The 72,089-nt window shown below is 45.0% G+C and overlaps 1 protein-coding gene across 2 annotated transcripts; it reads left to right on the top strand.

Annotated features, from left to right (window-relative positions):
- Positions 1–5,586: 5,586 nt before the first annotated feature.
- FOSL2 (FOS like 2, AP-1 transcription factor subunit) lies at positions 5,587–31,213 on the top strand. Of its 2 annotated transcripts, none has more exons than XM_081186484.1 (4): positions 5,587–5,901; positions 20,111–20,365; positions 28,925–29,032; positions 30,167–31,213. In XM_081186484.1, the coding sequence occupies exons 2-4, from the start codon at positions 20,126–20,128 to the stop codon at positions 30,674–30,676; spliced, it is 858 nt and encodes a 285-aa protein (XP_081042610.1). In that variant the 5' UTR covers positions 5,587–5,901; positions 20,111–20,125; the 3' UTR covers positions 30,677–31,213. The 2 variants fall into 2 exon arrangements, with proteins under 2 accessions (XP_081042610.1, XP_081042609.1); XM_081186483.1 differs by lacking the exon at positions 5,587–5,901 and adding an exon at positions 7,302–8,214.
- Positions 31,214–72,089: the final 40,876 nt, after the last annotated feature.

A 72,089-nucleotide genomic window follows, 5' to 3' on the forward strand; every position in this document is an offset into this window, starting at 1 on the left:
GTTGCTGATCACTATTCTGTGTGAATTGTCCATGTTCATTTAACACAAGGGAGACCCTATCAGGAAGTCCCTGCTGGTTGGCTGGCTGACCTAGGCTTAGGAACATAGGAAGCTGCCTTCTGCTGAGGGCTCATCCACACTTCCACTTGTCCTGCACCTAGAAAGCACAGGGATAAAGGGAAGATGTGGTAGAGATGCATGATACTGACCAAGGCTTATCCTCCCTCTCTCATGTTACTAGAGCATGGACTCAGCCGATGAATGGTGGGCAATTAAGGAGAGGCAAAAGGGCGCACTCCCTCATTAAATGATGGCATCTGCTGCCACAGGATTTAGCGATGGACACCAACTTGGACAGCTTTATATAAAAGGGGTAAGAAAAATTAATGGAAAGTAGTCACCACACAGCTGCCCGGGTTGGGTATGGCGCTGCCCAGCCGAGGAGAGGGGTGGCAACTGCAATTCTCCTCCTTTTCTCCGCCTCCCGGGTCAGACCTGACCCAGAAGTAGAGCTGTGGCTGGGCGCAAGGCAGCTCCCTTGCCCACCGGAGCCAGACTCCAATAAGGGAGACTGGGAGGGGGGCAGCTGGTCGCACCCCCTCTCAAAAATGCACCCAAGGTCATGGCCCCCCAGCACCCTCCACACAACACCCCTGGCTAGTCGCAAAGGCTGTATGCTGCCTTGAGCATGAGAAGTACGCCCCTGAAAGCCAGTCACTGTTCCACAGCATTTGATATTTTCATTTATATACATTCATTCGAAATAAGATGGGTTTATGAAGCATTCTTTATCCACCCACCACGGTGACAAAGAATTCTATGAAACAGTAGTCAATATCTGGAATTACTGTTCAGCGTTGGACATCATTATTGAATACACAAAGCTTCACAGCTTGTCTTCCACCGTACAAAGTTTGGTACCTCGCTTCATTTAAAGATTTTCAGAGACTTTGATACCAAGGATTTCATTCTGAACTTTTTATGATTTGAAGGAATTCTATAAAGATTGTCTATTACGTATGCATATGGTCATTGTGTTGCCTAGACATTGTTGAAGTCACTGGGAAACAGCACAGGGAGAGGGCTATTTCTCTTACGCTCTGCTTGTGGGCTTCCCATAGGCATCTGAGTTGTCTCTGTGGGATCTAGCAGGGCTATTCCTACATTCTAAGGCTGGTTTAACCATAATAATAAAGTTATTACTTAAAACCTGCCCATCTGACTGGGTTGCCCCAGACACTCTAGGCAGCTTCCAACCAAAAAGCTTTTCCGGAGAAGATGGGCGCTCCCTCCTGACATGGTTTTCAGCTTGGCTAGGCAAACCATTGCAGTAACCGTTTCTATTTTTAAAATCGTACCTCTCTGCCGCTTTAGTTTTTTATGCTGTTTTAGTGGTTTGTTTGCTTTGTAAATGGCTAGCTTGCTCCTCTTCTCACCGATTTTGTTAGCTGCTGCCGTGAGCTTGTTGTGGACAGGCAGGATGTAAACGTTTTAATGAGGAGAATGGAAATGCTGTCATACCTCATGTTACATTTGCTTCAGGTTGAGTGTTTTCAGGTTGCGTCCCACGGTGACCTGGAAGTACTGGAAAGGGTTACTTCCAGGTTTCGCCGCTCGTGCATGCGGAGACGTGCAAAATGACGTCATGCGCATGCGCGGAAGCGATGAATCGCGACCCGCGCAGACGCGGTTTGCATTCCTTTCAGGTTGTGAACGGGCCACCAGAACGGATCCTGTTCACAACCAGAGGTACCACTGTGGAATCTCAAGAGTTGTTTCAACTGGGTCGTCCTCAAGAACCGACCAACTGAAATGAACAAATCTAAGTGAGTCGTGTCCATTTACTTCAACGGGTCTCCTCTTGAGTAGATACCCTAAGTAAAGACATACCTACTACTATACATAGAATTGCCACTAAGCTGCCTGGAGCACAGAGCAGTTGGCCTAGAATCAGTGTCTTGAGTGGCAGGAACCCAAGTGTTTTTCTTAAGAGGACAAAACTAACAGCCCAAAAGACAGTTCTAGTTGGCTGGAGGCAAGAGTTTCCCCTCCCTCTTGAGGCTAGGAAAGGTACAGCTGTGCGCAAGAGCCACAGGCAACCACCTTCTAAGTAAATATTTGTAGGTCTGGGCTAGCCAAGGGGAACAGAACAGGAAGCCCCAAACAGTTTTAAGGCCTTAGCCGCACATAGGAAGCTGACTCATACAGTGTCTATCTAGTTCAGTATTGTCTACACTAATTGGCAGCGACTTGCCGAGATTTTAGACAGGAGCCTTTTATAGCCCTGCCTGGAGATATCAGCGACGGAACCTGCGACCTCCCACAGGCAAAAAAACATACTGCACCAAGAGCATGCCTCTGATCTGATAGTTGTCCTTAAAATAGGAAATAGGAAGTTGCTCTATACTGGGTCCAACTGCTGATCCAGTCTAAGTTCAGTTCTGTTTGCACTATCTGGCAAGTGGCTCTCCAGAATTTCAGACAGGTCCAGACGATCTGGATGGAGATGCTGTTGACTGAAGCTGGGACCATCTGCCTGCAAATCTCTACCACTGAGCTACACCCCTTTACCCATAAGATTTTCAGTGTGAGAAAACTGGACCAATCCAAATCGAACCCAGACAGCTTTGAGCAGTAGATTTCTCCTAAAACTTGTCTGCTACACAGTGGCACCTCAGGTTAAGAACTTAATTCGTTCCAGAGGTCCGTTCTTAACCTGAAACTGTTCTTAACATGAGGTACCACTTTAGCTAATGGGGCCTCCTGCTGCCGCCGCATGATTTCTGTTCTCATCCTGAAGCAAAGTTCTTAACCCAAGGTACTATTTCTGGGTTAGCAGACCTGAAGCGTCTGTAACCCGAGGTACCACTGTACTGAAAAGCTGCTGGCTCAAGAATTCACTGGGTGGCCTTGGGCAAACCACTTTCTCTTGCCTAGAATACGGAGATGTTAAAGACCAGCTCTGCTCTGTCACTAAGGTTAATCAAAAATATTGCCAGTCAAATGCTGCTGATTAAATGATGGACAATAACTACAAACATGTCGTCCTGCAGCTTCCATTACGCCAACAAGTTCCAGGCTCTTGTTTTTAAGTCCACATCGCTCGGGCCTCCCTTCCTCAGGACATCTGAGGACATGTTGTCTTTGGGAAGCTAATCATCACCACACTTTGCTCCAAGGCTGTCGATTAATCCTTTGATTCTAGGATCAATTATCACATGTTCATTATCCACAGACTTTTTGCAATAAAGGAGGTATCTAATATATAGCTACAATGGAGTCAGGATAAAGAGCAGTTATTATGGGACTCAGCAGTTGTGCTCTGGCAGACAAAACTGCTGCATAAAGTAGGAAGAGAATTCCCTTCCATCTTTTCTTAGGAGGTCCATCGATCCATTCACCTCTCAGACATGTCTACTGGCTCAGCAAGCGTTCGAATTGGGAGCCATAAAAGTACTGATGTGGAACAGTATGTCCCTTTCAGAAACGGAGCCCATAACTCCATATATGGAGTCAATAATTAGTGAAGGGTGGAGTCCCTTACAGCATGACCTTTGTCCTGGATATTTCCTGCTCCCTACACTGTTTTCATGATGTTCAGCTTTTATTTGGCTCACTGTGGTGGAGGGATAGGAAGATGCACCAGCAGAATCTCAGAACCCTCCCATTTTGAGGGTTTTTAAGGTTCTCCAAGTCTCGTAGAACCTTAAAAACTAGCAAACTGATCGTGGCAGGTGCTTTCGTGGGCTAGAGCAGGGCTGGTGGGTTCTGTGTCTCTCCAGATGTTTAACTCCACCTTCCACCAGCCTCAGCCAACATGGCCAGTTGCTCAGCTGGAAGGCCACGTTCCCCATCGTTGCACCACAACCCACCTCATCACAAAGCCACAACAAGAACGTAAGAGCCTTTTGGATCGGGCCAAAGCCCATCTAGTTCATCATCCTGTTCTAACAGCGGCCAACGAGATGTGGGGAGCCCACAAGAATCATGGAATCAGAGGACTGTAGAGTTGGAAGGGACCCCAAGGGTCATCTAGTCCAACCCCCTGCAATGCAGGAATCTTAACTAAATCATGCACGACAGCTGACCAACCTCTGCTTAAAAGACCTCCAAGAAAGGAGAGTCCACCACCTTCCAAAGGAGTCCGTTTCACTATCAAACAGCTTTTACTGTCAGAATGTTACTCCTGATGTTTAGTTGGAATCTCCTTTCTTGCAACTTGAAGCCCTTGGTTCCGAGTCCTACCCTCCAGAGCAGGAGAAAACAAGCTTGCTTCATCCACCATGTGACAGCCCTCCAGATATTAGGTGGCTATCAAATATCCTCAGTCTCCGCTTTCCCAAGCTAAACATACCCAACTCCTTCAACCATTGCTCATAAGGTTAGCTTCCCAGACTTCAGTGCAATACAGTGGTACCTCAGGGTAAGTACATAATTCGTTCTGGAGGTCCGTACTTAACCTGAAACTGTTCTTAACCTGAAGCACCACTTTAGCTAATAGGGCCTCCCTCTGCTGCCGTGCTGCCAGAGCACAATTTCTGTTCTCATCCTGAAGCAAAGCTCTTAACCTGAGGTAATATTTTGTGGTTAGCAGAGTATGTAACCTGAAGCGTATGTAACCTGAGGTACCACTGTAGCGCACTTTGCACCTGCAATTCCAGTAACTGGTATACAGGAGTGTATTGACCCCCACACTGACGGCAGAATATAGCTACCTTGGCTAGTAGCCACTGATAGCCTTATGCCCCATAAATTTATCACAACAACACCCCTTTTTTCCAAATGACAGTATTTTAATTTGTGCGTGTTTGCTGATGACCTACATACACTTCTGGAAGCAACTTTATATTATGATAGGCATTCCATTATTATTGCTGTTGTTGTTGTTGTTAATAGCCATTCCATTGTTGTTGTTGTTATGAAAATGGTAATTTCGACATTCATCTGGTCCTTGGCATCCTGTAAACCCTAAAGCCTGAGGCTTTCTTTCTCAAGCGTTTCCTTCTAACTCTCCTGAATTGCTGGCCTTTGTTCGAGACGGCTCTTTACCAATGCAAAAAAGGAAAAAAAGCCAATTTCCAAACACACAAAACAAACAAGCGCAGCGGGAACAGTTCACGCCTCACTTCCTGGGGAGCCCTTGTTTCCCCCGCCCCCTCAAAAAAGGGGGGGTAGGAAAGGTTGGGGCAGACGTAATCTTCGGTGGGAAATTCCAGTGCCAATCCCCTCTTCCCCGCGCCTCCGTCCAGGATTTGCCCCCACTGCATTTCCCGCCCGCAGCCTCCCCTGCTTGCTCGCGCCCTTCCTCACCGCGAACGCAAAGCCTTGCACGGTTGCATCAGCAGCGACCGTCCCAAATTCCATAGTAAAACTCCTTGATCTCTGGGGGTTAGCCAGCAGCCACGTAACTTTACTGGAAGACACCCCAGCCCAGCAGGCAACGCCGCCCGCCCGCCCGTGCGTGCGTGCAAGCAAAGCAGCAACAGCGGCGGCAGCACAACTCAGCCGCAAAGCGCTCCTCCCACCGGGGAGGCATTCCTGGAAGGGGCGGGCCCGACGGAAGGGAAAGGGGACAGCGTGCGTCTCTCTCCAGCCCGGGGTAGCAGCGGCCTAGCAGCCGCTCAGTGGACGAGACCAAGTCCCCGTGTCGGCTCTTAGCAGGGATCCCAGCAATACGGGCGGATTCCGAACGGATCCCTTCTCAAACGGTTTACGCCGCTCAGGACATTTCTGGCGGCGGCTGCAGTTCCGCAGCTCCGCGCCCACTTTGGCAAAGCGCAGCCATCAGGCGTGGATCGTGTTGAGCTCGCCTTCGCAAGCGCCTACGACACGTGTATCGTTCGGTCTGCGTTTCTTTTAAGGTTCTTTGGGCCCGATCCTGTGTGTGCTCACTACTCAGAGGTAAGCCCTCCAGAGTTCATCCGGGCTGCTTCTCAGGCAAGTGAACAGGGCTCTTGCAACCGAACGTATGTTTACTTGGAAGTGAGGCCCACTGAGTCCGATGGGGCTTCTGTAAAAGTCTGAACATGTCGATGTTGAAATAAGCTCCTCCCCGCCCGCATTTCCACGGGACTTCATAGACTTGCGCGATCTCATGTTATCCAAGTCCAGCATTTCCTCGTCGGTCTGTTGGCAAGTGAGGCTTGCAAATAAATAACCTCGGGTTTATTTAGGGGTCTACCACGGGCAGTTTAGGGAAACCAGCAGGTTCAGGAAAAAGCCTGGACGGCTATGGGGATCTTTCGGTTCCTTCCTAGAGGAGGCAGCGCTGCAATTATAATAATTGAATGGCATTAGGAGCTCGCTATTTAAAGTAGACCCGGCAAAGCGGGGGAATGCGTTATGAGATCGAGTGGCCGCTCTACGACAGAAGAGACGGCTATTACTGCAAGTTGCATTTGGGGCAAAGAATAACAAGAATAAGCGGGCGAAGGGAGTACCGCGCGGGCGGGGCAAATCGACTCGGTACGAAGCTTCGGCCAAGTTGCGCGGCACCAGCGATTCTTTTTATCTCCGCCGCGGCTTCTACTACTCCCCGACACGCCAAACCTGACATGCCACCCAAGATCGGTAGCACGTACTTGGGAGGGAGCAAACGCCCTTTTGCAAACAATGCGTCTTGATGCAAATCTTCCCCACCCTGCCCTTGCTTTGGGTCGCGGTGCTAATCGGCCCGTGTATTCTGCCACAATAGCGCAAGCCGCCCACACTCGAGTTTTGCACAAGCAGCATTTAAGAAAATCCACCAGCGCCGCGAATAAAGTGTCGGCTTCTCCTCCCCCCCCCCCGCCGCACCATCAGCCGCCCCAGTATTATTATTGCTACTATTAGCGTTTCGATCCTGTTCCCCTTTAAGCGGAGCTCGGTCTGTTGCAGACGACCAGGGAATCCCTCTCCGAGCGCGTCACTCTAACCAAGGAAACCCGCGCTCGCGTAGTATAACGCAAATGACCATCTTTGGCAACGGCGACCTGCGACAATGGAACAGACTAAGCCTACGCGCTGGGAGGGGACGGGGGACGTGACACGAGGAGGCCGCGGCCGGGAAATGGAGCCCGCCAAGGCAAACGGGCCAGGCTGCGCCTCCGCAGGGACGGGAAACGGGGCGAGGAGAGCGGGGAGCCGCCCGGGCTGGGTTTGGCTCGGCGGGGCTGAAAGGACAGCGCGCTCTGGCCCTGTTCTCCCTCCTCCGCCAAGTGGGAGGCTCCGCGGGGCGGGGCCAGAAGCCTGCGAGTTTGACGTTTGCGAATCCACATGGTACAGCTCTTCAGAGGCAGGGAGATGGAATAATAAGACTGTGGATTTGAACTAATGCCATTGCACTGACTCATTCAGGGAGAGTAAAGGAGCTCCGAGAACAAGGATACTAGAAAGAGAGAGAGGAGAGGGAGGGGGGAAGGAGGGGGACAGAAAGATCGCTTTTATGGCCGAGTAGGGCAGCATCAAGGGTTAAGGGATCAATAATTCGGGAGAGTATTTTTAAGCAGCAACAACTAACGATCAGGAGCCTCCGATCCCGGGCTGAGTCATCCATCCAGTCCAGTTGGAGCAGGAAGCTGGCACTTTTCTGTAGGGCTTAATTATACAGGAGGTTTAGATGCTCCTGATTTAAAAACTACAGGGCGACCGCGGCTTTGAAAGCAGTAGGGAGATCTCCACAGGAAGTTGGAAGGAAGGCAAACGAGATAGATCAAGCTTTCTCTTCTGCAGAAATAAAAGTCGCATTTGGAAAACTATTTTTTTAATAAGTATATTGTTTTGATTCTCGCGTGAGAGGCAATGATTTGCCTCTAGAGCGCGTGCATTTTCCCCCCTTCTGCACTGTATGCGGAGGTGTTTTTTGTGGATTTATTTTTTAATTCCCACAGTGCTGTCGCAAGAAACAAAAAACCAGGAAAGGACTTATTTTTCATTGCTTAAAATAGAGAAAAGGGAGGGAGGGGCGCAACACCCTGCCAGATCCACTTGAGTGCATTTGGAAAATCCTAAGGCAGTAAATAAAAGATCGGAAGCGAACAAGACAGGGAGGGACTGAGGGAGGAACAAAACAAACAAACAGCGTGCACAGGTTTTTGTTTTTTTTAAGATTTCAAAGTTTATTTCTCACCTCGGACAATGTACCAGGATTTTCCAGGGAACTTTGATACCTCCTCCCGGGGCAGCAGCGGTTCTCCAGGCCACCCGGAAACTTACAACAGCATCACAGCTCAACAGGTAGGGGCGAGGGGGAGTGGTCCCTCTCTATTGCTTTTCTCTCTTAAATCTCGAAATGCCTCTGAGGGCATTTTACCTGGAAGAGTGATCTCAGCAGGTTTCCTTTCGCTCTGCGTATAGGGAGATCGTAGGTGATTTCGCGCAATCCAGGTCCCTGATACTAGTTGTTCTTCTCCCCCCGTGTCCTTTCCCCCTTCTCCCTGAGCTTTCCGGCGAGCGAGCGCCTCCGCCGCCGCCACCTCCCCGGCTCCTGGCTCCTTAACCAAACAGCAAAGTTCACTAACCACACCCCAGTCCACCTCCTGCGAGCGCGCTCCGACCTCTCCCTCAGTCGCAGATCAGGGCGAAGAAGGAGAGGCGGCGGCGCGTCGCCTTTGGCCTCCAGTCCAACAGCCGCCGAGACACCTTAAAAGGAGGCGGAAGCGGCTGCTTGGCGGCGGCGCTGCTGCTGTTGCGAGAGTTTGGGCGGGCGAGCGAGCGCAAAGCCGCGCCGGAGCTGGAAGTTTCGAGCTCGCCAGGGCGCCGGAGCCGAGAGGCAGCCTGGGCTGCGACGCGGAGCCGCCGAGGCGGCGATCGGGGCTACAAGTAAGCGCGGGTTTCTCTCGGGGGAAGAGATCGGAGCTGCTTTTGCAAGCCGGGGATGCCTTTGCTGGAACTGTGCGCTTGGAAGGAAGGAACCATTGCGGGACTGAATTGGGGACCGGTCCATACGTGCGAGGGAAACGGGGATGGGAGTGGGAGGACGGAACCCACGGCCGCTCTTAAGATCCCGGTGAGGGTCTTCTCTCGGAATACTGTCTCTACCCTCTGGGTGTGCCTCTCCTTGGCCCAAAAGGGAGATGGCCTTTTGCCTAGTGGCAGTTCGGGGTAACTTGCAGAGGTATCTGCCCGGGGTGTGTTTCCGAGCACGTCGGGAAGAGAGGTGAAGGGGGGCGCAGGGCAAGGGTGTGAGGAGTCGGAGTGCCCCAGACGCGCGCGTCTTCGCCAGCAGTGCTCTACGTGCGCACTGGCAGGAGAGCAGCGGGGTGGGGTGGCCTCAATGTTTGTCTCAGTAGGAAATTGGGGGGGGGGCGCACAAAGGGGGAGCCGTGAGTAGTTGCCGGAAGTGTGGACCCGACGTATGCAGGCTGCAATCCTAGAACTCTTTACCTGGGAGGACACTCCATTAAAGTCAATGGGGCTGACTTGGGCTTTGCTGTGCGTTGTTAATGTGGACTGAAACTCCTGGAGGAGTGGAAACAGTCTAAAAAGGGGCATGTCGGTCTCAACATCGGTTGTGGCAGGCGTGGAAGAAAATCACATTGTCTGGGCATGCTGGGGAAATAAGTCAGACACCCACCAACCCAAAAATAAAAAAGTTATGCTGCAATCCTCAAAACAACCTTCCTTTTTACATTGCTGGAAAGCTTGAAGAAGTGATCAGCTTGTGAACAGCACTAGTTCAAATTGACTTTGTTTGGTTTTACTTCTGCCCCAAGACCTCAAGGAAATGTAGCGGCACAATTCACTTTGAAGGTGGTGGGTTTGGATTCCAGGAAGCCTTGTGGGGGATATTTATCTGTAGCCTACCCATTGGTTGATGTGATTAAGATCCAGTAGGCTTGGGAAAATAGAAAAGCTTTTGGTTATAGGGGGGTCCCGATCACTTCTTGAATATCACCTGAAAACATGGAGTGCCTTGCCCATGAGCTAAATGGTTTGTAATGGATTTTTGAGGGGGTTTCAGAAGTGAGAACCCCAGTGGAGAAGGGGTACGCCTTAGTAATAGCTCTTTCTTGGGCTTTGGTTATACAAGCAGGATGCTGGGATTATGTAAAGTGAGAGAAAGAGTGGCACATCCGATAAATTTTTGGGTGGATTTGCTTTTAACCTGTTGCTCTTTCACTTCCTCCAGTTCCTTATCTCCTTATTCGCAACACATACAGATGTGTAGAGATGGCAAATGGAACATGAAAGGAATCTCTCCAATGATCCTTGGTCACAGACCCGGATTTACATATTTTTATGCATTCGTGAGAGACAAATGTATTGGCAAGCCAGCTGTTTGGACCCCACACCCTGAAATGGAGTTTTAATCATATTTTGCAGGCTTGGTGGCAGATCAAGGGCATTAAATTAAGAGACATCTTCCGAAGATTGGGCCGCTTGAGAAATGCAAAGAAACAGGTCTAGCCACCAAGCTGGATTTAAATCCACTTTGATTCAGTTGAGTGGGTTTGTGAATTAAGCTACAGTGATTTTGGAAGACCCTCTGAAGAAAACAAGAAAACAAATCTGTGTATTTTTCATTTTAGATCCCTTTCTTGGGAAAGGGTCTAGAAAGATGTGGAAAATTGGTTTCTTTCCAAGTGCTGAAGTTGGGATATATTTGTCTAAATGTGCTTTTATTTACTCGTTCTGTTTGCAAAATGAGGGGCAGTTTTTAATTGTTTAAGCTGATTTCCCAGAAGACATTGAAAAATGTGTGGGGCAGCAACCAGGATCTTTGAGGAAGGTTCTGTAGGCCCATTCCAAAAGGAACATTGTATTATTCCCCCACTCCCCCATGGCTCCTCAGTTCCTTCAGAAAGATTTGACCCTTCTCCCCCTTTCAGAAATAAGTATTCAGTTTTCTGAGATGAGTAAATGAAATGAGTAAATGAAAGTATGTTTCTCCACATTGACTAAAAGCATACAGTTCTACTTTATTCTCATTGTGTTTTCTTTCTCTCTTTTAATAGTAGCAACTTTTAAAAAAGCAATATCTCTGGAGGCAAATACGTTTTTCCTGGGCTCTGCCAGTGTCCTAAGCTGGCAAGGCTGCTGAAATACTTTCCCCCTCTGTTTTTCGAGGTCCTCTTCTTTCTCTCTCTCTCCACCCTCCCAATAATCTTCAGGCTTAAACATGTCAGCATGTTAAAATAAACAAACAAATCATTTCAGGATTATGAAGAGGCATCAAGATTCTAGAGTAGAAAATACATAAACGACAGTTCTTACTACGCTAGTGTAGTCACCACAGAAATCAGTAGACCTTCTTCCAAGAAACAAGTTAAGGACAAGGATGCAGTAGCTTGATGGATAACTTGAGTCCAGTAGAGTTTTCATTCAGATAATACTTTACACACAAATTGGATGGATTTCTGGAAATCAGGTTGTATAATACTGCGGTATTAGCAAAGGCCAATTAGTTGTTTCATTGTAAGTACAGCTGTATGTTTTCTACAGTCTCAACTATAAAAGTGGCCTTTTTGACCGTGGTAAGTTTGCCAGTTTGCTGAAATAACTACACTTCCATTGGATTTGAAACTACCATGTTAGAAACACACTCAAAATGGTGAAACTGCTATACATGGGTTAGAAGACTGTCCTTGACTGAGCACAACTTAACTATTGGTTAGTTTTGAGCACGCCACAATTAAAAGGATTGTATTTGCAGTGAATAATAAAATGTTATGCCATGTACCCGGTAAATCGTGCTGTGTTGTCCAGAAATTGTGACTGCCATTAGTTTACAGCTGCCATGTAAAACCAGTGGAAACTGTCAGGTAATTCTACTTTATAGAGACATAATCATTTACTGTTTGGAAGTAAAACAACAACAGCCCCACCCTTCTTTTCTCTCTCCAGCTTTTGCTCTAGCTTGAATTTCCTTTTCCTTGTCTCAAATTAAATGCCATTTCATGAGCTGTGCCAAACTGCAATTAATTCAGTGCTATGCTGCTGTCGAAGTGCTGGAACCATCTCCTAAGACATTCACAGTAGCCTTCTAATGTAGCCATTTCCATTCAATGTTTTTAATAGCGTCTGTTCGGGAAGGAGATGGAATGCATTTTCGTGTTGGCTCCATCTTCAAGCAAGCTAGGGAGTGATATTGTTGCTTTCCTTTGGTATTCAGACATTCCTTTGCTGCCTGAATGGACCTCGCTGGTATTTATTGTGGAATGGTTTTTGACCTTCAGAATGCAAGTTCTTACAGGGTCCATGCAATTTGGCTACATTTTTGGGATAGCTCTTTTGGTACAGCGTCTAGCCTGAAATGATGCTGGAACTTGAAGAATGAGAAATATTTCCTGTTGAAACTGAAATCTGTAAAATCAAGGGTCGTTGCGCTCTCTCCATTTCCCTGTGGGTGCTCCTCCCTCTTTTCTCTCGATCGGTATTTTCTTAGGTCTTTTCGAAGCTGTCTTATGTGCCATTCTAGGCTAAACCTACAGCTTCTCTGAGAGGCGTTGCACAATCTCATCAGTTACACAAACATACGATATTTCGTAACATGTTTACATTGGCTGGCCTTGCCTCTCTTCCCCCCAGAATGCCTTTCTTACCACTTCTGTAATGTGTGTGAAACCTACTGGCAAAGTGAGGCGTAAGATTTTTTTCACATCAGCTAGTTGTGGACCTTCTTTGTTTTTGGTTATGTGTGCTGTAAACTGTCCTATATAAAACTTTGCAAGTGGTGCCAGTCGGTGACATTCCGCACACATCAAAGACCTTATTTATTTATTTACTTACGAGAAATGACTCTCTCTGTGTCCAGGTCGAAGCCAAAGACGCCTCTTGGGTGCCCTCTGTAGGCTGTTCCACATAGACAGGTTTCCAGAGATGATACACAATGGAAAGAAATCATTTGCTCACTTACAGTAAATGTGGGGAATCTTGTTTGGGAAAATGGATAGGGTGAGTTTTCTTTTTAAGGCTTGTCTGTACTTTGCAGCCCAAATGATCACTTTAACGAGACTGCTGATGAACGTGTGTTCATATCCTCAGTCCGCTACTTCCCAAGCTCAATATTCCAAGCTCTCCTTCAGTGTTTAGCTCTCTCTGTGAAGCTGCATGTTGTTGTAAATTCTGCTCTTCAGAATTCACTGCATCTCTTGCCTCGCTTCTAAGATGAAGATGACACCGGTCAATTGCTTGATCAGTTCAACTGGCTGTGTGCTTATGGTTTGTATGTGCACTTAGAACACATTTCACTCTTTGTCCCGGTATCCTTTCATGGTTGTCAAGCCTAAAATATTTGATCAGGCCATTCATCAGCTTCTTTTGGTTTTTATTCATGTGCTCCATTGTGTTTTCCCACCCATATTCTGTTAGCTGTGGCTATAGGTGGTGCAGGAAAGAGCTGTTGCTCTTCAGTTCCCTTTATGTGTCCGTCCTCACAACCACACACACTGCCTACTTTCCTTCAGCTGCAGGGCCAACAACCTTACGTGCTGCTTAATTTTAGCTTTAAATTTAATCATCATCATCATCAACAACATATGAGGGGTCTTTGAATTCAAGCTTGCCTGGAAGTTACACCCTCTATGTCTTCTATTGTTTGAGAGAACTCCTTAGTGAAGGAAGGTTGTTTGGCATCTGCTCCCAAGACATTCCTGCTTCCCTTGCTTTGCCCTGTTCCAGATTGAACTCTCCATAACAATCAAGAAAGAAAGAAAGACAAATAATAATGCCGGAATAGATTTCTGCATGGTTTCTGCCAGTGATACACTGTTCAGCATCTGGAAGATTTCTACACCTTCCCTGCAATTAAGAGCAAATGGAAATGTCATTTTCCAACCCAATAATAATGAATAATAAGAAGTATTTATTTATACCTCACTTTCCCCCTGATGGGAACGATCCTCTTCTTCCATTACAAAATAAACATGGGATTTAATCAGGGTGAGGGGTGGAATGTCATACTGGGATTTATGAGATTACTTATCTTGTCTTGCAAGATTAAGGCAAGGGGAATTGGAAGGGGTTGGGCTATGTTACGTTTTGTTGCTGGGGGTAGCTCAGTTGGTTAGAATGTGGTGCTGATAGTGCCAAGGCTGCAGGTTCGATTCCCGTATGAGACAGCTGCATATTCCAGGATTGCGGGGGTCTGATCCTCAGGGTCCCAACTCTCTGGTTCCAACTTTTTCTAGCCACTGTGACAGTTCCTTGTAGAGCAAGAACGAAGAACCTGTTGCGCTTCAGATGTTGATCGACTAAAACTCACATCGTTCCTTACAGTTGGCCATGTTGCCTGGGGCTGGTGGGAATTGGAGCCCAAGAACCATGTGGAGGGCCACAGGCTGTAGATTAGATACCATTATAATATTTTGCTACAGATTAGTTATTTCTGTTTGGGAAAGCGATGGGTAACATGAGATCTATTATGTGGGTTCTTTCTATTTCTGTTGGTGACAGAATGATCTTTTTAGTAAATAAATAAAGCTTTCTAAAAGAGAGGTGGTTGTGATGCAATGAGGAGAGTGATTTGATTTTGAAGGCTCTGATTCATCCTGTGGTTAATAGGCTGGCCTTCAGATAACTAACCTCACAGTGTTGTCGTGATGGTAAATAAGGGCATGATGATGTGCCGAAAGTGCTGCGGCAATTAATAACAAAATTTGTGAAACGAGGAACCATAAGAGTTTATCACTCCACGTAGATAGCCCTTATTTCCACACATTGCATTCTTGCAGAACACAGTAGACATTATTTGCCTTGGGTGCTATGGCTCCTTGGTGACCTTCATTTTTGCAGTCTTGGATCAGACCACTTTAGATTGTTTGTACTCCTCTGAGTGAAAAATATTTTAGAGATTGGCTGCTCGAGGTTTGATCAAGTTTAATGCATAAGGTGTTAATTTAACGTGTTATCCATGCATCAAGGCAGCTTTACATATGGCATTTTTCCTACAGAGGTACAGGAGAAAACAGGAACATGCAAGAATACTGTCATAAAGATTGCATACATTTTTTTTAATCACTGTGATTGTATGTGAAGGATTTATGTGCCGTAAAACAGATAAATGCACAGGTGTAGGCTCTCTTCCTCCTATAGCCTTGTAGGTAAAATGTAATTTACGTTAAAGGTAAATTTAGATGAAGCAGACTTGAAAAAGGTCCCGCCATGGAGGAGTGGGTAGAAGGTAGCTCAGGATCTATTTCTAGATCTCTTGAGAGATTTGCAGAAGATCCGCATGGGGTTGTGACACTTAATTTTTTAACCTGTAGGAGCAACAAATATGCTATCTCTCACTAAATAGGCTACTGAAATGAAGACAAGACATGATTTTGTAACTCAGCTGTTCTGGTATTGAAAACATACCTAGGCTCAGAATGTGCTCAGAGGCATCCTCTTCTTTAATTATAATAAAACGTCCTTTTGCACTTCGCTCCGGTTAATAGATCTTGGCGTTCTAGTAAGAAACAAAGCTGGTCCAACAAGCCTAAGTCTGCCATTCCCTTCCATAATGCAGTCATGGTTGGGGAAGTCTACTCTTATTAGTAGAGCTATGGTTGTAAGGGGCCGGTATATGCATAGTAGACCTGTAAGCAATCACTGCCAGTTGTACCGCTTCCTTTCTGTTGAGCTGGCCTTCAATCCAGTGGCACATGGTACCCATTAGGACTGGTGGGTTAGAAAGCGGGGAGGCCAACAGTGAGTGGAGTCAGAACCCATAACTGTCAGAGCCAACTCCATTTTAGTATTGTCATCCTTCTTCACCCTGTTGGGTTCTACAAAGACGACAGTGAGACTGAGGAGGAGGCCCAGAAAGCTGGCAGCCAGGGCCCACGCCCTGGAGTGGTTGTAAGTAAGAAATCAGACAGGTAGGGTTTGGCTTGAGGGCAGATTGAGGTTGGTGGGGCAATGCCCCATTTCCCGTAGTAAACCAGCCTCCGCCACTTCCAACTTCTAGTTGTTTGGGAGAGGTTTGTTTCTGGCTCCTGATCTAGGTGACTTGGAGGTCATTGTAATTTATTATGACCTGTCAAATATGGACTCCTCCTCTAATTAGTCACTAGATAATAGGAAGGATATTGCCAGAGAGGGAACATTGCTCCAGTGTCGATCGTTTAACCCGTTACTCATCTTAAAGCATGCATGCGAGGGGTAGCTACACAGCTTGGAAGGAGATGCCAACTAAACACATGGAAAAACTTTCTGGCAGGAAGAACTGTGTGACAGTGGAATGGTGTCCCTCAGGAGGTGGTGGACTCTCCTTCCTTGGAGGTTTTTAAGCAGAGGTTGGATGGCCATCTGTCATGGATGCTTTAGCGGAGATTCCTGCATTCCAGGGGGTTGGACTAGATGGCCCTTGGGTCCCTTCCAACTCTACGATTCTTCACCTCAGAAGAGGTGAGAAACTTGCATCCTCCCCAAAATCTGACAGGATAAGTCTCTTTGGCAAAGACATCATGGTATGGCACTGAACAGTCTGTCGGCATTTACCTGTTAAAGAGGTTCAGCTGGAAGATAACGAGCAATTTGTAAAATATCATTAAGAGGTTTCCCTCCCAATTTATTTTCAGGAAGGATGAGTCTGACACAAAAGCTGAGAACAAAGTGCTAGTTTTCTCACGGACACTGCCTTGCTGTGGCCAATAAATTTGAGTTCACTGGGCTTCCCATCAACCACATAGGTTCCACATATCAATAATTTCTATTGTTGCTGTCTCTCAACATACCATGCATATACTGTTGGAAGTACAGAAATCTGAGTACAAAAACATTCATTTTACTTCAGTGTGCTTGCCATCATTTTCTCAGAGAGGGTCAATCTTTGAGTATATATTCTTTGCAATAATCAGAAACGCAACTTCCATGTTCAGTGGCTATGTGCTTTTGCTGGATGTGGTGGGGAACAAAACAGCATGCGGATAGTTCCCCCTTGTGCCTTGCTTGTGAACTATTTACCCAGGGATACCTTGCTGCCTTTAATGGGCAGGTGAGAGTTGTGGTCCTGATGGCCCTTGGGTCTGATCCTGCAAGTCAAGTCCTCATAATTAGTTTTTGTGGTGGTGGCTGCTTTCCTTCATGCTCTTACCATATTTTTCGCTCTATAACACGCACCCGACCATAATACGGTGCAAAAAAATACGGTACATTGCCCAAAGTGTGGATGATTTTCAAGGACTTCAAATGGTTCTTAGTTAATGGATCTAAAATCCCAAGTGGTGGGGACATGATAGGCCTGTAAAACTAATCCAACATTTTGTATGTTTCTTGAATGGCTCCCTTGTTAGACAAAAACATTCCTTCTCTTAGATTTTCCCCTCCAGGGCCTGACCATTGTTTTGTTTTGTTTTGTTTTGTTGCTTCCATTCCTCCAGAGTTTTGGTGCCAGTAAACTATCCAGATGGATTTACCTCAGTCTGGAAACAAGGTGTACAAGGCTTCTTTTTTATATATTTTATTTTGAGGGAGATCATTACCTAGTGCCTTTTTAAAAGCTTCTGTTTTGTTTTGTCTAGACAGAGCAAAGAGCTGCAGGGAATTTTTCTGATCTGAATCCCAAAACACATTTTATAAGGTATTATTAAAATATAGGCACGTAAATCTGCTGCAGCTGGAGGCATCTTTATATTCTACTCTTTTTATTATTTTAAAAAGAAACGCTCCTTCCATGTGATCCCAGAATGGGTGTGTTGTACCAGCAGAAGGCACAGCTGTTTCTCAGCTCAAAACCCATGGTCATGTTGGTGAAACAAGCACCAGAAAACAGTCTCCACCTTTGTATTTTAAAAGAGATTTATTTATTTGCCGCGCCTCACCAACAGGTTCATAAGGCAGCTTGCAACATAGAAAAGAAAAAAACCCCAAAAATTAACCATTCAGACCACAACAAATAAATAATAGGCAGCAGCAATCAGATAAAAAATGATAAACAGCAAAGTAATGTCATACTGAAAGCGGTGTGTGTCTTTTAAGTTCTTTGTGAAAGGTATTTAAAGTGGTAGGCATGCCGCTAACTACATTACAGTATATGCTGTTACTGCTGACTTTGCTAGGCACATTAAGGGATTTGTGTATCTACACTTTGCATGCAAAAAAAGGACTATTTCATGGTTGGCTGTCTCTTTGCCTTCCAAGCAGCTGTGGCCATAGGTTTCTTGTGATGGGTCAGGGCGGGATAGTCCTTATCTCAGGCCAATGTCTCTTCCGAGGCTGGTGTAGTTCTGCAGCATCATGAGCCAACTCCTCATTTTGTCTTGCTGCATTGCATCCTGGGAATGGAAGAAAATTGATTGGGCTGTAGCCAGGCTGCCTGCTGAGAATTTGTGAGGGAGTGAATGGAAGATGCCCAAACAAGAATCTTGCCCATTTGTCTTGCCCAACCTGTGTGGGTTTATTTCCTGATTATTTCCCCCTCCTTTACTTTCTTCACATTTTATTGAATGTGGTGGTAGGCTGAGGTGGAACGCGACTGTGTAGGGTGGGGATTAAGATTTTTGAATATTCCTCCATGTTAAAAGCCAGAAACAAATTAGTATTATTTATTCAATTTATGAGTTGCTGGACCTGAAAGAAAGGCTCCAAGTGACGTTAGAAATGTTGCAAAGGGCTACATTGGTGAGAAAAGAAATGCTTAATCTGGGTATAAGTCCCACTGAACTCTGTTTGACGCTTCCAAGTACACATGTACATGATTACACTGTTAGTGGATTAGTTTGGTAAATGACTCAAAATGGATATGTATGCCATGTCCTCAAAACACTTTGACTGCCTGATGTTCAGTGCCATCTCATTTTCAGGTTGAAATGTATTTCCTACAAATTGTCAGGTGGTTGATGTAATTTTTAAAACTCATAATCCCTAGTGGAATGAAGGAACCAACCAACCAACCAACCAACCAACCAAACAAACAAACAAAAAAACACATGTTTTGTATGTCATCTCTTGGAATAACCTTTCAGTTTTTCAACTTGTAAAATGGGGGGGGGGGTCAAAAGTGTGGATAACTTTCTGTGTCTAGTCTTCTGTGCTGTGCAAATTGCCCTGCAAGTGATGACCCAGCTTGTTGGCCCTGCATGCAGAAGGTTCTAGGTTCAATCCTTTGCATCTCCAGGGTAGAACGGGGGGTGTCCTCTGCCTGAAACCCCGGGGAATCAGAGTGGACAATGTGGAACTAGATCAGGGGTCCTCAAACTTTTTCAGCAGGGGACCAGTGCACTGTCCCCCAGACCTTGTGGGGGCTGGACTATATTTTTTTTGGGGGGGGGGAATGAATGAGGGACGATGAAGGGCTCTGGAGAGGGGATGGCACCAACAAACCCTAGCCCCTTTCCTCCTCTAGGCAGGGCGGGGAGAAGCCAGGAGGAGGGAGGGAGGAGGCGCCGCCGCCGTGAGAGGGAGGGAGAGGAAAAGAACGCATGGCAATCCATGCGGCGATTCCCGGACCGTCCCTGGGCCGCATTTAGAAGGCAAATGGGCCTGATCCGGCCCGCAGGCCTTAGTTTGCCAACCCATGAACTAGATGGACCAATGCTCTGACTTTTGAAATATAGCAGCTTTCTATGTAGAGTGAAATAGCGTTGTTTTGCCACAACACTGGACTGTTCAGGTGGGGTGGAATTGTATGAACTGGCAGTAAATGTCACGAGTTTGGGACAAGGGTGGGGAACCCGTGCCCCTCCAAATGTTTTTGCACTTGCAACTTCTCTCAACTTAGACAGTGGTCATGCTGAGTGGAGCTGATGGGAGTTGGGATACAGCAACGTCTGGAGGGCTATAGGTTCTCCACACCTTCTCTATAGTTTTAGTACAGCCCACAGGCAGAGCACATGCAGCATATATTAAGCTGCTGGGTTTAATCTTCCAGCGTCTTCAGTTAAAAATAACTTGCATAGCAGAACTGAGAGAGACCTTGGCTTGAGCACCTGCAGAGCAAGCTACTGCCCATCAGAATAGACACCTTGCCCTCCAGATGTTGTTGCATTGCAGTTCACTGGGGCTCCTGGGAGTTGGAATCCCACAACATCTGGAGGAGACTCCCACCAGGTGTCCCAAGAACAGTCAGTGCTGCTGAGCTAGATGTTCTCAAAGTCTTGCTTGGCAAAAGAACATCTCCTGCTCCTGTGCTGGTGTGCCACGCCTGCCACCTTGCTTAACGTTCCACTAATTCTGGTTCTACTGATTTTCTCTCCCCGTCTTCTAGAAATTCCGGGTAGATATGCCAGGATCGAGCAACGCTTTTATTCCTACCCTGAACGCCATCACCACCAGCCAAGACTTGCAGTGGATGGTGCAGCCCACTGTCATCACCTCCATGCCAAGTGCCTACTCTCGCTCGCATCCCTACAGCCATGGCCTGCCAAATCTGTCCTCGGTTACCGGACACACAGCTCTTCAGAGACCGGGTGTCATTAAAACCATTGGGACCACGGTGGGCAGGAGGAGGAGAGATGAGCAGGTAGGTACACTGGTTGAAATGACTTTGTGCAATACCCTAGCTGCGTGTGCTTGGAAGTTCTCGGAGCTGAATGTAGAGCTTCCAAGGCAAATAACTTCATGTTCCAAGGGTTTTTGGTGACCCCATCTTTCTCTTTGTGTCCATGGCTAACTTGGAGAGTGCTGCATCGGGAAGATACTTCTATTTAGGGAGTTCCAAAAAACCATGGCAAGCAGCCGTCGTTACCATTAGAGCACATGCTTGCTTTATCCCCTGTCATTTCCAATGAAAGGGCTATTGGGACAAGGCTGGGAAGTATTGAGGACCTGTAAAAACTTGCCACCAGTCGGGACTTCCAAGTTAAATCATTGGGGTGGCTTGATGTCTTTTCCTTCGGCTTCAGTGTCTGTCCTTCCCCCAGTGTCTGTCCTTCTGGAATGAGTAGATTCTGATAGTTAATATTGGATAGTCTCCATTGTTTTCTGTGTTTCGTACTTGATATTTCACTTTTGATTCCAACCTTGACCTGTACACACAGTTTATCAGAGCACAAAATGTCATTGGGAAGATGGGCAGTATTGTTGTGTTAATAATAAGGTTTCCTGACCAGAACATATATTTGGAAACCTAAAGCCAAGTTCTTGTGTTTGGCATACTTTATTAGGGAAAGTTACTGGAGCAGAGCTAGTTTTTAAACAACTTTCTATTTTGCTGGTCCTGGGGGTAGTATATGACTGAACTGAAGAACTGGGGACATAGTAACCCAGCATGAGGTTACACCCTAGTTTGTTCAGCCATAAACTTATTCCATTCTAAGAGCTTAAGAAGTTGTTGTTGGACCAAATACCTACCTAGTCTGACATCCTCATTCCCACACTGGCCAACCATGTGTCCCTGGGGAGCCCATAAACAGGATATTAGGGCAATGGGCCTCTCTCTTGCAGTGGATCATGGTGTTCAGAGTGATTCTGGAGGTAGCACATAGCCATCATGACTAGTGTACACTGATAGACTTATTCTCCTTGAATTTGTCTAATCCCCACTTTAAAGCTGTCTGAGCTGCTGCCTGTCACCAGATCTTGGGGCAAAGCGAATTCCATAATACATATTTAAAACAATGCTTGTTTTTAAATGAATCAAAGAAGAGGAGACAAGGCTGCTTCTCTCCACTTATGCCCCTTTCTGCTCTCTCCAGTTTCATCCAGAACCCTTCTGTTTTGAGATCAGTTTCTTCTTTAAAGCACACGCCTATCAAGAGATGATAATAAGAGTCTTTTTTTCTGTGGAAAACAGCTTCAGGGTTAGGTGAGATTAGCTGCTGCTACCAGTTGAATGCTAAATCCTCCACCATCAACATCATGAGTGCCTTTGTAGTAATCTCAGACAAGGATCTTGTCAGCTAAGCTCTTTTTGACTCCCTGTTTGTTTGGCTGCATTTGCATGAAAAAGGTATTTGCGTGAGCCCAGGAGGTTTGCTTCACTTCAGTGACGGCAGATGTAAGCAAATGAGACCTTGTTATTGGAGTTTGGTAGCCTGCTCTGGGTTTTGTAGGCGCCTGAGTGGGATTTGTGGCTGCTTTGCCTGATTTTGGGGGATTACTCCACCAGTGGTGCGGCCCTTTCCAGGGGAGTAGCACTGTTGGCCTTTTGCAGCAAAAGCAACAAAAGAGTCTTGTGGAATCTTAAAAACTAAGGGCTGTACCCCTTTGCCCCCAAGCTGCTCTGGAGGGTCCCTCAAATCTCTGGAACAGATTTTTGAAGGTGCCTGGGGGACTGGAGAGAAGGGGAAGTTCTGTTGCACAAGGGGAAGGCTGTTGTGCAAGGGGAATGGCAGCACTGGGTACAACCCTCACAATTCTACAGCATATGTTTTCATGGAGTAGAGTCTTCTTTGGGTTGCTGCCTCTGGTGTCCGAGCTTACAGAGTCTCCAGGGCTACCATCATATTGATAAAATGCAACAGGTTGGGGCAGTTAATGGGTCTCAGTTTTGTCTGCATTTATCCCCAATCATCAAAACATTTTATTCTGGAGTAGTCCTACTTGAAGCGTCCTTTGCCAAACTGTGTGTTTGATGCATACAATCTGAGGGGCTTGTCTGGTCGTATATAGGCAAAGAAAGATCACCCTGATCCTATATATTTGCTTTAACCTTCCAGGTGTTGATCTTTAGCAGTGCACCCCCCCAAAAAAAAACCCCACACCAGGTGAACTCAGTTCATTGCCCCCAAACACCAGTGTTTGCAACTCAAGGGTGGTTAACAAGGCTTTGGGGTGCTAACTATTGGGAAGTATCCCCCTCACCATTGAATGGTGTTGAATGGTTTCTTTAAATGTAAAGGTTCATCATTGTTCCACTCCATGTGTATGTCTTTAAGGGGCCAGAGCAAGGGCCAGAGCAAGATAACGAGACCCAGCTTTACAGCTGTGAAACATAGCAGGTGCTGCTGAGTCGTATTTGATTAAGGCGTGTCAGCATTTGGGTAGAGTATATAAGGAGCAGCACCGAGCTCTCCCATTACCCTGGGGGATGGGTTGGTGGTTGGGTCTGGTTTGTTGATGTATTTAGTGTAAATGGAGTTTTTGTTTTTCTTATTAAAACCTTCTTTAAGTTATTTTTGAGTCCTTTCTTTTTAATGCATGATCTCCCCAGCAAGCTCTCTGCAGCGTTACTATACTGCAAAAAGCCAACATCTTTGGTTATGGGCCCAGCTGCTGAGTGGATGACTGCATATTTTTGGACTCTGAGAAAGGTTTGAAAACTCCTCCTGTTAGCGTAGTTTTTGTGGGTCTGGAAGATATCCAGAATGGTTGACCGGGTTCCGGAAGTTGAGAAGGCTCTGGTCTTCCCACAGCTAACAGATGAGAACTATAGTTTATGGTCTTTTCGGGTGGAGGCGCTTTTGACCTTTAGAGAAGTATGGACCTATGTAACTGATGACCCTCCTGACCCTGTGACTAATGCTTGGTCGAAAGGAGATGCAAAAGCCAGGGCGATAATTAATTTGGCAGTCAGCGACCAGCAAGTAGTCTATATAAGAAATAAGAAAACTGCCAAAGAAATGTGGGACAGTCTTGCAGCAGTGCATGTTAGAAAAGAGTCAGCGTCTGCATTGACGTTTTTCAAGCAGTTGTACCAGACGAAGTTGCAGCCTGGTGGTGATTTGGCAGCACACTTGAGACGTCTGGAGGCAATACGCGGCGAATTAATTCGAAGGGACATGGAGGTACCTGATATTCAGTATGTTTTTATCATCCTTTGTTCCCTTAATGAGGACTTTGATGGTATAGCTAGCCAGATATCTGCCGTTCCACCAGCACAATTAACTGTGGAAGGGGTAACGGCAAGATTAATGGGCGAGTTGGATAGAAGGGAGGCTTGTGCCATAAGCACTCCTGTTTCCAGAAAGAATGAGGAACGCCATATGCAAACCTGTGGTGATACAACTGCATTTAAAGCTGCAAAGCGTTGTTGGTTCTGCAATAAGCAAGGGCATTTTGCAAAGGACTGCAGATCCAAAAGAAAGCAAAGTACTCCCAAGCCTGTTTCTGTTCGTCAATCACTGTCGTCAGCCCAGCAGCCGACATCGTACCGTAAAGACAGAAATGAGCCGCGAGCTTTTCATGCTCGGACTACAGATCGTAAAAGAATTAAAGGTGCCAAGTGGAATTCTTTTATTGTTGACTCAGGTGCATCCCAGCACGTCTGCAACAATCGAAGCTTGTTTATTTCTTTCGAAGAGGAAATTGGTAATGTACATTTAGCCAATTCACAAGTCCTGCAGTCGCCTGGCAGGGGTACTGTTAGACTTGACTCTTTAAACATTACAATAGCGAACTGCATTTACTGCCCGTCAGTGGACAATTTATTATCAGTAAGGTGTTTTGCCCGTCAAGGCATAACTGTGCGTTTCTTAAAGTCAATGTGTGAGTTTTTCGAAGGGAACAAACGTCTATTGTATGCCCGGGAATCTGATGGTTTATATAGACTGTATTTTCGCACCTACTCCCAATCGCCTATAAACTGCACAGTAGCACAGTCAAGCCAGGGGTTGAGGAATGTAAGGCCACATTCTGGGTGTGTCCACATGGCGCACAGAATTCTGGGACACCTGAATTTTGCTGATGTAATTAAGACAAAGAGTATTGTTAATGGCCTCAACTTAAAACCATGCAAATTCTTTATGCAGTGTCTATCCTGTTGCAAGAATAAGATTAAGGTTGCACGCAAGGGTAGGTGCTCAGATAAGAAAGTAACTGAGCCATTTGAGCGTGTACATTGTGATTTAGTTGGGCCACTCCCACCATCATTAGGAGGTTCTAAGTACTGGCTTACTCTGATAGACCAGTATAGTAGATATTGTTGGACTTATGCAATAGCTGAGAAGTCCCAAGCATTTGAGAAGTACAAGGTTTTTTGCAACTGGGTAAAAACGCACTTTAACAAACCAATTAAGAACCTGTTTTCTGACCGGGGTGGGGAATTTGTTTCTGAGGATTTTGAGAAATTCCTGGAAGCGCAGGGGACTACTCATGAGTTATCTTGCCCCCGAAGTCCCTGGCAAAATGGGCTTGTTGAAGTTGTGCAGCGTGACCTGCAGGCAGGGGTTAAAACTTATCTGCACGATGCTAATCTGCCCAAAGACTTTTGGGCTGAAGCGCTCCATGCCTTTTGTTATGTTAGAAATCGCAGTTATCATTCTGATTTAGATGTCACCCCCTATGAGAAGCTGTTTAAAAAACGCCCTAATCTGAAATACCTACGCATTTGGGGTTCAGATGTAATTATGCATTATCCTGCTAAGCAGAAATTGGGTGAACGTAGTGTTCAGGGAAAATTAATGGGCTACCAGCAGGGGGCATACAGAATTTACATACCAGCAACTGGCAAATTTCATATTACCAGAAGCATGATACAAACTGTAAATTGGAATGGGGTTGCTGTTTTCCAAGATACTGATGGTATAAATGATACTGAGGAAGAAGAGGAAGCAGCAGCAGCAGCAGGAGAAAATGGTGCTTCTGAATTAATGGGGAAAGACAAAAAGCCTGTTGAATCTGATAAATTGTTTGACGATTTAAAGTCACAGGCATCTGAGGGGAGGTTAGATTCTCTCGAGTTTTCTGACCATGAGCTTAGCCTACAGGCACCTGTTCAGTCTGACAATGATAATTTACAACCTGAAACTAGTAGTTCACTGAGTCCCATTAAGTCTGAGGAGTCTGACTCTCCTTCCGGACTGAGACGTTCAGATAGAAAGAGGCAGAAGCCACAACGTTTCGCAGATGAACATTTTAATACTGTGTATGCCAATAAGGTGGTTTTTGAGCCAAAAAGCTACAATGATGTTCAGAATTTACCTAAGCACCAAGCTGTAAATTGGTATAAAGCTATGAACTTCTTTAAAAGAGCATAACACTTGGTCTCTCGTACCACAAACCCCAGATATGAGACTTATTGATTCAAAATGGGTTTATAGAGTTAAAATGAATGACAAAAATGAAGTTGTAAGGTACAAGGCGAGATTAGTTGCTAGGGGTTTTCAACAAATTCCAGGCGAAGATTATGTTTTGTGTTATTCACTAAGTGTAAAATATGAAACTGTTAAGCTTTTGTTAAAAGATGCATCACAATGTGGAAAAGCCCACTACACAATGTTTCTCTGCTCTTAAGAGAGTGGTAATGTACCTTAAACATACCAAACATTATAGGTTGCAGTTTACATCAAGTATTGACAAAGGTTACACATGAAAGACATGTACAAAGTATGCTTTATGTTTTTGTTCCACAATGATGAACCGCAGGGGAAATGTTGAATGGTTTCTTTAAATGTAAAGGTTCATCATTGTTCCACTCCATGTGTATGTCTTTAAGGGGCCAGAGCAAGGGCCAGAGCAAGATAACGAGACCCAGCTTTACAGCTGTGAAACATAGCAGGTGCTGCTGAGTCGTATTTGATTAAGGCGTGTCAGCATTTGGGTAGAGTATATAAGGAGCAGCACCGAGCTCTCCCATTACCCTGGGGGATGGGTTGGTGGTTGGGTCTGGTTTGTTGATGTATTTAGTGTAAATGGAGTTTTTGTTTTTCTTATTAAAACCTTCTTTAAGTTATTTTTGAGTCCTTTCTTTTTAATGCATGATCTCCCCAGCAAGCTCTCTGCAGCGTTACTATACTGCAAAAAGCCAACACTTGTCAGATCCTTTGTGGACAAAACGGTACAGGGACAAGGAAAAAACATTGGTCAGCTAACATTGCAGCTTTGGATAGGAGGTCTCCCAGCTCTGTAGCAAAGATGCTAGTTGAGTCTTTTATTGCACTGGAGTCAAGATTTTTGCTTCTAATCCTATGTTCACTTCTATAGAATGGATAGGTAGGATCAGGCCCTTGCTTTGCCATAAGAGCAGCTTTGTAGTTGGGAGTTTTGTCTCTTCCCTATAGGTGGGAAGCTGTAGTGGTGTTGTGATAGTTTTATTTTAAAGTTTACTTACCAATTCATTGCATTTATACCCAACCTTCCCTCCCAAGGAGCTCAAGGTGGTGTTCATAGTTTTCCTCCCCCACGTTTTACCCTCACAACAAACTTGTGGGGTAGGCTAGGCCGAAAGATTGTGATTGCCTCAATGTCACCCCACCCACTGATCTTCAAGGCCGAGTGGGGATTTGAATTCCCCATCTCTTAGGTTCTAATCCAACACTCTAACCACAACAGCTATCCGAGAGAACAATAAATGTTCCCTACCTTAATTGTATTCTGTTGTACTTCCTTTAAACCAGAAGAAATTAAGATGGCTTACAACTTAATAACGTGGTGCAGCCTACTGAAACACATTAAGCACCCATTAAACTAAAAAAAAATCTTGTGGGTTCACCTTACTCTATGTGCCCACTTGACTGCTTTAATCTGCAAAACTAGTACTGTGCCACACAGTCCTCATTCCACACTTGTAAGAAATCACTCTGTTTGTGTGGTGGCACCTAAGCTTAGGTCCCTGCCTATTGATATCAGGCAGGCACCTTCACTGTATTCTTCTTGGCACCTGCTTAAAACACTTTTTGTTTAGGCCAGCCTATCCAGACACATAGATGTTTATGTGTTTTAATCTCCCTTAGTTTACTGCTGATTCTAATGCTTTATATAAGTGCTTTTCATTACTTGTTTTTAACTTTCTTCGTTGATAATTTTAATGTTTCTTGTAAACCACTTGGAGCTTTTGTTATACTCGAGCAATAGTTTAAATAAATACATAAGCCATATCAAAGGAACAGTAAAGCATTATGAATTGTAATTGCTTTGGCCTCCACATGAGCTGCTGCCTCACAGCTGTATATGCGCTCGGAGGCCATCTTTGATTCCTTTGTGACTTTCATCTTCTCTCTAGGGCTGGGCTGATTTGGAAAGCATAATGTGTTAATGATGGAAAATCCCAAGCGATGCGAGTGAAAAGTACTTCTTGATACCAAACAAAGCAGCCTATTTTTTGATTTGATACGGGCTTCTCCAATTTGTCCTGCCCTTGAGGACCTTGGCGCCTGACCTTCAAGTTAACAACTGTTTTTCAAGAGGGAAGAGGCATATAGTTTGTTTCAAGAAACAGAAGCTTGCAACATCTTCCTATGCTTTTACCTCACAAACCACCCTCGTTGTGAAACAACTTTGGGAGAGAATCGGCCGTGTGTTTGGCCTTGATTGCAGATTCACTGTCGTCTTGCCCAATCTTCCTCTTAAGTTTCTTCACCCTTTGCTCCTCCTCAATCACCACCACCTTGCTCGCTCTTCCTCTGTGGTTGACTTTCCCTTGAAGTTGTTAAGGGGTTTGATTTTGTGATGAGTGCTCCTCCTGCCTTGGGGTTCAGAGGTTCAGGGCTGCCAGCTTCCTGAGCCAGTGTCTGGAACCATGCTGGCTGTGGCGTGGTGAGCGCAGCCCAGACTGGCTGATCCATCTCCCATGTCTGAGCCTTGGCTCTTCCTGCCCAAGGCTGACACTATGACATAAGTGGTTCTTTCTAGAGAATTTTCTTTGTAATGCAGTGGTACCTCGGATTAAGTACTTAATTTGTTCCGTTTTAACCTGAAACTGTTCTTAACCTGAGGTACCACTTTAGCTAATGGGGCCTCCTGCTGCTGCTGCCCCGCCGTTGTGCGATTTCTGTTCTCATCCTGAAGCAAAGTTCTTAACCCGAGGTACTATTTCTGGGTTAGTGGAATCTGTAACCTGAAGCGTCTGTAACCTGAAGCGTATGTAACCTGAGGTACCACTGTACAGGGATAGTAAACCTAACACCCTTCAGATGATGTTGCAGCAACATCAGTGGTGAACTTGGTGACGTACAGATGTTGTTGGATTCCCCTGACCAGCTGAGTGGGGCTAATGGAAGTTGTAGAATCCAACCTCATATTTGGGGGTGAAGAGGGGGGCACATGTTCCCCACCCCAAATCTTATAACTAAAACATGTGATATATGACTATGCCCAAAGATTTCAATGAACATGCTGTGGAGTACACCAGACGTGGCTCCTTTCTCATTGTGGGTGATCTGATGGTGTTGTGTTTTTTTCCTCTTTGCTTGTTTAACCACAGTTGTCGCCTGAGGAAGAAGAGAAGAGAAGGATCAGGAGAGAGAGGAACAAACTAGCAGCTGCTAAATGCCGTAACAGACGCCGAGAGCTGACTGAGAAACTTCAGGCAGTACGTATTCCCTCCTTAGAAGTCTCCTCCTTTTTTTGAGAATGCTCACTTTTAGAAGCCATCCAGAATGGATCTGTTTAATAAAGTTTGCATAATATACTGACCCTCTTCTTCAGCAGGCTTATCTTCTAGAGGAATTTGGAGTGGCCTGACACAAGTTGATGTAGTGCAGGAATCACCAACATAACACTTGTGGCACACATGTGCTCTCAGAGGTGTGCCCCCAGAGTCTTTCTCCCCTTCTCTCCCTGGTGAATTTAGGGGATTCTATTGTAGCCATTAAAACAGTAGATGTGTGTTTGTGGTGCCTGCAACCATTTCTCCAGTTTGCAAATGGACCCCAAAAGGTTGGCAATCCTTGATCTATGTGGCAGGTCTCCCAGTTCTTTCCTACTGGGTATGTACATGGTCACACAGCAAGCATTGAAGTGGTACCATGTTCCTCAGAGCATCAAATTCTTCTACTGTTCTCTGTTCTCTACTGTCCTCTGTTCTGGCCCTGTCAGCATTTAGACAGCTAGGAGACGAGAGCTGTCTTCAGCATTCTTCACTTGCAGAGCTGCTGGGATCAGAAATGCTGTAGTGGCTCCAGTTTGCAGTGGATTCAGGATGTAGCTGCATCCACATGTTGAGGGAAGTGTGAGAGGCAGCTAGCTCCTACGTTGTTCTCTAACCGATATGGTGTGGAAGACGTTCATTCACTGTTCCTGGTAGAGACCCACAGCAATGAATTACTAAGGTGCAATATTTAGGGATACTGAGCCTTCTATATTTTGATTGCACATACCACTTTGCTGCAGTGACTCCCTCTCCCCCCAAAAATGTGCGGGTTAAGATACCTGAATATTGAAAACACCTGTTTCTTTTTTAAAAAAAAAAGGGGAGAAAGAAAGCATTAGTCAGCAGAAGTTTTTTGTGCCGCATTCTGAGTTGCCCAAACTTATTTTTGTTTCCAAATGTATATCCTGTCCTTCAGTGGCTAGTCAGCATTCCTCAAACCCGTAACTTACAAATATTTATATTAAGCCCCATCTATCTACCTTATTGCTCACCTTGTTGTATATTTTAGTTTGGGCTCTGCACAAGCCGCTATTGTTGCTGCCGCTGATCATCTTGTTTCTCCCGGATCTGTAGGAAACCGAGGAGCTGGAGGAAGAGAAGTCTGTGTTGCAGAAGGAGATCGCCGAACTCGAGAAAGAGAAGGAGAAGCTGAGGTTCATGCTGATGGCTCACAGCCCCATGTGCAAGATCAGCCCTGAGGAATGCCGAACCCCGCCATCTCACAGCCTCCAGACCGTCCGGACTGGAGTGAGCAATGCTGTAGTGGTGAAGCAGGAGCCCGTCGAAGAAGAGATCCCCTCCTCCTCCTCTGACCTCGAGAAAGGGCAGAGATCAGTCATTAAACCTATCAGCATCGTAGGGGGCTTTTACGGGGAAGAGCCGCTCAACACTCCCATTGTGGTGACCTCGACACCTGCCATCACCCCTGGAGCATCCAGCTTGGTCTTCACCTACCCCAGCGTGCTGGACCAGGAGTCTCCTCTCTCCCCCTCGGAGTCTTGCTCCAAAGCTCACCGGAGGAGCAGCAGCAGCGGCGACCAGTCCTCGGATTCCTTGAACTCCCCCACTCTGCTGGCACTGTAACCCCTTTTCCCTTTTGCCCCCCACCCCACTCAGTTACTCTGGAGGGGGAAACCCCGCCTTTGAGATCAAAAGACCAGCACAACGACTTTTTTCTTTTCCCCCACCAAGCACAAGGGCAGCAAAAGCAAGAAGAGGAAAATAGTGCGTGTAGCTCCAGAAACTTCCTGGGACAGGAAGAACCAGAACAAACGTAAAGCCATATAGGAGTGGGGTGGGGAAGCATTACTGGGACCCAAGTGCTTAGACTACATGGTGTGTGCGTGTGTAGAAGTGGGTGGGAGAGCCAAACTCCCCATCCAAAGTTTAGTGCGAACGGATGTGAGCTTCAGTAAATCGCTAGCCTGTTCCCCTGCCATTGCTGATGAATGGACTGGCGAAACCAGGTTCTTTTCTGTGCTAAGTAGTACATTCCAGTTAGTTTGATCTCATTTGGGCCTTCACCTTTTTACTTTCTGTTGGATACCATGACATTTCGAAAACTCTAACAAACAAAAAAAAGGCTTGTGGCAATTGTCATTAAACTGCTGCTGATGTTAGGATCTGCCTACGCAGGATTCTTGCTGTTGTTGGGTGAGGGGGTGGGCTTTTTGGAATAGATGGTGCAGAGCCGAGAGAAGAATAAAATAATAGGTCCAAATGGTTTTGGGGGAAGTGGGGTAGCATGGAATGAAACAAGTGTTGGATATTCTGTTGACAAAAAAAAGAGTCTTCCCCAAAGAGACTGGAGTATGCAGATAAACACGTTATTTTTTGGTGCGTTGCAAAAGCAATGACTACAACATGCCTCCACTCTAGTGGACCAGGATTGGTGCCAAGGGAACTGGGGAGATGCCAGAGTGAGTTTCCACTAAGCCTTTGTCTCTGGCATGGATTGTTCTGTTGTTGGCGTTTTGTCAAATACGGTGGCCGGACCCTACGTTGCCTTTCTTGGCTGCCAGCCACCTTGAGTGTGATGTCTCCTCCCCACTGGCATGCCTGACTCGGATGCTGGGCTGCTCTCAAACAAAAGCCACCAGCTCCATCTCTCTGAACCATTGCAGTGCAGCAGTGCTGCTATTCTTCTCTTGTGGCTGGTCCAGGAAAGGGATTTACTGAGGGCAAAAGTGCAGGAAGCAAGCTGGGTGCTCCCTTGGATAATTCCTTTCTCTCTGTGTGTGCGTGTTGCGCTTCGCTCATCAGTTCCTAGCCAAAGTTTGTGTGTGTTGCAATTTGATGACTTCAGGCCTTGTAGTTCCTTGGCTCCCTTTCTGGTCCTGGAGACATTAGCGGGAAAATTGTTTTCGTGCCTGAGTATGGTCCTCTGCCGCGCTCTTGTCGCTGCACATTCAGGTGGATATGGCTGTTTGAAAACCTGTGCTCACTACTGAAATGGGCAGCGGGCTTTGCTTTTTCTCGCATCTTCTGTGGTGCCTAGACAAAATCCTATTGCACTTAAAACAGCGCAGCTGCTTGGGTTTGCAGAGCTGAATTGGAGAGAAGTTTGCTGGGTTCTCCCCTTGTTAGGTTAAGGCTTTCTTTTGTATAGAGAACATCCCGTTTAGCCCAAGCTAACTAGGGTTCCTGTCATGAGCATATTTATGTTTGCAGGTTTCCACTATCATTTTTGTTTTCATTTGACCTCAGGATTTATTAGGCAAGATGGCAGGTGGATACATGATTTCACTGTGCTCTTTGGAGACCAGCTTTCTCACCTGGGGGAGTCTCTTCAAGCCATGTTAACTCCATTGGTGAGCATTGCTGCCTTCCTCGAGACTCTGCCTTAACAGCTGGGGAAATTGCTTAAGTCTTTTGAGTGTTTCCAGTGAAGTCAGTGACTCAACTCCCATTGACTGGCTGTTGTTTTTTTAATGCATCTGGATATCAGCCATAGTGTTAGGTCAGCTGCTTGCATGTCATTGTGAAAGGCCAGAGGTTCTCAAACTGTGCTTCCCAGGCTGCTGGCAGCCCACAAGCTGCATTCATGTTGCCCACTGACCAACAAGGATACATGACTTCACAGAACGGTGCTCAGAAAAACAGGCACATCCATCCAATTAGGAAATCAAGACTATGCTTTATTAAAATGCAAGGTATGCATTGCTTTGCTTTGTAGAACAAAAGAAGTTTATTAAGTAGTCTGGTGAGACCACCAGCAATTTTCAAGTCCATCCCCTCAAAAAGTTTGAGAACCACTGTCCTAGGCTATCTTCTGGCTAGTCAGAATAAATCAAAGCCATACTTAATAACAGCTACAATGAGAAGAAGCCAAATTCTGTAACCTGAATCAAGCATGCACATATTTGAGTATAATTTTGAAATTCGCATTATTTATATTGCCTGTGCTGGCCATAGGGAGGAGAAAAGAGCTATGCAAAGCGCTAAAAAAAACTACCTCTGTCCACCGGCAGTTGCGCTTAGAGCCCTTCTGTCCTCTTAAAAGTTCACCAGGCATTACCTACATATTTTCAAGCTTCTCTTTGCAGAAAGTAAAGCCACAGTTTTGGGTTTTGGATGACAGCACAAACCGCATATCCATTTCGTGGATCCGGCCTTTAATACTAAGCTGCACTTCAATCGCACAGTCGCTTAAACTCAGAGTAAATGAGAGTCGTGGTAGTAACTCTTCATATTTAAAAGCAAAACTATACTGGAAAGGCATTTTGTTCAAGATCCTAAAATCCAGGCATTTTTCTTCTGACATTTCCCTTTTTAGACAGTGCCACTGGAAGACACTCAGGCTTGTATTCAGGGCAAATGCTATTCAGAGTAGACCTCTTGGAAATGAATGAACCTGGGCTAGCCATGCCCATTAATGACAGTGAGCCTACTCTGAGGACTAGCGTTCCTGGTTCTAAGCATCATGTAAAAGAAAATATTCTAAGCATAACAGGGAGAGCAGAAAACTGCATCATCTGACTGTAGCATTTTTAAAAAAATAAAATAGCACAATATACCTTTCACTAAAATCACTGATGTGTTCTCTGAAATACTGCTTGTCTCAGCAGGCGAAGAACATTTTTTAAAAAAATCACATGTTGCTAGCCCATTTAACTGCGCTGGGTCAGATTGACCCAGGCTTCATGTCCATCTTAGAAATCCTTGGAAAAGAAAAGGTTTGCATGTGACGGAGGCATCTTCTCTGCCAGGCTTGTAACTATTAGCAGAAAAGAAAGAGCATTCTCTGAAATTCCCAGTACTATCCAAGTGCACATGAAGGTGCCTTGGGCACATATGCAGGCTTATATGTGAGGCTGCCATTTGCTAGTTGGTTTCAGTGGTGTTGCTGCCGCAGCAGTTTGATAGATAACTCTGGGCAAAGGACACAAAGCCTGTTAACAGAAAACCTGGAGAGGACTAAAGAAAATACAAGGGTTGGCAGGGCTTTTTGCTCCAGCTTGTTTTCTAAGTTGTAAAAAAATAGGAGAGGCAGGACTTAGAACTTGTTGGTTTTGTGGCAAGTATGAAAGGTGGTAGGCAAGGTCTGTGGAAGAGTTCCATTTTTCAAAGTTTGCCTTGGGAAAGATCTGGGTTTATAGCTGGAAGCAATTAGAAAAGAGGTCTCTGAACTGCTTCCTGTTGTTGACCTCAGATCTGTCCTCAGGCAACTTTAGTGTGTGGCCGTGTACATGCCATATACATTTAGAGCACATGACTCCTCCCCCTCCTCCAAAGACTCCTGGGAACTGTATTTTGTTAAGGGCATTGGAAATTGTAGCTCTTTGAGGCACAAAATACCATTGCCTGGCTTCTTGGGGGAGAAGTATGGTGCTTTGAATGTATGGTGTGTAACCAGCCTAAGTGTTGCTTGTCTTATACCTATGGGTTTATATATATATATTTATCACTTGAATAAGGTTCCCTGGTGAGCTGTGGCTCACCTTCACCCTTTCTGCTGGCCAGAAATGTGTCTTGCCACCGTTCTCCACAAAGGAACTTACTAGGGTCATTTTGTGGCAGATATTCCTGTGCATCTGAGTTTTACAGTTGATTCAGGCTGTGTGAATCCAGTTTTTAGCTCCAGATTCTCCTTTTCATCTTCACTTGTAAATTTGTACATCTGAAGGGGTTATATCGCACTTATTTCCTAAAGCTGCCCAAATGAAACTCCAGTTTAATCCTTGCAAGGCATGAGCAGTTGCTTTTGGGCCTCTTGGACACTTCTTGATTAATGCTTCCACTTCTTCTTGGTCCTACAGGATGATAGAGACAGATCTGGGTTTTAGTCTTGGCATGTCATCCCGCAGATGACACCCTGGTGGGATTAATTTAGTCAGGAGCACTAGAGAAGTACATCCAGATGGATGGCATCTCAACTATGTCTTGGCATAATGAATGACATCTCAGCTGTAGACATTATGAAGCCCCATGTCCCAGTGATGGCTTTACTGTGGAAAAGAGACTAGAGATGTTTTGTAGGTGAAGCCTGGAACAGATAGCGCTCTGATCTAGGAAACATTTCCCTACTTGTTTTTGCATGCATCTTGATTTTTACGGATGTCTTTATTCATTAATTTGCCATACTTTTGGGAAAACCTAGCACCTTTGTTCCAAAGGAAAATATATTTGTGTCCCAACACTAACTCTCTTTAAAATTCCTGCTTCCTATCCATTCCAGCTTCTAATGTTTGAACTTTTCCTTTCCATTCAGTTTAGAGTGCAGTCCAGCAAGAATTATGGCTTTGGAGCTCTGTTCCATTTCAAAGTGTTTTGTCTTAGCCTGGGTGATGTAGATATAGGATGAGCACAGTCGTTTAAGGGATTGTGCTCTTAAGTCAGCAATGTGCTTGTGATAGAACAGGACCTGGCGCCATCATGTTGGTGTCAATAGATTTCCTCCACCACCTTTTTTTAAAAAACTAATCGATCTATTAAGTTCATTTGAACCTAGCAATGTGCTGCTTTTATATTCTGCTTGGCCTTAATCCTAAAAGTACTCATTGCTTTCACATTTATTTATTGGCAGGCAAACACTTTTTGTGTCTGCTCCAGCAAATCTGCCCACCATTTAATTTAACATCCTTCAAACGCGTGTTCCTGTTTTTTAATGCCAAAATGAAATTCTGCAACATTTTTTTCAACACACACTCCCAGAAGTATTTTCAGTCATTAGAGTGGGTCAAATGTTTTAAGAGAGGGCACAAATGATCCCATGTTTGTTTTGTTATTTATATTTATATAAAAAATGTTTACATCTTTTTCTCTGCCTCAAATCTGTATTTTAAAAACAACTTTATCCCCCTTCCCTTGCTGACTTTTAAAAATGCTGTTTTGTTTTTTTTCTTTTATAAAGTAGTTGACTTGGACTTACAATCTTGGGTTTATGGATTTCCCCCAATTCAGTTGTGTCATTTTCTGTTGAGTTGGCTCTGCCCTGCTTTCTGCTGTGTCTTCTAAAATTACATGCAGGATTTTTGTAATTTTCAAAAATGGTGCTGCCCAAGCATCTTACTTTCCTAACTTGCTGTAGCTTTCATTTGCACGAATTCTTTCTTAAGTAAGCCATAGGTATCAAGTGGTGTGCATCAAAACACAGGCAAAATTTTGTTGCGTTCGTTTTTTAAGGGCCAAGGCTATAGTTCTGTGGGACTCTGGCCAAGCCTCTATCTGAAACTTGGAGAGTTGCTGCCACAAGGATTGCAGGAATGAAGCCCTTAGATTATTCCTAGGGCGTGTTAGCTCATTAATTTGTGAACTAACAAATTTGGACTTTTCTCATTAAGTACAAATCCTGTTGAGGTGATCGTATATATGATCACATAACTTAAGTAACAACTCCAGTTGCCTGCTTTTTAAGGCACATCACTGCTTGCGTACTCTGCTTACTCAATTGGGAAGAAAATCACGTCAACAGAATGGAAAGCTGCAAGAAGATCAAACCTCATGTGTTCTGGGACCTTTGCAAAATCAAAAGCCAGAAGAATAGAAGAAAGCAAATGCATTTGTGCCTCTCTGCAAGCGGGACGAGAGAAATGGGAACCACTAAATTGAGCAGGGTGGGAATCCTCTTTTTAAAAAAATTGTTTTGTATAAAGAAAACTTCTTTCTAAAGAAGCATAATCAATCCTCTGCAAATAGTAATAGGTGAGGCCAGACGAACTATTTCTAGGTACAAGAGATGAATCGAAACTTTTTTTCTGTCCTATGAAACGACTCTCCTCCCTTTCCCATTTCGTACAATTAAAAGGTTGGTCCACTTTCTTGTTTGTGGCTACTTGTTGTGGGGGGGAGGGGAATATGAAATTATGTGTAGAAAATAGACAACAGGTTTGTATTTGCTCAGTGAGCGGATAAAGTGTTGTGTCTGTGTATATATAGATTCTACTGTGTAGTCCACAAAGTAACATTGGTAAGAGAAGAGTGTATCTTTATTCACAAGGTAGTTTAATAGCGTAAAATGGAAGAATGCTTTAAGATTCCTGAAGATAAAAGGGCCTGGATCTCTCTCTGTTTACATGACTCTGATCCTAAATGCACTCCTGTTAGATGTTTGTATCTATACTGATGATAACACTGGTAGAGGAAACGGTTCTCAGTGATCCTATTTGTGCAAATTCATGGAGATCAGTAAATTTTTGGATGTGCCATTATATTTCTCTTCCACACAGAAAAGTAAGTTTTTTCCCTCCTTTGCTTAATTCGTGGAGTGGAATTTAAAATTACCGAATTGGAATCCCTTTTCTCTGATCTTTTGCATAGATCTTCCCATGGCAGAGAAGCTTGGCTGAAGGGTCATCTTCTCGCACCTTTCCTTGCTATATACAGGCCTACAATATTTGCACTAAAAAAAGATGTCAAAAATAATTATATGAAAGCTGGTTGGAAAAAGCTTGCTGCTACGAAAGAACGTATGAAAATAATGGCCATGCTTTTCAGTTTTAATGGAGTAGTACCATTTTGTAAAGTAAAAAAAAAAAAATCAATCTAGAATGAAACGAATGAAGGTTTTATATATCTTGTCTTAAATATTACCGTTTTTACTTTCTCTCGCCCTTCCTTTCCCCCACCCCATCTTGATACCATTCCATACCTGTCATTGCTCCTTTTCGTGATGATTGAATGTGTTCACTACCCCCAACCTGCAAGTTCAAACACTTGTAAATTACGCTTTCATGGCACTGCGGACACCTTTTTTGTATAGTGAGAGCTAACTGGAGTTCTTCTCTCTCTTTGGTTGAAGTCATTAAAAGATATCCTTTGAAGTCATTAAAAGATTCTCTTTGTGATGACTTAATTAAAAGCTTGCATTCTCCTTCTGTGTAAACAAGCATTGATAACGCTGGCACCTCCAAGACGGTTGGTATATTTTTCTGGGAGGGATTCGAGCACAGTCTGGGAAATTTAGGTTTGTGCGCAATTTAATCCACTTTCACTTAGCGCTCTTTAATTCTACTGTACTTTAAAATGCTCTTTATAATAAAGAAAGAAGCAAACTTTTTTTTGGTAGGAAAAGGATGGGGAAATGTATTGATAACTTTGAAATGAACAGATGGTCAACAAGAAGACATGTAAACACCCTGCAAACAAATCGGGATGAATGCTCAGGTTTTTTTTTTAAATAATACCCCACTCTAAAAACAAGAACAGCAACAACCCAGAACAAATGTTCCATAAGGAACGGACACAGTTTAACCGCTACATAAGCTTTGCACAAGGAAATTGTGCAGTAGCAGGTGTGGCAGGTCAGAAAGCATCTTCCATCCGATGAGATTCTTCTTGGAATGGCTTTTGAGAAGTGGGGATAAATGGGGAATAGGGGAGAGGCTGAATAAAGGAACTTCCATAAAAGGGAATCCCTTCACCAAGAGTTTTATCAGACTTTTTAAAAATGGGGGAAGAGACAGTGGGGGTGTGTTATAAGAGAGCCGGAATGCATAATAATGTTCAGCTCCAGAAGGAAAGCACTTGCAGTATGATTAAAGTGGTGTTCTAAATATGGTTGCACTGATGATTATGATGATAATATGAGTGCACTCTTATTATCCTCCAGTCTGTTTGCATAGTTGACATTCTTTCCTGGATAGACAACCCTGTGTGCTTAATGACTGCATGGCAGGGAGACAAATCCGCACGTGCAGCTTTTCTTGCCACTTGTTGGCTATCTCTTTTAAAGGCACTGGAATCTGTTTGCCGACAAAGGAGTGCTTTTAAGGCTCCCCTGTTCTGCTTCTTTTTAATGCAAAATCTTGTCAGAAAGGCTTGAGAACATGAAAGGCTTGGATAGCTGAGGAATTAAAACAGGAGAAGCAAGAACGCTAGGCATTGGGCATGCTTTTAATTGCTGGGCGCGAGTTTCAGAAATCAATAGGTGAAGCTTTTCGCAGTGTAGAGGAAAAAACTGATCACCGCCAAGGGAAGGAAAGTGGCAAACTGTAGGTGCTGCATTGTACATAACTAAACATATCTCCTGTGGCTTCCAATCCTGACCTGTAGATTCACTGTCTCCCACAGCTACCACACTGTGCTTTTGTGACAACATACCGTGTTGCATTTCCGCAAACCAATTTGCACAGTCTCTTATGCGTGCAGCCTTCCTCTTTGCAAAGTGCAGCCTGCTGTGGATGGCAGGGTCCATATTGCACAGAATGAATTGTCACCAGCGCATCTGGCATGACATGGGTCCAATGACATCTATGTATCAGTTACACTAGAGCTGAAAAGTGGAGAGGTATTACTGGGTTCTTGCACTCACAGACTACATTTCTAAAAAAGGCACTTGAATTATTTTAAGAAAATAATTTTGAAAACCCAGGGAATGGAAACGGCTGCCTTAAAATGGTGTCCACCACCATACACCTGCTGGATTCTGGCAAGTCCATGGTCTGTTCTGGCATGGTTCCAGCTGAAGCAAAAGCCTGCAATGTCCAATAATTCATAAATCCCTTGCCTTCCTCAACTTAGTGCAGGAGGTGTACTTAGTTCATTAGTAGTACATTTCTTGCCTAGTCCGTAAACCAGGCACAGGCAACTGAGGGTGGTGTTGGTGTTTCAGTGCGGCTCCCCAGACCTCTGTCTGGCCCTCAGCCCTCCCACTAGCCCCACCCTCTCTTCTTAAGCCACACCTCTCAGAAGCCGTTCACACCCTGAGGCTTTTTGCCTGGCTGAAATAATGTCTTTTACTCTTGATAATGCCTGCTGCTTGTTGATGGAGAACGCAGAGGCAAGTGTGTAGAAACAAGCTAACTATACCAAGGTAAAGTGCTACCTCAGGTTACAGACACTTCAGGTTACAGATACTTCAGATTACAGACTCTGCTAACCCCGTAGTAGTACCTCAGGTTAAGAACTTTGCTTCAGGATGAGAACAGAAATCGTGTGGCGGTGGTGCGGTGGCAGCAGGAGGCCCCATTAGCTAAAGTGGTACCTCAGGTTAAGAACAGTTTCAGGTTAAGAACGGACCTCCGGAACGAATTAAGTTCTTAACCCAAGGTACCACTGTAAAATGTATATTATCCATTGCTTAGCCTACTTTTGCCTCTGGCTCCAGCCCACTCTGGCATGTTCCCTGAAAATAATGTGGCTCTTGCTATGAATAGGGGCCGCCCACCGCTGCTGTAAAGAACATAGCTTGATGGGTGCAGGGTAATCACAAATAACAATGAATGATTTGGGTGTCCAAGAAGCTGCCTCATGCCACATCCTATGTGTCTATGTAGCTCTGTGTTATCTCCTCGGAATGGCAGCAGCTCTCTTCCCGAAGCTTGTGGAAGATCCCAGATACAAAGTCTAACCTGTGACATGCCTCCACCTCTGAGGTGTGGTTGCTTGCTCCTCTGGCACATCTGTTATCTTTTAGGTCTGTTGAAATGGCTGTTTCCACCAGGGCCATATGTACATAAAAAGAGCTTGCCTCGTTATTTCTGGGATTCAATGTACGCCTCCTGCTGCACTCAGACCCTGTTTGTACACAATGTGCTTTTTGCAAGACACACGGTTCTTCTCCAGAGACTCCACGTTCCCTGAGCAATTCCTAAGCTGGATTGTCTTTCAGCCTCAACAAGCAGCCCACAGACACTGGAATCTGTGGCAGCTACTATAATTTAGATCTGAAGGATGAAATTATATGGCAGCACAAACCTCATGACTACTTCAGTCCCCTTTCCGCGGGCAGCTAAGTTAAACCACACTTTGCCTTCCCACAGGAGTTCTGTTCTTTCGTTGCCTTCCTGTCTTCCTGTTTTTAACACCCCCAAGAAGCAAAAAGCTGATGGACAAAGCTTTTCTCACAGGAATTTGGGGTGTAGTGTAATGGGTAAATTACAGTCCCCAGGGTTATTTGGGAAAAGAAAATGTGCTTTGAATGTATGCAGCCATACAGTCCCACTCAACGTATTTAGGTAGGATATCTTCTGTCAAGGATCAAATAATTCTATAGGTTTGAGATCAGCCTTTCACACTGTTTCCTGGGAGTAAGCCCTGCTGAAATCAGGAGGGCTTACCTTTGAGTAGACATGCATAGTATTACAGTATTTCTTTTCCCTTTCGGTATGGGGAGGGTTGTGACAGGTGGATTTGGAGAAAAGCAGTTGAACTGATTTTTGTGTGTGACAAGTGTTCATAAAAGCTTTAGTTCTGTCAGGATGCATGACTTTGCAAGCCTGAGTCATGGGTTAGAGAGAACCTGCTGTGATGAGACTGAAAAATATGTTTCTGTTGTTTTTAACCACTGTTTACAATACACTGTGCAATCTTTCAAGATACACAGAATTCTTCCTCAGGGTAGATAGTAAAAAAACCCCCACCAAATTTAATGCTTAGACCAAGGTATTATGTTAAACGTTGTGTGAAGCAGCAGTTTTGAGCCCTAGCAGGTCAGTGAAGGAAACCCATACAGATTTACAGCCTAATCTATACATGTTTACTCTGAAATAAGTTCCAGTATGCTCAATGGGTTCATAACATACTATGTATATGCTAACAGTTAGGGCCTCGGGTTACACTGAAGCATGTTCGACTGAACAAGCAATGCAGCTCCCATGGACAATATAAAAACCAGGAAATGGATAGCTACTAATAGCTTCATCTCCACAATGTTTCAGAGCTCCTAGACAGCACAAATTCACTAAATGACTATGAGATAGGAATGTCTTTACAGCCTTCCCTTAATTTGTTTCATCCTCATTTCAAACCAACCAAGTTGGAGGCCGTTTCTGCATCTAGTGTTGCAATCCCACATTTCCAATCAACATTTCGTGCAAAATTAAGAAACCAGAACCTATCAAGAAGCTATTCCAGGCCCTGGAGACAAACCTATGTACCCTGTGGTAGAGAGAGATGAAAAAACATCAGCTTCTGTACAGTACAGTGGTACCTCGGGTTACATATGCTTCAGGTTACACATGCTTCAGGTTACAGACCCTGCTAACCCAGAAATAGTACCTTGGGTTAAGAACTTTGCTTCAGGATGAGAACAGAAATCGTGCTCTGGCAGCTCGGCGGCAACAGGAGGCCCCATTAGCTATAGTGGTGCTTCAGGTTAAGAGCAGTTTCAGGTTAAGAACGGACCTCCGGAACGAATTAAGTACTTAACCCGAGGTACCACTGTATTCTGTCTCAAACTGCAGCAAAGAAATGAAAATAGATCTTGAGGGAAAGGAAAAGATTAACTGCTCAGGCGGCCAACAACAACCATATTGTAAATGTATGTAACATAATAGCAAAAAAACACCTTTCAGACACGTATTTATTTATTAAATATATTAGTAAACTGTTTTTTAAAACAAAATGGTTTTTAACCTGCCCCCACAGCCATTGATTTTTATGGCTCTGTCTACACACTACAGACTTATTTTGGTTTTTGTTTTTCCTAAATTAATTGCCATGACTTCCCTAAAAGCTCCTGGGAATTGTAGATGCTGAGATGTTAAAGATCCGTTGTTGTGTGTTCCCATGCCCCCCCCGGGGGGGGGGCCTGTTCCTGTTCAGGCTGCAACTTACAGAGCTCTCTGTGAAGGGGAAGTAAACCCACTGAGCCCATAAGGATGCATATGGCCAACGGCTCCTTTCAACAACTGTATGGCTTACCCTAACATTTGATTGCAACCGAACTGCATATTTGAAGTGTAGTTCTGAAAAGTGATTGTCAAAAAATAGCTCTCGTTACCAAATACAAAATCCTAGAACACAGAACTGAAAGCAAAGGGTGTGGCTGTGCCCTGTTGTTGCAGATAGAGAGAGAGAGAAAGAGAAGAAACCGCAGTCTTTTCTAAAGGCTCTCTCTGAACTGTGCTTTTCAGGGTTGGAAATAGGGCACTGAAGCCAGGAAAGGCGCCATGTCCATTTGGCCTAATTTCCTGTTTTGGAAGGTACCTGAGCCTCCTCCCTCCAAAATGGAGATGTAGAAAGGCTGTAATTGCCACCTTCCCTCCCACACAATCCTGTCATACCATGTCAGTCAGAGAAGATTAATGTTCCTATGTAATGTAACCCGGCCGTCTCTTTGTTCAGCCATGTGTATTTTGCCTTTTATTCTCGGCTGACATTCAACGCTCACGTGGCCTTTAAAGAAAAGCTGCACCTAAAATAAGTTACCTGAGGAGAGTTGCCACTCAGGGCTGGCGCCAGACTTTAGGGTTCTCTCAGCACAGAACTGCTGAGACCCACCCCACAAACACGCATGGACACAATGGGGGCATGCTTTTTTCTTCAAGAGCTACTGCTTCAGTAGCGGTGACGCCCCACCCCATGAACGCTCCTCAACCTACCCCTCTTCCCCCTTCTTTTCCTCCCAGCCTAATACTGCATGTAACACTAATGTCTCACAACAAATGAAACTGATTGGTAGAAAACGTAGCTTGAAAAAAAAGAAAATGCACGTATTTTGGTAAACTAATAAATCTTAAATAAAAATTATTTAAGAAGGAAAGAACACCACTGACCAGATTTCACACCAGGCCCCTGGACTGCCTTCCAGCAGGTGGGCAGGTGGTGGTACTATCCCTTGAATGGGAGCCAAGCTGGGCTCCCATCTGCAGTGACCACTTGCCATTTTAGCTTATCCAAAACACAATGCCCCAGCTGATAGATGGATGAAATCTATTTCTTTATTTTTATTTGCTAAGCATTTCTTTATAAACAGCTTATTATTCTTAAATCTTCAAGAGGTATACAATACAATCCAGTTGACAGTTTTTACACTTGTGTAAGCTGCCTCAGCCATCACTGAAAAGTTGTGGGAGTTTGAGAAACATGTCTCCAAGATTTCAGGAGCTGCCACGAACAATAAGAACTTTCAGGCAACAACAACATTGCCTAAAAATTGGCAGTATAGAACAAAGACTCTGACTTGGAAAAATATTATTTCCTTAGTACTGAAAGGAGGTAGAGAATCCCGAATGATGGGTGATCGTGTTTACAATTATTTACTTATTACACTTAAATCAGGGGCATCTAACCCCCAGTTTGGGGGCTTGATCCATGCATCCCCCCCCCGAAACCCCCAAGAGCCTCCACTGATTTTGGCAGTGACAGCAAAACGGAAGGAGGGAAATAAAGCAGATACAGGTGAATGCAACCTTTGAGGCAAAAAAGAAAGGCTCAAGCCTTATTTAAATTATGCTTTTTCTCCAAGGAGGTTAGGATAGCACACATAGTTCCTCCTTCTGCCATTTTAGTAAAGGTAAAGGGACCCCTGACCATTAGGTCCAGTCGTGGCCGACTCTGGGGTTGTGGCGCTCATCTCACTTTATTGGCCAAGGGAGCTGGCGTACAGCTTCCGGGTCATGTGGCCAGCATGACTAAGCCGCTTCTGGCGAACCAGAGCAGCGCATGGAAATGCCGTTTACCTTCCCACCAGAGCGGTACCTATTTATCTACTTGCACTTTTGTGCTTTCAAACTGCTAGGTTGGCAGGAGCAGGGACCGAGCAACGGGAGCTCACCGCATCATGGAGATTTGAACCGACCTTCTGATCGGCAAGTCCTAGGCTCTGTGGTTTAACCCACAGCGCCACCCGCGTCCCTTATTCTGCCATTTTATCTTCACGCAAAACCTGTGAAATAGGTTAGGTGAGAAAGAGTGACCGGCACAAGGTCACTCAGCAAGCTTCATAGCTCAATACAGATATTTAAACCTGGGCCTCCCCACTTGCAATCTCTTTGCAATCCACTTGCCTTCTCTTTGGTGGTACCCAAAATGTAGCGTACCCGTGCTCTAACTGCTATACCACACTGGCTGAACCAGAGAATTCCCTTTCATAGCCTATGTTTAATTCCTCAGTTTCCACTGTTGGACAGATCATGCTTCTGAACACCACTAGCTGCAAACCACAAGAGGGGAGAGCGCCGTTGTACACAGGTCTTGTTTGTGGGCTTCCTGTGGGCCACTGGTTGGCCACTGTAAAAACAGGAAGCTGGACTAGATGGGCCTTTGGCCTGAGCCAGAAGGCTTGTCCTATAGTCTTACAAAGAGAGAAAACACTTGCATGGATGCGTATTTAGTGATATTTAGCAACACAATAGTTTAATGGCCTTAGGTTGTTTCAGTGAAGTCTACAGTTTGCTGCCTAATCTGATGCATTGCCTACAACACACATACTTGGTATTCAGGTCTCTGAGGAACACTTTTATGGGTGGAAAGCCTTGGGAAAATTCATGTCCGGGAGACACAAAATGGGAGTGGTGGCTGTGATAACCCCAGTGACATCAGCCCTAGGTCCTTAGCTTGTTCCTCAAGGAGTTTCCCAAAGAATCTTTGAACAAAGGACAACACGACTATCATCTTCCTGCTTCTGCCTAAATCTCTTGTATTGCTACAAGAATTTATCCCTGCTCTGATCACCTCAGCTGTAATGAGAGGAAGCCCAAAACAGTAAATGATAATAGTGTCCCAAAATGGCCCTTTGTGTCCTATCATAATGGGCTGCTTCAGATATAACATTGAACCTTGGCTTGTTCTAACTCTAGCTTAGACACCCAACTAGGACGTCATGTTTCAGACACACAAATTAAAAACATTAAGTGGTTTGTCGTTGCCTTAGAATAAAATAAATGCAGGCAAACCATTGCTTGCTCAGTTTCCCAAAACTGGTGCAGTGTGGTGGCGAGGAGACTGAGCTAAGAATCGGGAAACCCCAGGTTTACTTTGAAGGCTTGAAAGCACTGTAGAAAGGTCTTGTTATTTTATTGTTGCTGCTGTTATTAATGTATTATTTTACATACTATCTTCTGCCTGAATCCTAGCAGCACCAGGAGGAACAGCCCACCCCACAAATCAGGATTCTTCCATCTTATTATGTTGCATGTGTAAGACTAGGCCTCAGGCAGAATCTACCAAGCAGCTTATCAGCAAAGAAAGATGCAAAAACAATAAACTTCATTGTAATCCATTTAATACATTCTGCGCCTGTCCTGACTTCCAGCTAGGAATGAAGATAAGGCTGGAGGCTTAACTCTGTCATTTGCCTCTGCCAGAAAGGCTGGGAGGGGGGACATATCTGGGTGAAACTGTCATTTTCAGTTTCTCCTTATTCCATCCTTAAATTCAATGGTCCACATTCCCCCAGCAGTTTGTAGTTGGCTGGGTTGATATTTTTTTTAATGTCCTCTTGAAAATTCATCATCAGCATATAACTACAATTTTCTCCTAATATACACAAATTTGTACAAAGCAATCTTGCATAATATAGTGCAATTTTGTATGTTATTTGCACTAATACAAGCATTTTTATGCACAAACACACCCTACTATGTGCAACTTCATACACGTTTGTTGGCATTACAAGATTCAGAGAAGTGCAAATTTCAAAGGGGGGTTCATGTATTATTTCAAAAAGTGCAGATTAGGGAGGTTCACCTTTAAACGTGAATTGAATTCTCCTGAGGCAGGGGTGAGCAAAACAGTTTTCAGGAGTTTCCCCACTCTTGCCCCTTGTGCTGCTACCATAAGTTTTGTATCTCTTTTGTAGGAAAAGTATACTTTTTTTGTTCATTCCACAATGCATTTGTGCATAAGAATGCTTATATTAGTGAAAACAACTGCACTATATTATGGAAGATTGCTTTGTGGAAATAGAGAAGTGTGTGCTCTCTATTTGCTATCTTTATTTCCCTGATCACATGTAGCACGCGTGCCTCCATTGCCGCAGACATGCAATCTCACATTAGAAGAACATAGGTAAAGGTACCCCTGCCCGTACGGGCCAGTCTTGCCAGACTCTAGGGTTGTGTGCCCATCTCACTCAAGAGGCCGGGGGCCAGCGCTGTCCAAAGACACTTCCGGGTCACGTGGCCAGCGTGACATCGCTGCTCTGGCGAACCAGAGCCGCACACGGAAACACCGTTTACCTTCCCGCTTGTAAGCGGTCCCTATTTATCTACTTGCACCCGGGGGTGCTTTCGAACTGCTAGGTTGGCAGGCGCTGGGACCGAACGACGGGAGCGCACCCCGCCGCAGGGATTCGAACCGCCGACCTTTCGATCGGCAAGCCCTAGGTGCTGAGGCTTTTACCCACAGCGCCACCTGCCCCCAATCTCACATTAGAAGAACATAAGAGCCCTTAAAAAACCAGAAGCTTTCTTGTTGGGAATAATAGGACAGGAACTACCAAAAGAGTGGAGTAAGTTGTTTATGTATGCTACAACGGCAGCTCAGATTCTACTAGCCCCAAAATGGAAGGACGACAAGATACCAACAAAAGAATGGCAAGTTAAGCTTATGGAATATGCAGAAATGGCGAAACTGACGGAAAGAATCAGAGACAATGATAATGAAGAATTTAAAAAAGACTGGGAACCTTTTATGTTTTTTTTTACAGAAATACTGTAAAGATATGGACTCACTATCAGGGGTTGATTAAACACTTACAAGTAAGAAAATGAGATAAAAGGACAACATGGAATGAAATGGACTGTAAGATGTAATCATCAAGGAAAATTTTGTATAAAACTGATAAGAAAATAAGAGCATTAAGGTGTAAGATTATAAAAATAAGATAATAATTAAGCAGAAGTAGTAAATATTTAAAGAAGCAGAAGGGGAAGTTGAGGAAAGCCATTTTCTTGCATATGACAAACGTTATATTGTGTTATTTGATTGAATATAAAACTGTAAAAATCCAGTAAAATCTTTTTTAGATGAAGAAGAAGAAGAAGAAGAAGAAGAAGAAGAAGAAGAAGAAGAAGAAGAAGAAGAAGATAAGAAGAATGGCCCATCTAGTCTAGCACCCTGTCCTCACAGTGGCCAAGCAGACGCTGATGGGAAGCCCAACAAGCAGAACTTCAATGCAACAGCAATCTCCCCATCTGTCTTCCTCTGCACCTGTTGTCTCAAGGGAAGTGCTACTAGGAAATCTGCATAGGCATCTCCTTCTGACAATGGGCCATGCTGCAGAACCAGCCCGTCATTTTTTTGGCAGAGAGGAAGGAATCAATTCAGCCTCATGTCACCACCCAGAGGAGGAGATCCCTTTTCCCCCAATTCGCAATGATGTCTCAGCCGCTCTGCCTGCCTAGCAGGATCTAAGGAGTCACCGCAGCCCTTTTCAGGAATAACCTGCTGCCATTAGGAGCTGAGCCTGCATTGAGCTCAGGAAGAAAGAGACGACCTCTGGTATGGGACTGGCAGTGACTAATGTCAATATTTATAGCTCTTCTTCCTTTCCTTCAGGAAGTTCTTATGGAGAAGTCAGCCTGAGAACTTGATTTGTGACGACAAAAGACGGAGCCTTCATTCACAGCGAGGTTGACTTTGGCATAAGTTATCACCAACAGAAGATGAGGTGATTAAAAACTGTGACTGGAATGCACCACTTCAGAATGGGGATAGGGAACTCACATGATGGAACAGTCTCCTGGGAGGAAACCTGTACACAGAAAACCAGTATATCATGGAGCAGAATATGCACACCATCTCTTCTCTCTGACATCAGATTCATTATAAGCTGGGATCTTGTTATTTATTTATTGGGTGTGGAAGATCATCCAGTAATGTAAACCCTCACCTGCAGTGTAAGTGGTACAGTCCAGACAGAGGTTTACCACTTTATCTGATGTTTGTGGGAACTAGGACTAGAGAGAGAATTCTGCTGTTGTTGTTGTTGTTGTTGCTGCTGTTGTTTTTAAGCAGAATAACCTTTGTGGGTTGTTGAGAAAGGACTCAATTAACCAGTCGTCTGGAAGTGCCCTTGGTCCAGAATGGTGGCTTATGAAGATGTTGTAGATCAACAAACAAACAAACAACAGGTTTGGGGGTCACACAAAGCTAAAACGTCTCCTTCTGTCTCAGGCATGCTGAAACTTTTCGCTGATAATGATGTGGATTAATGGGCCAATTTTCCCCAGAAGGCGATAGCACTTCCTTGGAGATTCACACCCATCCTGAAGAGGTGGGAGCTGGGAATATTTGCGTGATGTGACTGGGAACCAGGAAAAGGGATTGCCAGGAAGCAGATGGGGACTAGAGTAGAGGGTAAGGTAGGAGGGAACTTGGATCGTCCTGTTCTTGCTGGGTTTTCACAAACCTGGAGTGATGTTGCTTGGGATTTAGCACTGACTGCCCTTATTGCCCAAACCCTGTGATACCTGTTCAATCCGTACATTTGCAAGCCAAGAGATTATACATTTGGATTACTCGCTGGTTTTCCGGTGCATCTGTCTGATGTACAGTTTCATTTAACATACACGAAGCACGTCTGTATAACCCTGGCAAGTGCTCTGACATCGTTTTCATTGCCAGAGCACAACATTTCAAATTCAGAAACAGGAAGTGGGTTAACAAAGGTTCCGTGAGTCTTCTGCGTTCTCTGTTCTTGTGGAAATTGATTCTCTGTAAAGGCTGTCCTGGATTTCCCATCATTCAGGGAGAGAAAAATATTATTCTTTGGAAATTAGATGCCCATAAATGTGGGCGCTGACTCATGCCTGCCTGGAGGTTGCATCCTCTGAACTGAAAGCCCTTCCTTTGGATAGTGGGAAATGGGGTGTGGCTACCCAGTGGCAAGGGAAATGCAATCAACATGTGCTCAGAGGGAGTGGTGGCATTCAACTAAGTGCTATGCAGAGTAGGCCCCTTGAAACCAGTCACACTCATTAATTTCATTGGGGCTACTCTGCGTAAAACAAACTCCAATACCATACATTGTCTCCTTTGCAATTTAACATGGCCATGCCAACCCTGAACCTGAGGCGCTGTGGCTAAATTCTAGCTCATGTGTTATAAATGTTATAGCAGCAAAGAATCCAGTGGCCCCTTAAAAGCTAACAGATTTGTTATGTCATAAATTGTTATAAGGCTGTGCGCACGCTAATCCATTTGTAGTGCTCAAATGTAGTTCCTCCCCCCATCTAAAATCATTCGTGCTGATCCTCAACACACTGCTTTCAATCTAGATTGATTCTAGATCCTGCCACCCACAAGACGGGGTGAGGATACTTGATAGGTTTTTGAAAACCCTCCCCTTGATTAGGTTCTCCACATCTTTTCCTCTCTGCACATGCCCCAGGCAAACTAAGAAGTAAGTGGTAATTGCATTCATGGTCTTGGTAGGTAAAGGTAAAACACCCCTGGATAGTTAAGTCCAGTCAAGGGCAACTATGGGGTTGCAGCGCTCATCTCGCTTTCAGGGTGAGGGAGTCAGCATTTGTCCACAGACAGCTTTCCGGGACATGTGGCCAGCATGACTAAACCGCTTCTGGTGCAACGGAACACTGTGATGGAAAGCAGAGCGCATGGAAATGCCATTTACCTTCCCGCTGCAGCAGTACCTGTTTATCTACTTGCACTGGTGTGCTTTCAAACTGCTAGGTGGGCAGGAGCTGGGACAGAGCAACGGGAGCTCACTCCATCGTGGGGATTCAAACTACCAACCTTCTGATTGGCAAGCCCAAGAGGCTCAGTGGTTTAGACCACAGCGCCACCTGTGTCCCGCATTCATGGTCTATACCCAACCACTCACCATGTCACTGGGCACAAAAATCATGGAAGTGTGGAAGAGCCCTTATAAATATTATAAAAGCAAAGAATCTTATGGAGCCTTAAAAAATAACATTTATTATGTACAGTGGTACCTTGGGTTACATACGCTTCAGGTTACAGACTCCACTAACCCAGAAATAATACTTCAGGTTAAGAACTTTGCTTCAGGACGAGAACAGAAATCGTGCTCCGGCGGTGCAGCAGCAGCAGGAGGTCCCATTAGCTAAAGTGGTGCTTCAGGTTAAGAACAGTTTCAGGTTAAGAACGGACCTCCAAAACAAATTAAGTACTTAACCCAAGGTACCACTGTATTAGGCTTTCATGCCATAATATATCAGCTAGTCTTTAATTGATCACAAGATTCTGCTGTTTCTATTGCAACAGCCTACCATAGCTACAGATGCTTTCAGGCAGGTGTTTATCGTGGGATGGGTGCTCTTCATGCATACATATTTCTTTTGTGGCATCCATGCTGTCACTGGCAACAAAATGCCAGCCCCTCTGTAAGTTCTTTCCATGTTAGGTGATCACAGGTCTTAAGACTGAGTTGCAGAAAATGTTTTGCAGCTGTGACTAGCCCTTTGTGCAAGGGGAAAGCCCCCTCTCTCTGCAGACTCCTACAAGCATATCTGCGCAGAAGTTGATGTTGGCACAATATGTAAGAGGGTGTCCTGTGTTGTCAATATCAATGCATGTGAATCATGTGCTTCCTCACATTTGATATCAAACAATGAAAAATATGTGTCCCAAATCTCTCTCGATACCTTGTTTACTTGAGTTCTTAGACGTGCCCGAGCACACAGCTTCCAGATCCGAAAGGAAATCCTTCAGTGTGAAACCTAAACAAAAACACCGTGCTCAACAACTGCTGCCTTTGCGGCTACCTGATAGTGAGCCTGTCGCAACTCAGCACATTGCGGTCAGTACTAAGGAAAGAAACATGTTCCTGAATGCAGGCAAGTTCCCTTCTGTTAAGGCCCGTATTGCACAAACAACAGGCTGTGTTTAAACTTTACATGGGACAAAACTAGGGGGGATGGAAATGTAATAAAAGCAGCCCTGGAACAGCAGGAAGTGTTGCAATTTGGGACTAAACACGATGAATTGGCTGTCCTATGTGATGCGGGGAGAAGGCGAGGCTGGTACAGCAGCCGGTGTTGCAATTTGGGGCTGAGGTTTATTGATTCAGTTGTTGCATCCTTTAACAATTATGCAGACACACCACTTGACAGCAGCCATGCCTTTGCTCTTTGCAAGAAGCAGGAGCTCAGTTACCTGCATTCTTAGTACCTGTTGACATCAATGCAACACCCATGAATAGGAGCTGAGCTTTAACTGCTGAATACTGGATTTTATGCATCAATTTTTGTGATTTTGTGGTTTGGGTTATATTGAAGAAGAAGAGAAGAGTTTGGATTTGACATCCCGCCTTTCACTCCCTTTAAGGAGTCTCAAAGCGGCTAACATTCTCCTTTCCCTTCCTCCCCCACAAGAAACACTCTGTGAGGTGAGTGGGGCTGAGAGACTTCAAAGAAGTGTGACTAGCCCAAGGTCACCCAGCAGCTGCATGTGGAGGACCGGAGATGCGAACCCGGTTCACCAGATTACGAGTCTACCGCTCTTAACCACTACACTACACTGGCTCACCAGCCCCCAGATAATATTATATAGGATTGGCATATTTCAAGAAGTCTGGAAGCAAAAGTTGTCAAGCTTTTTGGCAAAATCACAAAAAAATGACGTCTTTGAGCTATTTTACCGATTTCTGCCCAGACACTGCTTCTGGCTGCAGTATTCTGGATATGGCAACCCAATCTTATATTCATAATAATAACGCAGTCATAGTAGTAGCATCTGTAGAGAAATAAAGACCAGAGGGTAACTATCCTACCAAGGTTTTGCCCTTTCCAGAATTAAGACGCAAAGCAAGAAAACTTTCTGGCTGAGCCAGTTTTTCCTGTCCCTGCACATGCACAGCTGTCGGACTGTCCTAGAGCATGCATGCATGCACATTAAGGCATCTTGCTGCATTTTTATTCTCTTACGCATCCTTGTTTACTGTTAGCTCGATCCATCATCTATCCTGCCTCCTCATCTCAGTGTGAAACATTCTAGGTCCAAGTTCTAGACTCTAGGAAGCCTGTGATTTCCAGAGGGAAACTGCAGGGTTTGTTTAGTTGGTGAGAGTTAAAGAATCTCGCTGTCATTTGGAAGATGCCTTTGCATACTGCTTGCTGGAAACTGCTGGAGGGGAGGGCGCTGTTGCTCTCGGGTCCCACGGGCATCTGGATGGCTGCTGTGAGAGTGCAGGATGCTGGGTTAGAGTGGACCTGTGGTCTGATCCAGCAGAGCTCCTCAGGTCCGCAGCAGCTCTTTCCTTTTGCTTGATAGATGGCGTGCACTGCTGCCCTGCTCACGGGGGCTGCTTATTTTCTGAGCCCGTGGCAGCCACCTGTTTGTGGTGAGTGGGTCGCCTGACTCATCCGCCATAAGCAGAAGCTTAATTTTCCATCCTGCCACAAGATTCCTTAATGTGGGCTGAGAGATGGCTTGCAAAATATCAGCTTCTGCTCACGGCAAATGCCTTAGACAACTACGTTGTTGAAGCTGCCACATACACACAGAGGCTGGGGGTGGAGGGAAAGCAGCTTCTCTGAGCAGTGTGGCAACCTCGCGAAAAGCCTCGGGGGATGTTTGGGAAAGGTAGAGCATCTCAGAGGTAGAGCATCTGCTTTCCATGCCAAAGGTCTCGGGTTCACTGCAAGGGAGTGCTTTGTCATTGTCAGCATTTGCACTGATGTGCATGCGTGTGCATGTTTTTTTTAAAAAAATACTTTTTTATACATGCAGTTGTTTTAACTGTTTTTATATATGTAACTGGTTGTTGTTGTTTTAATTGTATTGTAAATCACTTCAGGATGCCTCCTGGGAAGCAATTCATAAATGGATGAAATAAGTAAATAATAAACGCAGGGGAGGCAGAGCCATGTAGATCGCTTGATCACCTTTGATGGAAAGGTGCAAGAAATGAAATAAATGGAATGGAAATGTTTGAAGGCACAAGTCTGCTGATGTCACATAGAGTCCCACCCTCGTAGGAACAGGCATCCTGTTCCTTTTTGCAACCGCTGCCACCTAAATTCCTTTGAAGTTAAAAAAAACACGAGGCAGCAAGGGCTAGTTTTGAGAACCTTCTCTACTGACAAAATACTTAAAAGTCTTGAGATGTTTGCCTCCTCACCCCTTCTCTCCCCAAAGCATATTTTTTTTAGCACCTCTGGGAGACGAGCAGATACACCACCAGAGGGATTATTAAGGGACAGGAAAAGCTTTATAGCACAGTTCTAATTAGAGATGTTTTTACTAGTGAGTAAGTTCCATTGAACTCAGCAAGACTTACTTCTGAGTAGAGTCTACTGTACAGGGCCTTAGGTTGTTTTCAGAAGTGACACACACATACACTATTTTTCTGGCATTTCCCGTAGCTGTAATTCAACTGTTAAATCTACGTTGACAAGGATGTTACGTTCGGTTATGAAATAAGCCTCTCCCAGGCATCACCCAGGTGGCTATGCAAGTCTTGCAGCTTGCATCATGCATTAAGCCATGTCCACAGGTAAGCTATTCCTGGTGAAAAGCCGTATGAACAGCCCAATAATATATGTTTACCCAGAAGATTGATTCACTGTGTTCTGTGGGGCTTACTCCCAGGGAGGCATGCTTAGGATTGCCATCTAAGGCTGCTTCCACAATGCGGAATGATCAGTAGTGCAGTGGGGGAGGGGAAGGAGGACTTACCTAGTTAACCCTTCGTCTTCTACACCATGGGCCAAATGAAAATCACCCCTCCCCATCAACACTTGGGGGTCGGGGGTGGGAAAGGGGGCTGCCTACTTGGCTATAGAGTACAGTGGTACCTCAGGTTACATACGCTTCAGGTTACATACTCTTCCGCTTACAGACTCCGCTAACCCAGAAATAGTACCTCAGGTTAAGAACTTTGCTTCAGGATGAGAACAGAAATCCTGCTCCAGCAGCACAGCAGAAGCAGGAGGCCCCATTAGCTAAAGTGGTGCTTCAGGTTAAGAGCAGTTTCAGGTTAAGAACGGACCTCCGGAACAAATTAAGTACTTAACCTGAGGTACCACTGTATTAGGAACAGAGTTTCTTTTCCGCTTACAGCAGAACAGCAATTATTGGCTACTAAACGGTTCACATTTCAAAGCAACCTACATGTCACTTGTGAAAATGCCCTTCATTTATTTTCACATGAGTCATTACTGGTTACAAGCAGCAGCTTGGAGAAGAGAGATTTTCATTTGGGGGGAGGGGATGGAATGACAGAATGGATTAACCCCTTCATATACACAGACATGTTCCAGATCAGGGTGCTGCGGCTGCAGCTGCTGTTAGCTTTTAAGAAAAGAAAGAGAAGGAGAATTTTTAATATGGGATTCAAAGACACATTTAACACTGTATCTTGTACACATGGGCTGGTCCACCCATGAGACAAGATGAGGCGACCGCCGCAGGTGGCAGAATCCACATGGGCAGCAAATCTGGCCTCCAAGGAAAACATCGCCTATTGCTGCTGCCACAGGGGCAGGAACAGCTGCCGCGCGCTCCCTGGAAGCCAGATCTGCCGCCGCAATGCCACTTCTGCAGTTGACTCTTGGCAAATAGGAGGTGCTACTGGTCTCCTCCTGCCCTTTATTTGCCTCCTTTTTACCATCTGTGTCACATTCAAACGTCTGCAGAAGAGAAAGCAAATGTACCCTGTGGTCAATATAAGGACTGGTTCTTACCCATGTGGCAGCACGTAGAAGCAAACCACAGGCTTACACACCCTCCCATGCCATGCAAGTAACTTGCAGTGAGAAACAGGTCATACATGTGGCTGGGGAATTAAAGTTTGCTCCTCTGCCTCATGGTGTGGGTTGCCTAGGTAAAACTGCCCTAGATTACAACTTCACAATATCTAGACCAATTTAAGGAAAAGCCAGTGTGACTAAATAACAAAAGCCCACAGCAAGATCTGCCATGGACTTGACATGGAGCAACAGAGAGTCAAAACTGCGTGAATGAGGGCTAGCCGCTAGGCTGGAGCTCTGCAGCACAACTTCATTCATCAGCTTGTAATTGTCCCAATTGTTCTCAAATTCAAGGAAACACATCTCTGTCCTTTAAGTTCCTGTTCAGTGAGGAGATAAATCAGGGCGGGTGCCCTCATTCTGAGAACAGCAACACACCTAGGGGAGTAGCTAGAAACTAGCTTGACGATGGAGTGTAATTATTAACTACAGGACACAGAGTGCCCCAGTGTTGCACAAGCAACTTCGGCCCCATTGCGACGTCACACATTTCTTTTAGGTTCTGAAATACAAGCACAAGGCGTGTTTGGAAATACATCCATTCAGATTGTTCCCACGGAAGCCGTTGAAAGCTTGCCAGCTGAGTGGTCTCCTGATTATTTTGGACTACAACTACCATCAGCCCCAGACAGCATTGGCAAAGGCCAATTTAGTGTATGGGGCCATTTGGAAAGCTAATGTTTCCTGAGGTCTTCACCCCAGCAGCTTCTCTTGTCTTCTGGCCAGAGGAGCCAAGACGTTTACTTAGTTATTACATCCACGCTCCAGAAGGGTAGCCATGTCAGTCTGTTGCAGCACAAACAGCAAAATGTCTTGTGGCACCTTAAAGACCAGCACATTTTATTATGGCACAAGATAGACTTTTTAAATGGAGTCCACCTTGCCAGCTGCATCCGATGATGTGGACTTTACACCACAAAAGTGTATTCCGCAAGAAAGTTTGTTTGTTTTTATGGTGCCACATATTACTTATCATTATTCATATTCTGCTATTCCCACCAGAAGCTCAATATGGTGTGAATGGTTCTTCCCTCCTTTTATCCCCACAACAACTGTGTGGTGTAGGTTAGACTAACAGTTCCCGCTTCAAGGTTTCCTAGTGAGGTTCATGGATGACTGCAGAGTGGAATCTGGGTCACCTCTTCCCACCACACCTTATGGGTATCACACAGGAGTGGCGTAGGAGTTGGTTGCCCAGAGTCAAACACCTTTCTCTTCACCTGATCTAGAAGTGAGGAGGCTGGGTAGGAATCTTTATAGGGTCATACCTGGAGCCCAGTGATGTCTGGTGCCCATTAGAACCAGTAGGGTGGAAGGCAGGGAGCCAAACAGTAGGTGGCGCTGGAGCCACTGACAGGCAGAGCTAACTACTGTGGTACCTCGGGTTAAGTACTTAATTCGTTCCGGAGGTCCGTTCTTAACCTGAAACTGTTCTTAACCTGAGGTACCACTTTAGCTAATGGGGCCTCCCGCTGCTGATGCACAATTTCTGTTCTCATCCTGAAGCAAAGTTCTTAACCTGAGGTACTATTTCTGGGTTAGTGGAGTCTGTAACCTGAAACGCCTGTAACCTGAAGCGTATGTAACCTGAGGTACCACTGTACTTCTAATGTTGTGCCCCTCCTCCCTGCTGAGTTCTACAAGGGCAAAATGGAGATTAAGGTGGAAAAAGTAAGTGGGAGGCTGGCTGAGGACAGACAGGGTTGGTTGGTGGGGCAGTGCCCCATTGACCACAAAGGACTAGCCTAGAGCCTTTCAGCTCCTTGTGTTGTCAGATCTCTCCTGGTCTGGAAACGGCATTAACACTCACAGCCCTCTGTAATGGTGGCTTTGCAAAACAGCAGAGATCAAATCTGCATTTCCCTTCAGCTGCAGCGATAACAACAACAACACAATATATTACAAAGGCTGCCCCTGGCCCTTCCCTTCCTTCTTTTCGTAATTTTTCACCACGCCTAATTGGGTAATATATATTTAGAATCATAGAATTGTAGATTTGGAAGGGACCACGAGGGTCATTTAGTCCAACCCCCTGCAACCCCCTGCAGGAATCTTTCACCCAACTTGGGGCTCGAACCCAAGACCCTGAGATTAAGAGTCTCATGCTCTACCGACTGAGCTTTCCCTCATGAATATTTAAATGCAAACAAGTGGGGGGAGGGCTGTCCCTCAGTATGTAATTCTAGATGCTCTGCTGGGGTAAGCAAACACAGTAATTGGGCCAGTGGTGGCTGTTTCCTGTTTGTTTGAAGGTGGAAGTGGAATGCTCCTGAGGCCTCTAAAGAGGCCCTTGGGGGCTATTAAGAAGGCACATTTCATGATACTTTTTCAGCCAGATTGCCATTACTATAACACAGCTAGAAAGTTAGGAAAGGGTGCTAAGAGCCTATGGGAGGCAAAATCATCAATGCGCCACTCAATGTGTGCTTGGAGTATACAAAGCATGCTTTCATTCACAAGGGCTTTTTTCATTTCAAAGACAAAGTGAAACCAAATAAATTATGGTTGAATGGTCTGAGCACGATATGCACACTCTGTTCTGGTGTTTGATGCTGAGTTTCATTGTTGGTTAACACTGCCAGGCTGGTAAACGCACCTTGGCTAAACTCCAAGGGTTTAGCCCAGGCCTAGGCAAACTCTGGCTCTCCAGATGTTTGGGACTACAATTCCCATCATCCCTAGCTAGCAGGACCAGTGGTCAGGGATGATGTGAATTATAATCCCAAACATCTGGGGTGGGGGTGGGATTTTGCCTATGCTTGTTTTAGCCATATGATCAGTTGAAGTGTTTCCCACCTTTGCAGCACTCATTCTCCTATTACCACATACCTGTACTCACACATGAAAGTAAGTTTTCTGTAACAATAGTAGCCTGGTTCAAATGACCACCAAAACCATGGCTTGAGTGGTCAGGATTGAGTCTCTGCAAGCCTCAAGCTCTCACACTCCTCTCCTTTGTACATGAGTAGGGTTGCCATATTCCCCAAAATGAAAATCCAGACAAGGTTGTTGTGGGGTTTTGGGGTGGACGGGTGTGTGTGTGTCACTTTTTAAAAAATACAAATATAGCCCTACTTGACATACATCTGAGTTTTCCTGGATATTTTGCCAATTCAGCAAAAATCCGCCTGGACGCCATTTTGCTGACCAATTCCTGGACATTGTATGGCAGCCCTATACATGAGAGGGGGAGAGTGAAAACTTCGTATTTCCTTTACAACAAACCACAGTTCTGTATTACAGTCAAATCCAGGAAACTCAGGTTTGTTCTAACTAAAGTTTAAACAAAACAGGATCTGAAACTGTGATTTGTAAGCTAACTTTGGTTAGAACAAATCAAATGTAAAGTTCAAATGTAAAGTGAAACTGGTTTGTTTTAAAGAATACGTGGAAGCTTTCACTCTCCTCATGCCTGAAGGAAGAGAAGCATGCGCAACCCAGAGACTCACTATAGCCATATTGCCATAGCAATATTGTAGCACAATTTTAAAGCACTATGGCACCATAATAACATTATACCAGTATGGTACCAGGGAACTATACTTATCTTTCATTAACACACACATACATACTTCTATTTACATAGGAATGTGTTTTGGCAAAAATAAACAAGGCTCATAAAATGGCACCCGCCACAAAGGCTATAATGAATCTGTGCTAAATTTTAAATGGCCCCACCCACACCTGCTATGTCACATGCCATGCCCACTGGGGTGGAGACAACATAGCAGATGTACACATAGAAAGAAAGCACAATGCTCCCAACACTGTAGAAAGCCAATTGCAATGGAAGAGCAATGACTAACCAGCCATTGCTATGAATCACCCATCAGGAAGCCATCTGAGAGCCCTTGTGGCGTAATGGTTAGAGTGTTGGGCTATGCCCTGGGAGACCAGGGTTCAAATCCCCAATTAGCCATGAAGCTCACTGGCTGACCTTGGGCCAGTCACCATCTCTTAGCCTAACCTACCTCGTAGGATTGTTGTGAGGAGGAAATGGGGAGGAGGAGAACCATGTACAGCATCTTGAGATCCTTGGAAGACAAAGGTGGCATATAAATGTAATAAATAAAACAAATAAGCACCGTATTTTTCGCTCCATAAGACACACCCAACCATAAGACGCACCTAGTTTTTAGAGGGGGAATGCAAGGGGGGGATTCTTTAAAGGGAGCGCTGAGCAGAGCCTATATGCATCCCAGGCTCTGCTCAGCGCTCCCTTTCACAAGCCGTGTGGAGTGTGTGTGGCGCTTGCAGGCTTTTCCCCAAGGAGGGAGAAGGGCAGCCCGTCACTGACGGGTTGCCCTTCTCCCTCCTCGGGGAAAATCCCTCAAGAGCTGCACACACGCTCTGCGCGGCTCTTTAAAGGGAGCGCGGCTCTTGGGGGCTTTTCCGGGAGGTGGCTTGCTGTTCTGGCTTCTGGGATAGCTGCGCAGGCTGCGTTTGCTCCAGAAGAGGCACACACATTTCACCTTTTTAGGAGGGAAAAAGTGTGTCTTATAGAGTGAAAAATACGGTAACCTCTAGTGATTGCACCAGTATAATATAAGGGTAGTATGTGAGTTATTTCCTCTAGAAGTGGTGCTGAGGCTTGATGCCTTCTTCCCCCCCCCCCCAACACACACCATGAAATGTGCTCTCAAATGCCCAAGTTGGTGCAGGGAAGTGTTTTACATATAAGCTATCTAATGTGTATTCAGAACAAAAGAATATAATTCAGAAAGAAACACAGAATTGGGACTAGGCTCATGGAAAACAGACACTCTTGCATCATCACTCCCAAATGATGAGGGCACAGAGAAGCACCTCCAAGCAACACGTCAGCAGTTAAATGCTTGAGCACATAACATGCAAATTTGAATGAAATACTGTGGTTGCATTAGGAAGCCTGGAAAAGGCAGCAGAAGGGAAATGAGTTGCTGTGGTGTCTGAAAATGCACATCACATCCTAAATGACAAACCCAGAAGCGAATCAAAGCGATGCCTGGGAAATAAGAGTGTCAGAGCGCTTGAATGCCAAGCTATATTCAAGCCCACAAACTTGTGTCAAATATGGAAATCTCAGATGGATGGAGGAGGCAGAGAGCACACCAACTTCTGAGCAACTTTTAAAGGTTTTTTTTATTTTTTAAAAAATGGTCTAGTGTGCAGACTATCCATTTGAGTAAGTAATGGAATGTCATTAAGCCTGGGGTGGGGGAGATTGCTGCATGCTTCTACAACATGAATGGCGTTGCTAACCGTAACATAACCCAAAGATACCAATAATATTTATGCAACTGTGATCCACACTGCCACAGCAAAGAGTAAAATCGCATGATCTGCACATTTCTTTCCTATACACGACATGCCTTCAGTGGTTTGGAAAATACAAATTCTCTAGCAAAATGTGTGCAGGCTCCGCACTCAAAATGGCGGCAAAGTTCTGTATCCTTTGTGCCCCACCCACTGCCAAGCCTATTGAGATAATATGCTATAGATGCAGGGAGGTGGCAGAAAGAAAGGAATCTGTGGATAGCAGCAATCCTCTGCTCCAGCACTGGGCTGCCTGAGGCAAAACAGAAAATGCTATGTGCCCCCTACCTGCTGCATTCTCTTCTTCTGCAGCCCTTCTCCTCTTCCACACACCCCTACCACTGCCACCCCCTCCTCCACAGCCCCCCAGTCTCCTCCACTTCCTCCTCTTCAGCAGCCCCTCCATGCTGAAGGATGTGGAGGGTAAAAGGAGGCCAGAGAGAAGGGGGGGGGGTTCGCAGGCAGAAGATCACTACTCAGAAGCCATCAAATCTGCCATCTGAGGGAGCCATTTTACCTTGCCTCATGAACAGGACAGCCCCCTTCTGAAGCAAATAACTCATTAATTCCCCTTATACAGAGGTACCTCGGGTTAAGAACTTAATTCGTTCTGGAGGTTCGTTCTTAACCTGAAACTGTTCTTAACCTGAAGCACCACTTTAGCTAACGGGGCCTCCCACTGCCGCTGCACAATTTCTGTTCTCATCCTGAAGCAAAGTTCTTAACCCGAGGTACTATTTCTGGGTTAGCGGAATCTGTAACCTGAAGCGTCTGTAACCCGAGGTACCACTGTATTATGATGGTACAAGGCAGATGGTCCACATGTGGCGCTGTGGTCTAAACCACTGAGCCTCTTGGGCTTGCTGATCAGATGGTCGGTGGTTTGAATCCACATGACGGGGTGAGCTCCCATTGCTCTTTCCCAGCTTCTGCCAACCTAGCAGTTTGAAAGCACGCCAGTGCAAGTAGATAAATAGGTATCACTGCAGCGGGAAGGTAAATGGTGTTTCCATGCGCTCTGGCACTTGTTGCAGCAGAAGCGGTTTAGTCATGCTGGCCACATGACCCATAAAGTTGTGTGTGGACAAACGCCGGCTCCCTTGGCCTGGAAGCGAGATGAGCGCCGCACCCCATGGTGGCCTTTGAGTGGACTTAACTATCCAAGACCTTTACCTTTTACCTTTTACAGGTTGGCACACTATCACCATGGAAAGATCACTTTCACGTTGGAGCACAGGTACTTGGGAATTATGCAATGGATAAAGTGTGGGTTACAAACATATTTCATCATCATCCAACATTAGTTTATCCGAAATAATAATGTTGAAAGTTCCTGGTCCTCATTTGGGTAGCTAAGTACCATTGACTCAGCACTTCCTCCAAGAAGCAAATGGGTGGAAGCCGCTGAGTAGCAAATGTGCCCACATCTCCTTACCGGCATACTAGTTTTACATGAACAGATGTGTATTTTGGAGAAGGGGGAGAAATTACTACAGCTCTGAGCATTAGTGACCCCTTATTTTCTCCCTTTCTCATATAAAGCTACTATTTTCTCAGAAAACTGGATGGCAGTAATCTGCCAGCTGGGGTAACAGTGACGGTGGAGGTGGAGGTGTCCCTGTGCATGAAGTAAATCCACCCACACAAGGAGGGAATCTGCCTGCTGATTTATTGAGAGGCCCCATCTATTGATGCAGCTTGGCACACTGGACAGCACTGCTTGCTGGTGCTGCTTGCTGTGAGCTCTGCAATGTAGCTTCCATTCTCCCATGTACATGTGTCTCCCCACCCCACCCCCTCCCCTGCAAAATGTATTTGTTGATGGTCCAAATGCAGGTCTTGCTCCCAGCTCTCCTTGGGGAGCCTCTGGGTTCTTCAAGCAGGCCTCCTACCCACAGCACCATGGATGGTGGCTTGTGGGTTGGAAGGGGCTATGGCCTCTTTCTGGCTGCCTGGTCACGAGGGCAGCTAGGCAACAATAGATTCTGGACTTGAATGTCTTATGAAAGCTCTCTGCTTTAAGCTGGAGGTGGGCACTCTCAAGCCCTGGGAACAAATGAAGCCTATCTGTCCGGCCTGAGGGACTCTCCTCATGCCATAGCCTCTCCCCAGCCACACACCCCTCTTCCCAGACTTTGTCCCCCACTTGAGTGTTCTGCCTGGATAGATTTTTTTTTTAAAAAAAAAACACTTTGATAATCCTTCTTGTTTGCCTGGATGGAGGGTTGGGAGGGCTGTGTGTAGCCTGCTTTACACAAGTAAAATTCACATACCTTGTTCTTCCCACTTTTGCCTTTGGGGCTGCCCACCAATGGCTTGTGGCCCTTGGAAGGTTGTCAAGGAGGGACTGTGGCCCTCATGCTCAAAAAGGTTCCCTGTTGCACTGAGGAGCAACCTCATGACCATTCTGCTGAGTAGAATGACACCACCTGGATGAGACCACCACAACTGGTGCCCCTTAGGTGCGGAGGGCATGGGCATACTGGGTTGGGTGGCATCCTGTGTCAACTGATTATTTCTAATCACATACAACTAAGGTGGGATGGTGTTGGTGGGTGACATAGTAATACGTGCTATGGATTACTTCCCTGGACTTTCCAGGGAAGCTGTGGGAGCAGCTGACAATGTTTGCTGTGCTAGTGCTTGTTTCTACATTTGCTTTGTCCTTGGCTTCGAAAGGAGAGCGGCTATATTTCGCTAGCATTAGCTTCGCTGAAGCGGGACCATAGGGTTGGGTGTGCTAATGTACCTGCACCTCAGTTTCTCATTTTATGAACTGGAGGAAGTGCTCCCCAGTGACAGAGGCTTAAATCACATGGTCTGCAGAAGCCTCAAGTGCTAACTTTGCAGAAGTGGGGATGGGGAGAGAATATTATCCTGTACAGCTCAGACAAAAGAATGTAAGGAATTTTGGAGCAATGATCAGAATGGAGACAGACGTAACGCTTCTCCTCCATGGGCTCTCAAACGCACAGGCCCACCCTCTCTGTGAACCCTGATCTGTGGACAGATGAACTCATGCACCCCGCCTTGCAGCAGACTGCCGATGACGTACAAAAGGCATGACTCACCCGTTCGACATTACTTGTCTTTCCAGAAGTATGAGCAACAAGGGAAGAGAAATTCCACCAAAAAGGGAAGTGTGTTCAGAAGGCAAGTTGGGATGTGCAGAGACCTCATTATTGCTGCTGATATTGCAATGCAGGGCAATGTACGATGGCACACAGGGAAGTCGCTGGTCTGTACGTGCTCAGGGGCAGGGAAGAGCTCCGCAGAATATTCTCAAAGAAGTCAAGCGCAGGATTTTGTGGTGCAAAAATGTTCGTAAGTAAGGCCCCATCTGCATTAGACATTTAAAGCAGTATCATACTGCTTTAAACAGTCATGGCTTCCCCCAAAGAATTAAATCTCCTTTATTGGCATAAAGAGAGTGTGTCATATACATGGATGAGAACATAACACATCTCCCAAAGAATTCTGGGAACTGTAGCCTGTTAAGGCTGCTGAGAGTTGTTAGGAGACACCTACTGTGCATATGTAACTACAGTTCCCAGAGTTCCCCAGGAAGAGGGATTGACTGTTAAACCATTCTGATCATTGCATCTCTGAGAAAGGAGCAGGGATCTCCTAAGAACTCCCAGCACTCTTAACAAACTACAGTTCCCAGGATTCTTTGGGGGGGGGGATCCATGGCTGCTTAAAGTGATACAATATTCCTTTAAATGTATTGTGCAGATGGGCTTCATTTCACAAAAGACAGCTGCAGGGTACAGACGTCGCACACCTAATGTTGATTTGTAAAATTGAATGGAAATGCTGACCTCACACACACATGCACACTCACACCCATCCCTACAACTAGACCTACTCATAGTTCTCTCTCACCGCTATTCATACAACTAGACTTACTCATAGTTCTCTCTCACAGCTTAGGGGCAAGATTTGATGTGATATGAGAGATCCAGACACAGTTTGGGTGGGGAAAATGAATTTTAATTAGAAAACATGGTGTGTAAGGAAAGTTAAACCACCCCTCTCTCATCACCTAGTGCTGTGGTCCCAATCCAATTTGGACACTCACGTGGCTACCATTTTACTTATAAATGGTATTACAATGGCCCGCTAGCTCCTCCCACATCTGTCGCTGTTTCTGTCACCTTTGAACTTGCAGAAGGTGAACTGCAGCACCTCTTTGTATCCACGGAGCAGCCTGATTTCCAGTGTTCCAAAATGAGCAAGGAGCCTCCACAGGTACAAAAGGCTCCATGCTCCAGGCTGTCACCTTTCACAAGTTGGAAGGCTACGTTCTACCACAAGGACTGGAGGCAGAAGGCCCCTGACTGCCACATGCTGGGAATCACAGATGTGCAGAGGGCTGTTGTGCTTTGGTCTTGCTTACTTGTACTTCAGTTTGTCAATCAGTTCCTCACTGTTGGAGATGACCAGGTCCAAGAGAGATGACCCCCTTCTTGCTTCTTCCACCTTCTGGGAAATGAAGGAATTTGTTGGACCTTACATTCTTGGCAGAGTTCCAACAGATATCAGGGTAGTTGAAGTCTCCCATGACTACTATATCTCTCCTCTTTTTTAATGTTTGCTAATCTGCTCTAGGAAGGCCTCATCCATACTGCCACCCCCCATGTTTACTTTTCATGCCTCAGTCCTTATCAGAATACCCAGCGATCCATGCACCCTGGCTTATCAGTGACAATTCTAGACCAGGAGGCAGATCTGGATCTTTTGATAGATCTTTGTGTGCAAATTGTCAAGAATTTACGACTCCCAATTGTTTAACAACAGCAGCAATACAATGACTCACCCTAAATTATAGTGCTGAGATGAAGTTAGCTTGGGGTAATCAGCAATGGATTTTTGTGTGTGGAAGTAACATGAGATCAGTTCATTGATGATACTCAAAACGAATCCCTGGGATAAGAATGATTAAATCCTAAATTAATGTATTTTGCATCAGGCTGCAGGTGATGGATCTCAGGGTACTAATAAAAACACAAGGCAAAATAAATACTGCAAGTCTGAAGTCTGCTCTCCCGTATTCTAAGCTACTTAAGTGAGCTGTGTTTTGTTTTACTTTGTACTTTGTTTAATTTCTCTCTGTGTCATCTTATTCATTGAAATAAAACTTGATTTGAAATTTGGAATACTGCAGCTTGGCTGATTACTTCAGACCACCCTTCACTTTAACTCTCCTAAACTGGGCTGCTTTGGTAACATGCTCCAAGACTGAGGGAAACAGGAGATGAAAGGACTGCCAGACTCTTCCTCCCAGAAGCTCCTTTTAAGGATCTGCTGCCAGTTTCCTATTTCACAGGAAAGAACCCAAGGGCTGTGCAATCTCCCAGCCAATGAGTTTATATGCAGGGTGCTGACACAACTACCAAAGGGTAGGGAAGTGTGAATCTGTCAATTTCCAGTTCTCTCAGCGGCTAATTTCCTCAGACTTAAATTCATTTTTCCATGTCAGTTTGGAAGGGTTTTTTTTAACCTCATAAAAATTAGTGCACATTATTGCACATATTAATGCAAACCTCTCCCAATACTCACTTTTGCAAATTTCCCCAATGTACACATTTTGTTTTGCAAATAGTGTTTCCCTTAATGTTTGTCCCCATCATATACTTCCACTGACAGTTGTCCCCAACTTGGTATGAAGAAGAACGCTAAGCTAGACCAACTGCGTTTGTGTGTGCAGCGATTGTTTTCTATGGAGGTAATTTGATCCTATAAGCTTCCATCTTTGGCCTCAAATGGTACAAGATGGAAGTTTCAGAATTCTGGCTTTTGAGCCTGGAAAGCCTTGGAGACCACCAGGACAGGGTGAGGACTGGGAGGATCCCACTGAATCCCACAGCTTCAATGCACAAGCCCAAGATACTGACCTAGGCAGACTGATCCAATGCATCATTACTTAGACAATGCTCATTGTACTCAATGAGCCTTACTCCCAAGTTAAAAGACTGCACAGGGGTGCAGTGTTATGCAAGCCTGTCTTTTAGCCCCTTCTGCTCTGAATGGAACATGGTGGAACCAAGATATGGGGATGAGGGACTATGATATCCATGATAGTGTGGGAAAGGCAACTGCAATTCCACTTGTAGCTTACAGTAGATCAAGGAGCATATGCAATGTTCTGCAAATTTGTGACATGGCCCTTTAGGTCCCTATTATAGTGGTACCTCGGGTTAAGTACTTAATTCGTTCCAGAGGTCCGTACTTAACCTGAAACTGTTCTTAACCTGAAGCACCACTTTAGCTAATGGGGCCTCCTGCTGCCATCGCACCACCGGAGCACGATTTCTGTTCTCATCCTGAAGCAAAGTTCTTAACCTGAAGCACTATTTCTGGGTTAGTGGAGTCTGTAACCTGAAGCATATGTAACCTGAAGTGTATGTAACCTGAGGTACCACTGTAATGCCCTTGCTTTCAGAGTACTGCTTTTATTGTTGTGATTGGCTATACTAAGTACCCCAGCACACAATGGACTTTGAGAGGTTTTACTGGATGGAGGAAACCAGGATGAGGAAACCAGCAGCAGGTGACTGCGTCCTCCATCACCGACTGGCTAGCTGCACCTGCTTGAGAGAGTTCCTTACTAGTGCTGGAAAAAGGATCGCATGCGTCTGGTCCTGTGTGTGTAGGAAAACTGATTGACCTCACCCTTATTTTTAAACAAATCTCTCTATCAATGGACTCCAAAAACAACCTCCATAACTGTCCATTTCATGCATGTGATTAAAGTCTTGATTTAGTGGGAAACACGTTCTCAGAATAAAATAAATAAATCATTTTCCTATTACTGTTCCATTATATGAGCATCTGCTGTAGATAATTTGTGGTTAGTTAAACTGATTGTGGACTTTGCATGCACCACACTCGTTTGTGCACGCACAGCCGCAGGCCCATGTGACTGTAAACAGGATTCCCATTGGTCCAAACTTCTGAGTATCCCAATGTTCCCTGAGGCTGTTTGACAAAGTGAATTTATACCAAGCACATTTAAATTTAGACACATGCTCACGTCCACTTGATTTCAGCAGGGCCAATGCCCCGTGCTGAGATGTGCAGGCTAAAGGGCTTTGCTAGGATGCTGAGCCCTGGCTGAAATGTTTTGCTGAATGAGGCCCCACACAAATGTCAGGCAACTTGCAAGCTTAACACCCCTAGGGGACGAAGGCCTTCCCATCTTTTTATAGATCAAACGAGGGGAGAAGCGGATGCGCCGCCATCCTCATTCCTGACTGTAGATCGAAGTTTGAATGCGGACTGCCACAGTCAACGATCCATTGCTACCTTGTGGAAAATTAATCATTCTCGGCAATGTAGTTCAAGCAGGAAAAAGTGTGTGTGTGTGTGTGTGTATGCTCCTGTGTGCCATGCATGATGTTACATCTGGTTGACCATCCGTGACCTGACAGCACAGTGTCAAGCTGTCATTGTGAGTCATGTCAGATTAGCAACAGGCTCTCAACAATTATCCAGCCATGTGAGGGATTCCAGCCCAACTCCCATCACTACAGAAATGAGAATGTTACACTAAGATGAGATCAAATGCCAAGCCAACACTGATTTTAATGTCCTACACCAGTTATAACTAGAACAAGACTGGGGGGGGGGGGAGTATCACCGAGGGTGTTTCCAGAGCAGAAGGAAAGGGCATACTGCATTTCTGGAGCCCATCAGGGGAGGACTTCAGGACAAAGCCCAGGGCCCCACTCAGCACGAAGGTCCTCACAATGAACATTTATTCTTTTCGAAGTAAATGAAGTAACACACATTACTATCCCAAGAACTTCTGCCCTGTAAGAACATTACAACCAGAGTCTAAGGTTATCTAAGTGTGCCACTGCATATATATGATCTATGATAGCTCACCAGACTAGGTTGCAGCCTCAGACCACAAAGCCACTGGTTGAAAATCATAATCCTCTGAATGATGAGACACAAGGGGAAAAACCCCCAAAGAGACTGAACTCCATAGAAACAATATAAACACAGGGCAAGATTTGCCCTCATTTGTTGGGGTGGGGCAGGGCTTTCCTCATGGCTACAAGCTTATGTACTAGGCAGAGGGGAATGAATCAACCCTGATTAGTATTATTATTTCCCTTTCTCTTTAATACCTATTATTTATTTCTCCCCTCCCATCCTACCAGCAAGCACAATCCCTTGCAAACCAGCCTTCCACGGGTCCGGCCACATAAATTTAGCGCAGGGTGTACCACAAGCAGACAGGAAGGTGGAATAAAGGTCCAGCTCAACAAGAGATACCTGCAGAGCAGATCATCTCTGGGCGGCTCAGCAAGAAAGGCAAGCTCCAAGTGGAAGGCAAAGATCCTCAGAGGTACATTCAGTCTGCCTTGTCAGGAATCACTCATGAGGTGGAGCCACTTTTGTGATGAAGGAATGGCTAACCTAACTCCTGAAAGACCGTTGACAGCAGGTGTAGCACAATGACTGCCCTGTGGCACATTCACCAAGGCCCAATCACTCAATGTTTTTCTCTGGAACCAGCCCACAAAGTGAAGGGTAAAATAGTGCCTCCAACCTCATATGCACAGAGTTGGCCCAGGAAAACACCTCTGACAGATTCAGAGCTGGCCCTGTGGAGGGAGGAGATGGTTCAGCTGGAATGGGACCAGGATGTGTCATCTTTGTCGTCTGCCTCCCTTGATTGTCTGAGATCCTTCTTAGAAGGACATGCATAGCTAAATGATGGGATTTGGTGTGGGGATGGCCAACAACTCGGGTGGCTTTATAAAGGAAGATTAGACAAATTCCTGGAGGATAAGACTATCAGTGGCTTCTCCACCATAGTAGGCAGTAGACCTCTGAATGGCAGTGGCTGGGAATCACAGGAAGGAGGAATGCTCTCTGTCAGAAAAGAATGCTGGACTAGATGGGCTCTTCTCAGGCTCTTACGTTAACCTTGAATATATCTAGTTGTAGGGATGAGAGACACCAACCTTCATGTTATATATATACTGCATAGCAAGGCTGGAGGTTAAGTCTAGCTAAATAGAAGGCAACTTGTACATAAATATGTATGTATAGAAACAAGCAAACAAATCCAGATCTTTGTGGCTTGTTAATGTACTCTGTTAGTGGCCTTTTTAAACATATGAAGTTGATTGCTTTTTTAAAAAACTGAGTGTGAATTTTGGGGAAAGTGGTATGAAAATGATTTCATCAAAGAAATAATAAGTTACTATTTTCCTGTAAAGTTTGGACTCTGCAAATCCCAGCACTCAGCTGACGATTGGCACTTGCAAAGCGTTGAGCAGAGAGGGGGCTTTGTAGATGCCCACAATCAGCTGCAATCCCTCTTTCAGGCCAATCATGTCTTTACTTGCCCCAGCCATGGTGTCAGACATATGACCCCAGGTGTAGGGCAGGTGGGCCTGGCTTGGCCAAAATGGTCTTGTGGGCCAAATGCAGAGGCCTGGCCACCCGTGGGTTAGGCCCATGGGTCAGAGATTTCCCAGTGCTGGTGTAGACCCATCTTCAGGCAAAGGGGAGGAAAAAGGGCTGGGCAGTATCAGCCACTGTGATTGCCAGGCAGACTTGGGTTGGTGTAAATTTGAGGAGCCAACGGCCTTTACCTGGGCAAGAGAGCAGTGCATGCTGCTGGTTACTTGGACTCCAGGTTTCAGCTTAGACCATCAACTTCAGGTTCCTAAGCTTAGTGGTGAGCTGGAAGACGAAGCCTAAATCGCGGGGTGCCTTAAAGATTTGGATTTGGGGCTGCTGCTGTCCACTGTCCTAGCCCAACACTGATTATTTCCACACAAGCATCATGTAGTCAGGGGGGATCTAAAAAAAAAAGTGTCCATGAATGATAAAGAGCCCCCACCTAAAAAACCAAACCAAACCCTGGCTGTGTTAAAGCTTGTTAAGAACGCTTATTCTTTCTGTTTTGAGAGTTGCTATTTGACCTCAGCAGGGAGCGTGATTTGGAAATCAAACACAGCAATGCAGCAATTATCTGGTGACCTCTAGTGGAAACAAGCTGTCTTTCAAAGATGCAAAAATTGTTAGAAACTCCGCAGGCCTTTTCAAGAAAACAACCAATTAGGGGTAGTTCCACTATTTTGTGAGAGGAATTCAGGTGCATACCAGAAATTTGGGTTTGTGCAATTAAAGAGCTCTGTCACCCCAGTAGAACACATAAAGTGGATTAAATATCTACAGCAAATATAAAATTGCACTAAAGAAAAATATAAAATCAGAAATGTCACAAAGAATTGGCCAATCACAGAAAATGCATCTAACCAGAAAGGGCTGTCAACACAATGAATAACAATAATATTACATCACCACCACCACCACCACCATCATCACAATCACCACCATAACATCATCATCATCATCATTTGCACACAAGTGAGCTGCATCTTTGAGGTCACGCAATTTTGCTCCTTCTTGTCAGAGAGAAAACAGTAGCTGATTTCCTAAGCAACCCTGCACAAGATTACTCCCACATATGTATACTCCTATCTACATGTTTATGCCAAAATAAGCGTGCCCAGGATTTCATCTATGGTTGCTTTTGCTTAAGTGATACCTCAAGGAGCACAACACACACCCCTGCCTCCCTCAAAAACAGGTTGGTTTAGATTACTATGATTAAGTCCCATTGAAATAAGAATAATTTATTTCGTTTATGAATTGCTTCCTATGAGGTGTCCCGAGGCAATTTACAGTTAAACTGATGGGGAAAATTGGTTGAGAATCAACCTATCCAAGTGTTCTCGGGATCCGAGTCACTTGCTAGGAGCTGGGTCACAATGATTTCTATGTAATTGCAGAGTCGGAAGTATATTAAGGGCTCGTCCACACAAACAGTTTATTCAATATTCACCCTTCTTTTCTTTTCTTCTTCTATTAATAACGAATGAAAATATAAAAAGGAATAAGGGTACAGAACCAAGAGTAATACGGGTCATGATACAAAGGATCCAAGGAAAACTGGGCAAGAACGGGATTATTCATCGATGATATAGTAGCATACAGCTGGTGTATGAAATCTGTCTATAAGCAAGACTGAAACACAAAAATTGAACTCAGTAGGAAGGGGAAATCATAAATAAGCAGGGAGATAAGTTACATGTGATTCCAAACAACATCCAGGTGCTTCGGTACATATGTGTTTGTTTTTTTGGATCATGAGACGTATAAGTAATAAATGGCCACCAAATAGCTGCAGAGCCTTCCAGGTTGGCCATGCCTCATTGTACTTTCAAATTAATTCAACGTTCATCCTGATTTGCTTGCACGAAGTGCATGTGTTGGCAAATCTATGCCTGGTCTTTATTGAGCATTCATTCTGATTGTGTGTTGCTGCT

This window comes from Podarcis bocagei (genome assembly GCF_964188305.1).
Source record: "Podarcis bocagei genome assembly, chromosome: 3".
Lineage (NCBI taxonomy): Eukaryota > Metazoa > Chordata > Lepidosauria > Squamata > Lacertidae > Podarcis > Podarcis bocagei.

What these genes read in the sequence shown, in the direction of transcription:
- FOSL2 (XM_081186483.1), top strand. Translation starts at nt 8,116, where the DNA reads ATGTACCAGGATTTTCCAGGGAACTTTGATACCTCCTCCCGGGGCAGC. An exon ending in ACAGCATCACAGCTCAACAG is followed by an intron (nt 8,215 to 20,110) that starts GTAGGGGCGAGG and finishes CCCGTCTTCTAG; the next exon opens with AAATTCCGGGTAGATATGCC. An exon ending in TGACTGAGAAACTTCAGGCA is followed by an intron (nt 29,033 to 30,166) that starts GTACGTATTCCC and finishes CCGGATCTGTAG; the next exon opens with GAAACCGAGGAGCTGGAGGA.